Source organism: Moschus berezovskii, chromosome 12, assembly GCF_049115385.1.
Source record: "Moschus berezovskii isolate FMDL1 chromosome 12, NW_MosBer_1.0, whole genome shotgun sequence".
Taxonomy (NCBI): domain Eukaryota; kingdom Metazoa; phylum Chordata; class Mammalia; order Artiodactyla; family Moschidae; genus Moschus; species Moschus berezovskii.
Genome location: NC_142471.1, coordinates 5,622,686 through 5,694,774, shown reverse-complemented (window position 1 = coordinate 5,694,774; position 72,089 = coordinate 5,622,686). Strand labels below are relative to the sequence as shown.

At 41.1% G+C, this 72,089-nt stretch overlaps 1 protein-coding gene across 1 annotated transcript; it reads right to left on the bottom strand.

Moving 5' to 3' along the window:
* Nucleotides 1-33,197: 33,197 nt before the first annotated feature.
* On the bottom strand, nt 33,198-36,724 carry MAP10 (microtubule associated protein 10). The gene has a single exon (XM_055425799.2). It carries the CDS (start codon nt 36,701-36,703, stop codon nt 33,974-33,976), a length of 2,730 nt encoding a protein of 909 aa, XP_055281774.2. The 5' UTR covers nt 36,704-36,724; the 3' UTR covers nt 33,198-33,973.
* Between the last annotated feature and the right edge of the window lie 35,365 nt (nt 36,725-72,089).

Sequence of the window (72,089 nt, the reverse complement as noted above, 5' to 3'; positions counted from 1 at the left end):
CCAAATGGGGGGTGCTCTGGGAAAGGGGTACAGTCCGCCACCTGTCTGTGTAAGTGGAGTACTGTTGGAACACAGCAATGCTCATTCATTTTCACATCTTTGATGGGTGCTTTCTGACCACTAGGCTTCTCTGGTGGCTCAGCTGGTAAAGAATCTGCCTACAATGGCAGGAGACCCAGGTTTGATCCCTGAGTTGGGAAGATCCCCTGAAGGGAAAGGCTACCCACTCCAGTATTCTGTCCTGGAGAATTCCATAGACAGAGGAGCCTGGTGGGCTACAGTTCATGAGGTCGCAAAGAGTCTGACACAACTGAGCAACTAACACTTTTCTCACTACAATGGTGGAGTTGAAAACTCTAAGCAGAAACTATATGGCTCACAAAGTTGAAATATATTTATTCTCTGGCCCTTTACAGAAAAAGTCTGCTGACCCCTGCTCTGGGAGAGTCAAGTACAGTAGGTACAGATGCTGGGAAAGAGGAGACTGGCTCCCACTTGGGTTGGATGCCTGCTGATGCTGCTGGCACCTGTCTAGATAGGAAAGGAGGAGTTGAAGAAAATGGTGGAGGGTTGATAGGTACGGCCAAGCACTAACTTCCTGGCCTGGTGAGAATGGGAGTTTCCCATGGACCAGGTGGAATGATGGAAGACTGTGGAGTTGAAGGCATCCTGGCCCAATCTAAGGGCTCTGTCATCTGGCAAGAGCAGGTGGGTTGTCCCACCACAGGGGGTTATTGGAAAATGATGAATGACCTCAGGAATGTGTGCACTGGGAAGGTCCCTTTCATCCAATGAGGCTCCTCAAAGAACTCATACACACATGTCTGGGGATCTAACTTTGCACATCTACTATGCATGGGCCCTGGAGGCCACCGAGCACTAGGCAAGCAAGCAGGGCCAGCCAAAGGGGGACTGTGGTGGTACCATGCACTAAAGGGATGCCGTGCTTTTCCGTAAGCCCTCTCCACCCCCAACTCTTCTAACACTTCGAGAGACGTGAACCCTTCTGTATCTCACTTCAAATACTGCCTACAGATGCCTGGTCAATGCCAGGGGAGGAGAGAGCTGAGTAGAGATTTGGTGATGAGATTGATCACTTGCGGAACAGGGCTGAGCCATCACCCGACTCATAAACAGGGGGCTTGACAAAGCACAGATGAGCACAAGGATTGGAAAACGCAAAATCATTTGTTATTTATACTCACTCATCCAACTCTTCCCTCCAGGGATTTAGAATCTAAACGTACTGGTGACATTAGCCTGGATTTTGTTGAATGATTTAATATAAATTTTTATTTCCCTTATTAGTTTTCTTTGTTTGCTAATTGGATTAAAAAGAATTTGTTTTCAGACTTCCCTGATGGTCCCGTGGTTGATTCCTGGTTGGGGAAGTTCTGCACGCTGGTGGGTGAAGCCAAAATAATAATAATAATAATTTGCTTTCATTTGTTAAATGGAAACCCATCTTTGCCTGCCTACTTTAATCACTTTTGAATTTGTTGTTGTTGATTACCTGACATCCAGTAGCATATGGTAGCAGAAACCAAAAGCAGAGCAAAATTCTTAGCTGCAATTTTAAAAGCTAGGATTTAAAAAGTAATAAAAAAGTTAAGGTAAAAATAAATCTCGCGATGCCTCCAAAAAATAATAGTTGGTAGCTGAGATGTCATACCACCAAATGCTGTGTGGAATATTGTTATACCTGATTTTCATCTAGGATTCCTAGAACAAGCAGATACATATTAGATTTCTTTCATATTAATAAGTATCCAGAAAAAGTAGGCAACTTTTCAAAACTTCAGGCAGTTTTTTGGTTTTTTTTTCTTTACTATTAAAGAAAGTGATTTAAGCTTTTAGAAGGTGGAAGTCAGAGAAATTTACCATCTTCTTAGAAAATATATAGCTAAACTCCCTAATGCAGAAAAATCTCTTTGAGGAAGGCCATTTTGTGCTTAGATTCTTGAAATGGATTTTTCAAACTTAAACAAGACAGGAGGTCAAGTTGACCCTTTATTCTTTCTTTCCTGGCCAGGGTTTTGCAAGATTAAAATCGCACACTATGACACAAGGGGAAGGCCACAGCCTTTATAAATGGACTGGGTCCTACACCCCAGTAAGCCCTCTGATCTGGAGGGTGCAACCTAGACACGTCTTATCTCTAAGAGATACTATGTTTCACTCTCTACATTCCCCCAAAGCAATGCAAAATAATAATAACAGTGAAATAAATGTTTTTTTCTAACTGGTGGTGCTTTCTTGTAACTTTCTAATGTTACAGAAGTAGCTATCACTAGAAGCTGAAATTTCAGTGAAGGATACACAGCATACTATTCTAATCACTTGCTTAATTACCTGTATCTTATAGTCAATATAAACAATGAGTGAGCAGGGACAGCAAGTTACTGACTTCGTGTCTATCCAGAGTGCTTTTCACAGCATCTGCTATGTGGGAAACACTCCACAGCCATTGAAGGAATGAGTGATGATGAACAGTTTTGAGAGTAGGTACCTTGCCTACTGGAATATCCTAAAACTCACAGTTCACCCCACATTGCTTAAGCATCAAGATAGATAAAAACTTTACATCTTTTTGAATTGACCTTTCAGGAGGAAGAGTCCTCATGTTCAAAATAGGATATTTGGATTTTTCATATCTAGGGTTTTGTTTTTTTGTTTTCCTTCTGAGTGACTCTTTACTAAGCATGTCATTCGTCTCTGAAATAAAAATAGTCAACTCCAGTATCTCAGCATTAGACAAACATTCAGGGAAAATTTTTAAGGAAATTTTCTGAACATACTGCCAGGAAAATTCAATTGAAGAATTTTTTTCCCACTGGGCAGTATACATATATTGTTATCAGAACTTATACAATAATAAGTGCTGTGCATTTGAATGGAAAAAGTTACTCTTTTTCAGTAATTCTAACTATCAAAATGTGTATAGGAAGACATTCAGAGCTAATAGATTGATTTTATTTTATTTTTTAAAATTTATTTATTTTAATTGGAGGCTAATTACTTTAAATTATTGTATTGGTTTTGCCATACATTGACATGAATCTGCCCCGGGTGTACACGTGTTCCCCATCTTGAACCCCCCTCCCACCTCCCTCCCCATCCCATCCCTCTGGTATTGATTTTAGTGAGCTAGGCAAAAACTGATTTGGAAAAACTGCACATCATTTAACCTGAAATGAAAACTGGTGTGGCAGAAAAAGGATGCAGCTAATCAAGACATCAAACTGTTGCTTTTATTAACCCAAGAAACAGAAATAAATCTACCCTTCACATTCAGAAAAAAGCCTGAATATTTTCCAAAATAAAATTTGTTTCAAAAGAGCTAAATGGAGGTTTTAGTCTTCAGTTCAGTTCAGTTCAGTCGCTCAGTCGTGTCCGACTCTCTGCGACCCCATGAATCACAGCATGCCAGGCCTCCCTGTCTATCACCAACTCCCGGAGTACACTCAAACTCATGTCCACAGAGTCGGTGATGCCATCCAGCCATCTCATTCTCCGTCGTCCCCTTCTCCTCCTACCCTCAACCTTTCCCAGCATCAGAGTCTTTTCCAGTGAGTCAACTCGTCACATGAGGTGGCCAAAGTATTGCAGTTTCAGCGGGGTATATCGTTTGAAAGGACAACTCCAGTTTTTCTCTCCCTGTGTCCACACCCCTTTTGCAATGTAAGTTTTTAGCTTTTTGCATAAGTGGTAAAGTCTCTTTTCCTACCCCTGGAGCTTGCTTTGACCAATAGAATGAGGCAAATGTAATGTTGTGTCAGTTTCAAGTCTAGTATCATGAGGTTTTGGATAATTCCGTTCATTCTCCTGGAATCTCACAGCCACTTTGTGAACTAGCTTGGAATTTCCTGCTGAAATGTTGGGAGATCATGTGAAAGAAAGTCAAGATGCCCCAGCTTCACTGACACCAAGACCTGAAGCAAAGTCATCCAGCTCATCTGCAAGTCCCCACAAACTTTTGATTGAACCCACCCACTCCAGTCAAATCTGAACCACCCACCCAGAGTCATGAGCCCCATAAATTTTGAGGTGGCTTTTCACAACAGCAATAAAAAACTGATCATTCATCCCTTAACAAAGGTTTTACCCGCTTAGGTATCAAAGAAATTCAAGCTAAAACAGCAAAGTATGACTAGTTATCACTTTTGACATAGGTAGAGATAAGCATGCATGCATGCATGTTAAGTCACTTCAGTTGTGTCTGACTCTGTGAGACCCCATGGACAGCAGCCCACCAGGCTCCTCTGAACACGGGATTCTCTAGGCAAGAATACTGGAGTGGGTTGTCATTTCCTTCTCCAAGAGATAAGCAAGACTCTTCATTAGAGAGCTGAATCGTGCAACCTTTTTGGAAGATGATTTGGCAATATGAATTAAATTTTCAAAGGTGCCAGCTATTACACTTTGTGAATTTTACTCTTAAAAAATTACGTACATATCTACAAATGACCCAATTTTGTTCTTTTTTATGGCTGAGTAATATTCCATTGTATATATGTACCATATCTTTATCCTTTCATCTGTCTATGGACATTTAGGTTGCTTCCATGTCCCTGGATACTGTAAATAGTGCTGCAATGAACACTGGGCTGCATATGTCCCTTTAAAATATGGTTTTCTCAGTAGTGGGATTGCTGGGTCATGTAATAATTCTGGTTTTAGTTTTTGGACCGAGAGACATACAAAGTGAAGTAAGTTAGAATGAGAAAGATATTATACATTAGTGCATGTATGTGGATCTAGAAAAATGGTACAGATGAACCTGTTTGCAGGGCAGGAATAGAGGTGTGGACATGGGGAACAAATACATGACAGGGGAGTGGGGGTGTGAATTGGGAGAGTAGGACTGACATGCATACAGTACCGTGTGTAAGACAGAAGCTAGTGGAACCTGTTGTATGACACAAAGAGCTCAGCTCAGTGCTCTCTGGTGACCTATAGAGGTGGGATGGTGGGGTGGGAGGGGGATCCAGGACAGAGGTGATGTATGTGTACATTTGGCGAACTCACTTCACTGTATAGCAGAAGACTAATGCAGCATTGTAAAACAACTGTACCTCAATTTAAAAACTGCACATGTGATGATTTATCAACCTCACTTATAATAGAGAACCTCACTTAAAGTTAGAGAACCAATTGGGATGTTCTTTAATATGGGAGGAGTTTTAAAAATATACTATGGTACATCCACACAGTGGAATACTAAGTAGTCGTTCAAAATTATAATAATTATACATGTTGACATGGAAATACTATCACACTATTATCATTATTAAATGAAAAAAGAATACTGAGAATATGAGAATGATTTCATTTTTCAACCACACAAAACTAACCAAACTTCTCACATGGACCACAGCCTTGTCTAACTCAATGAAACTATGAGCCATGCTGTGTAGGGCTACCCAAGATGGACAGGTCATGGTGGAGAAAGTGTGGTCCACTGGAGAAGGGAATGGCAAACCACTTCTGTATTCTCGCCTTGAGAACCCCATGAACAATATGAAAAGACAAAAATATATGACACTGAAAGATGAACTCCCCAGGTTGGTGCCCAATATGCTACAGGAGATCAGTGGAGAAATAACTCCAGAAAGAATGAAAAGATGGAGCCAAAGCAAAAACAGCGCCCAGTTTTGGATATGACTGGTGATGGAAGTAAAGTCCGATACTATAAAGAACAATATTGCATAGGAACCTGGAATGTTAGGTCCATGAATCAAGGTAAATTGAAAGTGGTTAAAGAGGAGATGGCAAGAGTGAACATTGACATTTTAGGAATCAATGAACTAAAATGGACTGGAATGGGTAAATTTAACTCAGATGACCATTATGTATGCTACTGTGGGCAAGAAACCCTTAGAAGAAATGGAGTAGCCATCATGGTCAACAAAGAGTCTGAAATGCAGTACTTGGGTGTGATCTCAAAAAAGACAGAATGATGTTTGTTCATTTCCAAGGCAAATCATTTAGTATCACACTAATCCAAGTCTATGCCCCAACCACTAATGCTGAAGAAGCTGAGGTTGAATGGTTCTATGAGGACCTACAAGACTTTCTAGAACTAACACCAAAAAATGGTGTCCTTTTCATTATAGGGGACTGGAATGCAAGAGTAGGAAGTCAAGAAACACCTGGAGAAACAGACAAGTTTGACTGTGGAGTACAAAATGAAGCAGGGCAAAGGCTAATAGTTTTGCCAAAAGAATGCACTGGTCATAGAAAATACCCTCTTCTAACAACACAAGAGAAGACTCTACACATGGACATCACCAGATGGTCAACACAGAAATCAGATTGATTATATTCTTTGCAGCCAAAGATGGAGAAGCTCTATCCATTCAGCAAAAACAAGACCAGGAGCTGACTGTGGCTCAGATCATGAACTCTTTATTGCCAAATGCATACTTAAATTGAAGAAAGTGGGGAAAACCATTAGACCATTCAGGTATGACCTAAATCAAATCCCTTATGATTATACAGTGGAAGTGAGAAATAGATTTAAGGGACTAGATCTGAAAGACAGAATGCCTGATGCACTATGAACAGAGGTTCATGACACTGTACAGGAGACAGGGATCAAGACCATCCCCAGGAAAAAGAAATGCAAAAAGGCAAAATGGCTGTCTAAGGAGGCCTTACAAATAGCTGAGGAAAGAAGAGAAGCTAAAGGCAAATGAGAAAAGGAAGATATACCCATCTGAATGCAGAGTTCCAAAGAATAGCAAGGAGAGATAAGAAAGCCTTCCTCGATGATCAATGCAAAGAAATAGAGGAAAACAATAGAATGGGAAAGACTACAGATCTCTTCAAGAAAATTAGAGATACCAAGGGAACATTTCATGCAAAGATGGGCTCAATAAAGGACAGAAATGGTAAAGGACCGAAAAAGACACACCTAACAGACTGGTTCCAGATAGAAAAGGAGTACGTCAAGGCTGTATATTGTCACCCTGCTTATTTAACTTATATGCAGAGTACATCATGAGGAACGCTGGGCTGGAAGAAGCACAAGCTGGAATCAAGATTGCCGGGAGAAATATCAGTAACCTCAGATATGCAGATGACACTACTCTTATGGCAGAAAGTGAAGAAGAAGTAAAGAGCTTCTTGATGAAAGTGAAAGGGGAGAGTGAAAAAGTTGACTTAAAGCTCAACATTCAGAAAACTAAGATCATGACATCTGGTCCCATCACTTCATGGCAAATAGATGGGGAAACAGTTGAAATACTTTCTTTAAAACAGCTGACTTCATTTCTCTGGGCTCCAAAATCACTGTAGATGGTGATTGCAGCCATGAAATTAAAAGACGCTTACTCCTTGAAAGGAAAGTTATGACCAACCTAGACAGCATATTAAAAATCAGACACATTACTTTGTCAACAAAGGTCCATCTAGACAAGGCCATGGTTTTTTCAGTGGTCATGTATGGATGTGAGAGCTGGACTATAAAAAAAGCTGAGTGCTGAAGAACTGATGCTTTTGAACTGTGGTATTGGAGAAGACTCTTGAGAGTCCCTTGGACTGCAAGGAGATCCAACCAGTCCATCCTAAAGGAGATCAGTCCTGGGTGTTCATTGGAAGGACTGATGTTGAAACTGAAACTCCAATACTTTGGCCACCTGATGCAAAGAACAGACTCATTTGAAAAGACCCTGATGTTGGGAAAGATTGAAGGCAGGAGGAGAAGGGGACAACAGAGGATGAGATGGTTGGATAGTATCACCGACTCAATGGACATGAGTTTGAGTAAACTCTGGGAGTTGGTAATGGACAGGGAGGCCTGGTGTGCTGTGGTCCATGGGGTCGCAAAGAGTTGGACATGACTGAGTGACTGAACTGAACCGAACAGAAGCAGAAGATATTAATAAAAAATTATTTCATAGCCTCAGACTTGGGTCTAAGGCCTGAAGACTAATCACTTAAAAATGTGGCCAAAAAGTCAAGAATAAAACAGAACAACTTGGCTTTGGCAAGAATATTTTAAACCACCAAGCTCTTACTAGATGAAGGGATGATGTCTGACTGTCAAAACATACAGCAATGTCTTCTCCTCTGAGACACATTTGTTGCTCGTACAACTAACTTTCCACTTAGTAGGCTCAGTCTTTAATTGTGGTTATTTTTTCATGTGTCTGAGATTTATTCCCCACTTCTCTTGTGATAAATTTTGTGGCTAAAGATGTGTTTTAAACTTCTTTTTGTTGTCTAAATAATCTTCCAGAGGGCTATAGTGAATATCTATTAATCTTGCTACCCTGAGTGATTCACTTTTCTTTGGATAAAATATTTGCTGTAATTTTCCTCTGGGGAAACCCTTCAACCCCAACTCTTGAGCAATGAGGTTTGATGAGCTTAATCCCACTGCTAGTTTAAAACAACAAGCGTATTTCCTCTCCCAGGCAACAGTAATTGGACAGGCATATGATTCCACATCAGGAAGTGTTTTAAAACTGTTCTGGGAAAATCCCTCTCTTTTTCCCACTGGGTCTGAATTACAAAATGTATTGTAGGTTATCTTGGAAGCAATCAGGAGAGACCTGCCTGGAGATTGAGCCAGCGCTCGGATAAACAAGGAAACTGGGTGCTATTCAGACAGCTGAAAAGTTAATTCTTGGACTCTAAAAATACATAAGCAAGTAAATTCACTTCTAAAAAATCAAGACAGTTTTGGATTGGTAGGTTTATCCATTGCAACCAAAACAATTCTTGTACATTGTGGGTACTTTGTTATTGGTTTTGATTAATTTTTACCAGTTCCCTCCTCAATTCCAGGCCTCTTACAAAGATCCAGAGAAGTTCTGTTGAACTTTCCTGGTGGCACAGTGGATAAGAATCCACCTGCCAGTGCAGGGGACACGGGTTCGATCCCTGGTTTGGGAAGATTCCATGTGCTGTGGAGCAGCTCACCCCATGTGCCACAACTACAGAGCCTGTGTGCTGTACCTACTGAAGCCCACGTGCTAGAGCCTGTGCTGCACAAGGGAAGCCACCACTATGAGAAGGCCATGCACCGCAACGCAGCGTGGCCACCTGCTGCCGCAGCCAGAGAAGGTCCACGAAGACCCAGCGCGGCCAAGAAGGAATAAAGTTATCTTTTTAAATTCTGTTGATTTGGTTAAAATAGAAAACTGAATCTCTACCACAACGAGTGTTCTTCAGTCTTTCTAGAACAAGCACCTCTGTTTGAAGACCAAAAAGTTTCCAGGTCATTCCTGGTGTCTCAAAAACTGTTTCTCTGATACTTCTGAAAAGAAAAAAAAAAAATGTAAATCTCTGAATTTTATAACTGTTTACAAAAAGGAGGTATTTCTTAGCTGTGAGGAATCCAGAAAATTAGAAAAACATTTCTTTATTTTTGTCAACAACTATGTTTGCAAGCAATCAGGTCAATGTAGTTTAACAGTGAAGTCACTCAGTGTGTCCCACTCTTTGCAACTCTGTGGACTGTAGCCTACCAGGCTCCTCTGTCCATGGAATTCTCCATGCACGAATACCAGAGTGGGTTGCCATTTCCTTCTCCAGGGGATCTTCCTGACCCAGGGATCGAACCCAGGTTTCCACATTGCATGCAGATGCTTTACTGTCTAAGCCACCAGGGAACGTGAAAGTGAAGTTGCTCAGTCGTGTCCGACTCTTTGTGACCCCATGGACTGCAGCCTACCAGTCTCCTCCCTCCATGGCATTCTCCAGGCAAGAGTACTGGAGTGGGCTGCCATTTCCTTCTCCAGGGGATCTTCCTGACCCAGGGATTGAACCCAGGTGTCCTGCATTCTAGCCAGACGCTTTAACCTCTGAGCCACCAGGGAAGCCCAAAGCCACCAGGGAAGCCTCTAATAAGTTAAAAGAGTAAAAAGATATATAAAAACCAGAATGGATTTTTCAGAATTGAAAAGCAGTAAATACTTTTGTCTAATATTAAATGATTTAAATGTGTAAATGGAAAATGAAAATCTCTTGGATTTCTATCTCCAGACAGAATCACTGAAATTTCCACATATATCTTTCTAGACAATTTCTTAAATGTAGAGATTTTTTGTTAGATAACAAAAATGAGTACAGTTCAGTTCAGTTGCTCAATCATGTCTGCTTCTGCGACCCCATGGACTGCAGCACGCTAGACTTTCCTATCCATCACCAACTCCCAGATCTTGCTCAAACTCATGTCCATCGAGTTGGTGATGCCATCCAACCATCTCATTCTCTGTCATACCTTTCTCTTTCTGCCTTAATCTTTCTCAGCATCAGGGTCATTTCCAATGAGTCAGTTTTTTTGCATCAGGTGGCCAAAGTATTGGAGTTTCAGCTTCAACATCAGTCCTTCCAATGTATATTCAGGACTGATTTCCTTTAGGATTGACTGGTTGGGTCTCTTTGCAGTTTTGAGGGACTCTCAAGAGTCTTCTCCAACACCACAGTTCAAAAGCATCAATTCTTCAGTGCTCAGCTTTCTTTATAGTCCAACTCTCGCATCCATACATGACCACTGGAAAAACCATAGCCTTGACTAGACGGACCTTTGTTGACAAAGTAATGTCTCTGCTTTTTAATATGCTGTCTAGGTTGGTCATAACTTTCCTTCCAAGGAATAAGCATCTTTTAATTCCATGGCTGCAAACACCATCTGCAGTGATTTTGGAGCCCCCAAAAATAAAGTCAGCCACTGTTTCCCCATCCGTTTGCCATGAAGTGATGGGACCAGATGCCATGATCTTAGTTTTCTGAATGTTGAGCTTTAAGCCAACTTTTTCACTCTCCTCTTTCACTTTCATCAAGAAGCTCTTTAGTTCTTCTTCACTTTCTGCCATAAAGGTGGTGTCATCTGCATATCTGAGATTATTGATATTTCTCCCGGCACTCTTGATTCCAGCTTGTGCTTCTTCCAGCCTAGCGTTCCTCATGATGTACTCTGCATATAAGTTAAAAAAGCAGGGTGACAATATACAGCATTGGCATACTCCTTTACCGAGTTGGAACCAGTCTGTTGTTCCATGTCCAGTTCCAACTGTTATTTTCTGACCTGTGTACATATTTCTCAAGAGGCGGGTCAGGTGGTCTGGTATTCCGATCTCTTTCAGAATTTTCCACAGTTTGTTGTAATCCACACAGTCAAAGGCTTTGGCATAGTTAAGAAAGCAGAAATAGATGTTTTTTGGATGTCTCTTGCTTTTTCAATGATCCAGCAGATGTTGGCAATTTGATCTCTGGTGCCTCTGCCTTTTCTAAATCCAGCTTGAACATCTGAAAGTTCATGGTTCATGTATTGCTGAAGGTGGGCTTAGAGAATTTTGAGCATTATTTTACTAGCGTGTGAGAGAAATGCAATTGTGTGGCAGTTTGAGCATTCTTTGGCATTGCTTTTCTTTGGGATTGGAACGAAAACTGACCTTTTCCAGTCCTGTGGCCACTGCTGAGTTTTCCAAATTTGCTGGCATATTGAGTGCAGCACTTTCACAGTATCATCTTTCAGGATTTGAAAGAGTTCAACTGGAATTCCATCACCTTTACTAGTTTTGTTCGTAGTGATGCTTTCTAAGGCCCACTTGACTTCACATTCCAGGATGTCTGGCACTAGGTGAATGATCACACCATCGTGATTATCTTGGTCATGAAGATCTTTCTTGTACAGTTCTTCTGTGTATTCTTGTCACCTCTTCTTAATATCTTCTGCTTCTGTTAGGTCTATACCATTTCCATCCTTTATTGTGCCCATCTTTGCCTGAAATATTCCCTTGGTATCTCTAATTTTCTTGAAGAGATCTCTAGTCTTTCTCATTCTGTTGTTTTCCTCTTTTTCTTTGCACTGATTGCTGAGGAAGGCTTTATCTCTCCTTGCTATTCTTTGGAACAATGCATTCAAATGGGGATATCTTTCCTGTTCTCCTTTGCTTTTCACTTCTCTTCTTTTCACAGCCATTTGTAAGGCCTCCTCAGAAAGCCATTTTGCTTTTTTGCATTTCTTTTCCATGGGATGGTCTTGATCTCTGTCTCCTGTACAATGTCATGAATCTCCATCCATAGTTCATCAGGCACTCTGTCTATCAGATCTAGTCCCTTAAATATCTCTCACTTCCACTGTATAATCATAAGGGATTTGATTTAAGTCATTTCTGAATGGTCTAGTGGTTTTCCCTACTTTTTTCAATTTCAGTCTGAATTTGGCAATAAGGGGTTCATGATCTGAGCCACAGTCAACTCCCAGTCTTGTTTTTGCTGACTGTATAGAGCTTCTCCATCTTTGGCTGCAAATAATATAATCAATCTGATTTCAGTGTTGACTATCTGTTGATGTCCATGTGTAGAGTCTTCTCTTGTGTTGTTGGAAGAGGGTGTTTGCTATGACCAGTGTGTTCTCTTGACAAGTCTCTATTAGCCTTTGCCCTGCGTGAGTCCATGCTCCAAGGCCAAATTTGCCAGTTACTCCAGGTGTTTCTTGACTTTCTACTTTTGCATTCCAGTCCCCTATAATGAAAAGGACATCATTTTTGGGTGTTTGTTCTAAAAGATCTTGTAGGTCTTCATAAGAACCATTCAACTTCGGCTTCTTCAGCATTACTGGTTGGGGCATAGGCTTGGATTACTGTAATATTGAATGGTTTGCCTTGGAAATGAACAGAGATCATTCTGTCATTTTTGAGATTGCATCCAAGTACTGCATTTCGGACTCTTTTGTTGACCATGATGGCTATTCCATTTCTTCAAAGGGATTCCTGACCACAGTAGTAGATATAATGGTCATGTGAGTTAAATTCACCCATTCCAGTCCATCTTAGTTCACTGATTCCTAGAATGTCGACATTCACTCTTGCCATCTGTTTGACCACTTCCAATTTGCCTTGATTCATGGACCTAACATTCCAGGTTCCTATGCAATATTGCTCTTTTTAAAGCATCGGACCTTACTTCCATCACCAGTCACATCCACAACTGGGTGTTCTTTTTGCTTTGGTTCCGTCCCTTCATTCTTTCTGGAGTTATTTCTCCATTGATCTCCAGAAGCATATCGGGCACCTATCGACCTGGGGAGTTTGTCTTTTGGTGTCCTATCTTTTTTCCTTTACATACTGTTCATGGGGTTCTCAAGGCAAGAATACTTAAGTGGTTTGCCATTCCCTTCTCCAGTGGACCACATTTTGTCAGACCTTTCCACCATGACCCGTCTGTCTTGGTTGGCCCCACATGGCATGGCTTAGTTTCATTGAGTTAGACAAGGGTGTGGTCCATGTGATCAGATTGGCTAGTTGTCTGTGATTGTGGTTTCAGTCTGTCTGCCCTCTGATGCCCTCACTCAGCGCCTACTGTCTTACTTGGGTTTCTCTTACCTTGAACGTGGGGTATCTCTTCATGGCTGCTGACTGGTTCCAAATAGGGAAAGGAGTACATCAAAGTTGTATATTGTCACCCTGCTTATTTAACTTATATGCAGAGTACATCATGAGAAATGCTGGGCTGGAAGAAGCACAAGCTGGAATCAAGATTGCCAGGAAAAATATCAATAACCTCAGATATGCAGATGACACCGCCCTTATGGCAGAAAGTGAAGAAGAACTAAAAAGCCTCTTGATGAAAGTGAAAGAAGAGAGTGAAAAACCTGGCTTAAAACTCAACATTCAAAAAATGGAGATCATGGCATTCAGTCCCATCACTTCATGGCAAATAGATGGGGAAACAGTGACAGACTATGTTTTTTGGGTCCCAAAATCACGGCAGATGGTGACAGCAACCATGAAATTAAAAGACACTTGCTCTTTGGAAGAAAAGCTATGCCAAACCTAGACAGCATATTAATAAGCAGAGACATTACTTTGCCAACAAAGGTCCATCTAGTCAAAGCTATGATTTTTCCAGTAGTTGTGTATGGATATGAGAGTTGGACTATAAAGAAAACTGATTGCCGAAATATTGATGCTTTGAACTGTGGTGTTGGAGAAGACTCCTGAGAGTCCCTTGGACTGCAGAAGATCCAACCAGTCCATCCTAAAGGAGATGAGTCCTGGGTGTTCATTGGAAGGACTGATGTTGAAGCTGAAACTCCAATACTTTGGCCACCTGATGCTAAAAGTTAACTCATTGGAAAAGACCCTGATGCTGGGAAAGATTGTGTGCAGCAGGAGAAGGGGACGACAGAGGATGAGATGGTTGGATGGTATCACTGACTCAATGACATGAGTTTGAGTAAGCTCCAGGAGTTGGTGATGGACAGGGAAGCCTGGCATGCTGCAGTTCATGGGGTTACAAAAAGTCAGGCATGGCTGAGCAACTGAACTGAACTGTGTGAGATGAGTGCAACTGTGCAGTAGTTTGAGCATTCTTTGGCATTGCCTTTCTCCAGTCCTGTGGCTACTGCTGAGTTTTCCAAATTTGCTGACATATTGAGTGTAGCACTTTCACAGCATCATATTTTAGGATTTGAAATAGCTCAACTGGAATTCCATCACCTCCACAAGCTTTGTTCATAGTGATGCTTCCCAAGGCCCACTTTGCATTCCAGGATGTCTGGCTCTAGGTGAGTGATCACACCATCATGGTTATGTGGGCCATTGAGATCTTTTTTGTATAGTTCTTCTGTGTATTCTTGCCACCTCTTCTCAATATCTTCTGCTTCTGTTAAGTCCATCCATTTATGTCCTTTATTGTGCCCATCTTTGCATGAAATGTTTCCTTGGTATCTCTAATTTTCTTGAAGAACTCTCTAGTCTTTCCCATTCTGTTGTTTTCCTCTATTTCTTTGCAATAATCAATGATTTATATGCATTGATTTGTTTGCATATACACACTGGTATATATAAAATAGGTTACTAAGAAGCACCTACTGTATAGCACAGGGAACTCAATCCTCTATAATGACCTATATGCTGATAGAATCTAAGAAAGAGTGGATACATGTGTATGCATAACTGATACACTTTTTTTGGGTGCTGCACACCCAAAACTAATGCAGCATTGATAACTAATCTCCAATAAATTTTTTTTAAGGTACATATGTAGAGCAGAGTAAGTGTTTTCTAAGGAGGGGATCCTGAGTTTCCTCTACAAAGAAAAGGAGGAGCAAAGGTCCTGCGGTGTGGATGAGTTTGCTGAATTCAGGGGACAACTGGCAGGACAGTGTGCTGGGAGCACATAGGGGCAGCCAGGGGCCACGTGTGGTGGGTTCAGTGAGGCCTGCACAGGTCCAACCACGCAAGACCTTGTGGGCCTGTGGACGAACTTGGATTTAACTCAAAATCTAAGACAACACCATTAGTGAGGTTTAAGCAGTGAAGAAATATGTAGCTTATGTTTTTAAAAGATTCTGCACTGAATAGCTCGAAAGAAGCAAAAGTATATATGGGGAGATTGGGAAAGAGGCTGGTACTCAGTTGCGGGGAGAGAAGTGGCTCATGTCAGGGTGTGTGCAGGAAGCAGCATCCACAGGGCGGGAGCGGGTGGGGAGGGCAGTGGGGGCAGATGGGAGGAGGAGATGGAGGTTTTCTGTCTGAAGCAGCCAGAGAGGCGGTGGTGACTAACGCTGGACAGTCCCAGCAGTCAGCATCTCGGCACTCAAACAGGGTGACTGAGGAAAGCTGAATGAAGGAACTACTTAGGAAGACTGGCTGAGTTCAAGGGGACCACAGTGATGGTGCGGGCCCTGGTGCTACAGGAAGGAGCCACCAGCATCCGCAGCTGAAAAGATCCTGGGACTCAGAGGGCAGAGTGGGAGCCAAGGCTGCAGAGGAGTGACCCGGGATCCCAACGTCCCTCTCCTCCCACCGGCCCATCCCTCTGGTGCAGCTACTGAAGGACCCCAAACTGAAGCCAAGTTCAGTTTGTCTGCAAAGGCAGAAGAGCCGAAGCAGAGAGATGGCGGGCAGATGCTAAGGTGCAGGCCTAGAAAGAGGAACACAAAAATACCAGAACTGTGCCGCGGATAGAAATCAGGTTACGTTTTGTATCTGTTAAACTGGGGATACTCTTCTGGGACTGGAACTGGAGATTAAAATCCCAATGTCATCACCATCTAGGTGGTACTGGAAGCAATGGAAAATTTGGGATGGACTGAAAAGACAGGCAGGGGTGAGAGCTGGGAATTTTGGGCCTTAGATGCAGAGTGAAAGGAGCCTAAACAGAAGATTGGTTTAAACTAGTGGCTACCAGAGGAGGTGGGGCAGATAGCTCTGTGCACTGGGGAGGCCAGGCAGGTGAGTCTGTCAACCCTCAACCCCTTTTTACTTTTCAAAACTGCATAAAAGAGTTAATTAAACACGTTTATACTTTTTTTTTTGCAGTATAAAAGGTACACTGAATTGTTTAAACAACAAATCCATTGGGCTTTTCTAATCACATAACATCAGGACTCCCAAATAGTCTAAGCAAAACAGTCTACCATAAAGAAACTCCAGGCTTAAATAGTTTTACAAGCAAATTGTTACCGACCCTTAAAGGTCAGATCACTCCTATCTCACCCCAACCAGTCCATAGAACAGAAATAGAAAGTTCCGTGATTTATTTTTTCAAGGCTCTTATAACCCTGATGTGGAAAGTAGACTAAAATAGTATGAAAACGGGCAATTACTGATAAAATATTGGCAAACTAAATACAGTAATGTATAGAATAGAATGTATCAGTACCAAGAAAGGAATACAAGGGTGATTCAACACTGGTTGAAAATCAAGATGAGAGAAAAAAGCATATAATTCATCCAATAGATGTAGAAAAATGCTTGATAAAACTCAAGACATATTTATGATTGAGAAATAAAATGCAGTGATATCAACCAAACTGCTAAAGGAAACTTCCATCTAAAAGCATATCTGGGCTTCCCTAATAGTTCAGTCAGTAAACCATCTGCCTGTAATGCAGGAGACCTGGGTTTGATTCCTGGGTCGGGAAAATCCCCCGGAGAAGGAAATGGCAACCCACTCCAGTATTCTTGCCTGGAGAATCCCATGGTCAGAGGAGCCTGACAGGGTACAGTCCACGGGATCGCAAGAGTCAGACACGACTTAGCGACTAAACCATCCCCAAAGCTTATCTATCACGAACCTAAAATGAATGCCATATATCATGGTAAACTATTTCAAACATTCCTTCTAAAGGCAGGAATAAGAGAAGGGTGCTCATAATCACAGCTTCATTTAACCTTGAGGAATCCAGCTCTTGGCCAAAATCCTACGTGAGGTCTTTCAGCCCTCACCCGTCTCTCCCAGGTGGCGACGGCCAAGGCCTTATGCAGCAGGACTCCTGAGGCAGAGCTGCCCTCCCCGCAGCGGACGCGGTGCACAGTCCGGAGGGCGAAAGTCGCAGGTAAGCACTTAGCCCCCACCAGCCCCTGCACAGTACTTGGGTGCCTATCAGAGGCCATCTTACTGGGGGGCCCGAGGCAAGGGGTTTCTCAGGTGCCTCTGCCAAGACCACCTGGGTGTGGGAGTGGCTTGGAGACACTTCCCTCTACTCAGACACAGTACTCAGTGCTGTCCCAGCCCCTTCCCCATCTCCCCTCCCCTGGCTGTCCTGGGTCCATAAATGGCAGGAAGCTTTTGAGGGGAAAGTGGAGCATCCACTGCAATGAAAGGATCCTTCCTCTTGGCTGGTACATCTGACCCTCACTCAATACCATTCTGTAGGGAAAATCAACCACGGGTGGAACCAGCCCCAGGCTCTTGCTTATATTGGCAGTAAGGCCTGACTGTTACTGTAATTTTATCTTGTTTTAATTGACCATCTTGTCACCTGGCTGGCTGTTCAGATCAGCTCTTGACAACACTGGACAAGAAGAGGTCCTTACCAACATAATGTAGCCCTTATCCTTCTCCACCTAAAAAATAGAGGCATAAGAGTTTCAAAACTGTTATTCCTAGACAATGAGATCACCTACACAGGAATGTCAAGGAAATCTGTGGACAGATTGTAAGAAAAAAGAAGAGTTTAGGAAGGTTGCTGGAATCAACATCAATGTACAGAAATCAACATGATTCTGATTATATGCCAGCAACCAGCCAATTTCAAAAACACATTTAAAATGGTCCATTCACAATAGCATATGTACCAAAGCTTTCTTATCCATTTGTCTGCAGCAAACACATAAATTACCTAATTAAAGCATGTGTATAAATATAAGACCTGACAAAGAAAATGTTAAAATGTGATTGAAGGACACTCAACAGGGCTTAAAATTATAGGATAAAGTAGTATATTTATGAATATCCAATATCATAAATGGCTTCCCAAGTGGCGTAGTGGTAGATAATCTGCCTGCCAATGCAGGAGATAATCAGAGACGGGTTCGATCCCCTGGAGAAGGGAATGGCTACCCACTCCAGTATTCTTGCCTGGAAAATTCCATGGACAGAGGACTCTGGCGGGCTACAGTACAATGGGCCACAAAGAGTTGAACGTGACTGAGAAAACACACACACACACGCTACCATATATACACCAGTTAGGGCAAATTAATCTATAAGTTCCACACACCTGCCTACTTTGTGGAATTTCATAAGCTGATCCTAAAACTCATGGAAGTAAAAGAACCAAGAATAGCTCAGAACAGCATTTTCAAAGGATGGACCCAAGGACTCCAGGGGATCCTTGAGACCCTTGTGGGTGTTGGGGGAGGTGGTCTAAGAGATCAAAATTATTTTCATAATAGTACTGAGACATTATTTGCCATTTTCATCCTCATTCCCTCACTCTGGAATTGTCCAGAGGCTACATGATAGTTAACATCATAACAGACTGAATGCAGGGCTATGGGAATTAAACCAGACATTAAAGAAACTGCAAAAATATAAAACAGTGCCATTCTAATCTTCTTGTTTGGGAATATTAGTTTGTTTGTTTTTTATGAAAAGTGTTATTCACGCTCACGTGGAATAGGGTTACTAGTGTCACTTTTAGATGGATTCGTAACTACACATTTAAAAAACTTTGCACATTTGGGACTTCTCTGTTGGTCTAGTGGTTGAGACTTCACCTTCCGATGTAGGGGTTGCAGGTTCGATCCCTGATTGGGTAGCTAAGATCTCACATGCCTCGTGACCAAAAAAACCAAAACATAAAACAGAAGTAATACTGAAACAAACTCAATAAAGTCTTTAAAATGGTCCACCTCAAAACAAAACAAAAAAAAGCACAAAAAAGCACAAACCTCGCATTTTTTATTGTTAGTAACTATTGGTAGAAATAATCCACATAAACAAAAGCTCTTTGGAGTACTCAATTTCTCAGAGTGTAAAGGACTCAAAAAGTCTGAGAACTGCTGGCTTAGACAACAGAGAAGCAGAAGGGCGGGGAGCTGCCTTTCTAGATATCAAGACTTTCTGTAAAGCTACAACAGCTAAACGGAGCAGCTAAATTAAAATGTGAAGTCTTGATTGAGTTTTGTGATAGAATACGAAGAAAGGGGAGCTCTCCTATGCTCTGACAGCAGAGTAAATTTGTTCAACCACTTTGGAGAGTGATCTGGCAGTGGTGAAGACGCATACACCACAGCACCCGGCGATTCCAATTCCAGGTACAGAATCCTAAGGAAATTTGAGCACGTGGGCACACAGGGATAAGAATGTTAACCACAGCATTACTGGTAACAAAAAAATCTGGAAACAATCTACATGCCCTCCCCCAAGGGAATGGGAAGAGTCTACAGTAACCCAGAGGAACGGTTACTCTTCAGAAGGGAGGGCAAAGGAGCGGGACAGGACATACAGGGGGCTTTCAGAGGCAGCTGGGTGTTTGTTTATGAGAGAGAGAGAGAAAGCTTGGCATGACACCAGTATGGGGTTAAGCCCGGGTGAGGTTTACACAGGAATCTTTGTCATAATTATTCTCAATCTTTAAAATGCTACACAACAAAAGCCAGTGAATGGGTCCACAGACTGGAGACCAAATACGTTCATTTGCATTGCTGTTCTTTAACATGCATTCGGTGAAACTGCTTGCCTCTAAAGAGAACGTTAAAAATTTAAATTCAGGTACAAAGTGGTCTAAATACACACCACAGTCTAGCTCTTCCTCACACTCTGAGTGTCAAAGGAAGTGTTATTTGTTGTGAGTTTTATAACCAAGCTATTTCAAGAACTGCAGTCGAAGCCTGGAGATCAGAACATTTCAATCTTCTGGTGCTTCTTAGGAGGTGCCATATGTTGGAATAGTTGTCAGCCAGAAAAACATCCGCTGCACAAGTGCACCGGGAATTCTGGGGAGTCTGCTTGCATAATCTGAGAGTAAATTTGAAGAACAAAAGTGACATCAAGGATGCGCAGGGTCTCTCCCTGGTCTGTGGTCATCTCACTCTTAACCCAGGTGGACTTAAGGATTATCAGCCAAATGAATTAGATGGAATCAACGGAAGAGTTTCGATCTTGATTTATTCTTTAGGATCAAAGGGGATGAAGTTAGTTTCATGGGTCACTATTCCCAGAGCCCCAGGACCCAGATTTCTGTGTGGCAGAGCTCTTAGGTAAGCGGTGAGGCAGACAGAGTACAGAAGGCCCTAATTTGTAAACGATGAATAGATACTATGCTATGTGTTAAGTCGCTTTAGCCATGTCCGACTCTTTGTGACTCCATGGACTATAACCCATCAGGCTCTTCTGTCTGTGCGATTCTCCAGGCAAGAATACTGGAGTGGGTTGCCATTTCCTCCAGAGGATCTTCCCCACCAGAGACGGAACCCCCTTTTCCTTTCCTGCATTGGCAGATGTGTTCTTTACCACTAGCGCCACCTGGGAGCCCCACGAATAGATTCTAATTTTAATCATTGTTTCTATTCAACTCCACCAGCATCCATTAAATGTATACTTTGTGAAAGGGGCTGCAGTAAGCTCCTTGCTAAGGATGAGGGAGGAAAACAAAACTGAATAAGACAATCTCAACACATACACATGTAGGAGGTGCCTGGCACAGGGAAAGTGAGTTCTCATTATTATTTTAAGCCAGGACTGCCAACTGCTTTTCCAAAACAGGACATAGAACACTCTACAGAAATGTTCTTGGACTTTACTCACAACACTTGGGTGAGTCTCTCTGGGGTGTCCCTGGTGGCTCAGACAGTAAAGAATCTGCCAACCAATGCAGAAGATACTAGTTCAATCCCTGGTCTGGGAAGATCTCATGGAAAAGGAAATGGCAACCACTCCAGTGTTCTTGCCTGGAGAATCCCATGGACAGAGGAGCCTGGTGGGGTACAGTCCATGGGGTTGCAAAGAGTTGGAGATGACTGAGGGACTCTCTCTCTCTCTCTCACACACACACACACACATGCAATCACGGGCTTTAGGAATCAAGTCATTTTTGTGATTTGATGGAAACTGAGAATAGATTTGTGTGGGGTTCAGTAGGCTTCAGAGAAGAGCAGAATCTAGTCCATGCATTACTCCTTCCCTTTAGATGTTTGAAATAATTAGGAACTCTGATGTCTTAGGCTAGTTTCAGTCCAAACTCTCTGGGAGGAAAAGACCCCAAAGCAGACAAGAGAAGTAAGCACCTGTCCGAGTGGTCCTTGCTCTGCACGAAGTGATCATCAGGAGGAAATGCTTGAAGACAACTCCAGATCCAGCCAGTCTGTGCATCTGAACTCATGAACAAAAACCAAAGTAACTTGTACCCTCACAAACTGTGCTGGAGTCAAGACCAGGGAGGGGGCTGGTCTTCAGACACCACACTTTTCCACAGCAACAGAAATCATGACAGCTGAAAACCAGGGCCAGTTAGCGGGTTGGTCTGGCATTTGTAAGCAGGAGAGGTCTTACTTAAGGAAGACGAAGTAAGCTTCTCAGGACCTCCTTGGTCCTTTGGGCTGGCAGTTCATTAAAGTTTGATGTTGAATTTCCTGTTAACACAAATACGTGAAGCTGGCACTATCTACTGGAATAAAATAGGAGTATCATTATATTTGTTCTCCAAACCAGGGAAGTGGGTCAAAGTGGCTACATACACATATACCCAGAACATCCACAAAACTAACTGTTTTGAGGATATAGTACTGTTGCAGAAGGCTGCAACTAGTGCTAAAGAAGCCTTATGGAGAAAGTCAGGCCTTTAAAAAAACCGCTGTAGAAATTAACTGTCAAGAATAAATAGGACACAGTTCCTAAATGGTTATGTATTATTCAATCATTTTGTTATGTGTTAAAAATATTGTATGCAGAATTACATTAGTTCTACCCCCAAAGAATTGCTATGAGTAGTTTTATATAAAAGTTACAGAAGCCAAATTTATCATTAGTGTGAAATGTAGGCATTTGAGTTCAGACTGTAAAATTAAAAATTTAAAGATGGTGTTCCGATTCTACAGAGGAAACATGTAGCCCCCTATTCACAAGTATGATACACAACACCTTTGCCAGAAAGGCTGTGCCAAAGCCTATGTGCACTGGATAGTCAAGCAGAAAGCCTGCCAGTCCTTGGATATGCCTCACTAAGCTTGGAGTAACAGCCAGGGCCAGCTACAGAATCTGGAGGGCTCAGTGAAAAGTAAAAATGCAGGACCTGTTCAAGAATAGGGAGTGCCTAAAATATAAAACTTTTTCCTTTCTTCCAAGGTCTTTTTCTCAACTTGTCATGGTGGTTTTATCAGCTATTTGCATTAACTTCCTATGGCTGCATAACAAATTACCCCCAAACTTAGCAACTTCTAGCAACACCCATGTACTGTCCCATAGTCTTCGTGGGTCAAGAGTCCAGGAATGTGTAGCTGGGTGCTCTGCCCAGGGTCTCACAGGCTTCAGTCTTGGTGTGGGCCAGGGCTCAGGTCTCATCTGAGGCGTGGAGTCCACTTTCAGGCTCATGCTGTTGTTGGCAGAACTTTTTTTCCAGCTGCAGGACTCATGGTGCTCATTTCTTCAAGGTCAGCAGAAGAAAAGTCTCACTTCTATATGCTTTTAAAGGGCTTGCCTCATTAGGTATGGCCCACCCAGGATAATGTCACTTTGATTTATCGAGTCTTTCAAGTGAATTGATTAGGGGCTTTAATTACCTCTGCCAAACTCTTTCACCTCTGCCATAGTCTGTTAATCAGAAGCAAACTTCAGGTCCTGCCAACTTGCTAAGGGAGGACTGTATAAGGGCATAAGTCATTGAGGGATCATTTTAGAATGCTGTCTCACTGTTCAATGTATTTCAATGTAAAGAAAAATTAAAATCTTTAACCTAATTTTGACTGTTCATCTTTACATTGTGAAATGTCAGTTTTAAGTATGAATAGAATATTTACTTGTAGGTGGAAATCAAAATTACACAGTTGGCATCTTGTAATATTTATGTAACATGTAATATTTATCTGGCATGCAGATAGTGGAAATGTGGTCTCCACTAAACTAACACTTCTGTTCCACTTCTTGATGCCTGCACATGCCACTAACACGCTCCACCATCAGCTTCCTGATGACCCAGGAAGAGATGGAAGGACAAGGAGCCCTAGGTTGCTCTCTTCTGTATCATCATTTTGAATGTCAGTGGTTGACTAACACAGGGAAGTAACACAAGCCAGTCAAAATATGACGGAGTTCCTCAGTCATTCCTAGTTTTTGGAATAGCACTGCCTTCTTTCTGCATGTGAAACCAGTTCTGGCACCCACAGAGAGCCCAGCCTCTGAGAATGCCCAGGTGTAGATGGGACGCACTCACCTGTGCTAGGCTGAGTTGCACTGAGCTCCCACACATGGCGAGTCCTTGGATTCTGTGCCTTGGATACCATGAACACTGTATGCAAATCAGGCAGCAGAGATAAACGCGCACGCTGTACCTGTTTACTCAGGTGCACGCTACACTGTCCCATCAGCCTTGAATCGGTATGTTTGTTGTTGCTTTTGTTCAGTCACTCAACCTTGTCTGACTCTTTGCGACCCCATGAACTGCACCATGCCAGGCTTCTCTGTCCTTCACTACCTCCCAGAGTTTGCTCAAACTCATGTCCATTGAGTTGGCGATGCCATCAAATCAACTAATCCTCTGTTGTCCCCTTCTCCTGCATCAAGGTCCCAGCATCAGGGTCTTTTCCAATGAGTCGGCCCTTCACATCAAGTGGCCATAGTATTAGAGCTTTATCTTCAGCATCAGTCCTTCCAATGAACACCCAGGATTGATCTCCTTTAGCATGGACTGGTTGGATCTCCTTGCAGTACAAGGGACTCTCAAGAGTCTTCTCCAAAACCACAGTTCAAAAGCATCAATTCTTCGGCGCTCAGCTTTCTTCACAGTCCAACTCTCCCATCCATACATGACCACGGGAAAAACCATAGCTTTGACTATACAGACATTTGTTGTCAAAGTAATGTCTCTGCTTTTTAATATGCTGTCTAGGTTTGTCATAGCTTTTTTTCCAAAGAGCAAGCATCTTTTAATTTCATGGCTGCAGTCACCATCTGCAGTGATTTTGGAGCCCAAGAAAATAAAGCCTGTCACTGTTTCCACTGTTTCCCCATTTATTTGCCATGAAGTGATGGGACTGGATGCCATGACCTTAGTTTTTTGATGAGGTGGATGGACCTAGAACCTATTATACAGAATAAAGTGAGTTAGAAACAGAAAGAGAAATACTGTATTCTAAAACGTACATACGGAATCTAGAAAAATGGTACTGAAGTTTTTTGAATGCTGAGTTTTAAGCCAGCTTTTTCACTCTCTTCTTTCACCCTCATCAGGAGGCTCTTTAGTTCCTCTTCAATTTCCGCCATAAGGGTGGTGTCATCTGCATATTTGAGGTTATTGATATTTCTCTCAGTAATCTTGATTCCAGCTTGTGCTTCATCCAGCCTGGCATTTCACATGATATACTCTGCATATAAGTTAAATAAGCACAGTGACAATATACAACCTTGACACACTCCTTTCCCAATTTGGAACCCGTCTGTTGTTCAATGTCCATTCCAACTGTTGCTTCCTGACCTGTATACAGGTTTTGCAGGAAGCAGGTAAGGTGGTCTGGTATTCCCATCTCTTAAAGAATTTTCCACAGTTTGTTGTGATTCACATAGTCAAAGGCTTTAGCATAGTCAATAAAGCAAACGTTTTTCTGGAACTCCTTTTCCTATGATCCAACGGATGTTGACAATTTGATCTCTGGTTCCTCTTTTCTAAATCCAGCCTGAACATCTGGAAATTCTCAGTTCATGTACTGTTGAACTTTTGAGTATGACCTTGCTAGCTTGTGAAATGGGTGCAGCTGTACAGTAGTTTGAGCATTCTTTGGCATTGCCCTTCTTTGGGTTTGGAATGAAAACTGACCCTTTCCGAGTCCTGTGGCCACTGCTGAGTTTTCTAGATTTGCTGGCATATTGAGTGCAGCACTTTCACAGCATCATCTTTCAGGATTTGAAACAGCTCAGCTGGAATTCCATCACCTCCACTAGCTTTGTTAGTAATGATGCTTCCTAAGGCCCACTTGTATGTTTACACAACACTAATTCAAAGATAAAATTGTTAAGAATTTCAAGACAGTGATTCAGTTCAGTTCAGTTCAGTTCAGTCGCTCAGTCGTGTCCGACTCTCCGCGACCCCATGAATCACAGCACGCCAGGCCTCCCTGTCCATCACCAACTCCCGGAGTTCACGCAAACTCATGTCCATAGAGTCGGTGATGCCATCCAGCCATCTCATTCTCTGTCATCCCCTTCTCCTCCCGCCCCCAACCTTTCCCAGCATCAGAGTCTTTTCCAGTGAGTCAACTCGCCGCATGAGGTGGCCAAAGTATTGCAGTTTCAGCTTTAGCATAGCAGAACTTTAAACCATGAGCTGTGCTTTTCTTAATGGGGCCCTGAGTAGAAGCTAGTTGTGTATGAAACTATATGTGAATAGGATGGGAAGAAACAAGACTGGACACACACATGGCACACACCTCCCCCACGAATGTGGATGTACTGTTGTCCCATTAGACTTCACTCAAAAACCCAAGCTCAAAGGGAAAGTAAGAATTTCAAGGTGACAACAGCAGAGCATTAACCCAGCGTGAGGTCCTTCTGAGTGCAGGGTTTACACAACCGCACAGGCTGCATTCCTGTGAAACCAGCCCTATGAACATTTTTCTGAGCGCCTCCTCTTTAGGGGGATATCAAGTATGGTTGGAGCATTCCTTAGGTCACCCACCAGAAGTCTTACCCATGGCAATTCATGGACATGTTTCAGGGTGTTGAAGTGCATGAGATAGCACCTCTGATGCATTCTGCTTCTAGTGAGCCATACCTGTTTCTACTCTATAGCTGTCAAGAATATATCTTCTTTTCTGTAACTTAATTGGGTTCCTCACTTCTAGTTGAGGACCAGGCAATAGGGCCTGGCATGGAAGGAGGGGCTTCAATGCAAAGTTCATTAAGGAGGGAGAAGTAGAGCACTGAACTGACGTGGAGAAGAGCAGTTCGATTCAGGAGGTTCACGATCTCTTTAGTTAGAAGGACTCAGGTGTCAATCGTCCAGTTCTTGGCAAAAGTAGGTGGTACCCATGCATCAGAAAGACAGATTGTTGTATCTCACCATCAGAATCACCTCTTCTGGTACACATCCCCTACCTGGGCTTGACCTATACAGTAGTAGTAGAAAGGTAGTGAATATTATTAAGAAAGTCACATTGGACTTTCACCATGATGATTCATTTCTCCGTTTCATAGCTGTGAAAATTGAGCTCCGAGAGACTTGCCATGGTTAACAGGTAAGTGGTGAAGCCAGGGCTCCAACAGGTCTGTCTGATCCCAAACACAAATGCCTTCCCTGTGGCAAAGAGTATGATTCCCACATCTCTAAGTCGTTCATTTTTGGTTAGTGTCTTTAATATGAATGTTACAGAAAGCCTGCCAGACACACAGCCTGGGTTTGTAATGATCCCAGTGTAACACATGAGGTGGCATCTTCTACTGGAAAGAGGGGGCAAGAAACTAACAAACTTCATTATTCAGGGCCACAGTCCTTGTTTACAAAGTGACGGAGCTGAACTAAATGATTTCCAAAATATCTTCTGGCTCAACATTCCTATGAATTCAAGCTTTATTTTCTGACTTGAATTGTCTAAAATTTCAGCTGCTGTTTATTTTTATTTTGGGGAGGCTGCAGCATGTGGGATCTCGGTTTCCTGACCAGGGATCGAACCCATGACCACTGTAGTGAAAGCAAGGTCTCCAAACCACTGGACCATCAAGGAAATCCTTCAGCTACTTTTTAATACCACATCAGGATTCAGAATAATCATATTCTCAGCATAGAGATGGGTACTTCTTTGTTGATGCAGGAGAACATACCTCTAGTTTAGTAAAAACAGTTAAGTTAGAAGATAAAAATAAAATGCATACAAATAGGGAGGCCTAAAATACAACACAGCTTTATAATGTTTCAAATTGGAATTTTATAGATAATTGCTATCCACTCTGATTCTGGAAATGATAGAAGTATTGAAGGAACATTAACTTCCTGAGATTTATACCAAAAGTCTTTTGTTTTTTCTAGAACGTGAGAAAGGCAATGAATGTGAAAAACAGCTTCCATTTTCTCATCTATACTAATAACTCATGGGGTGCTCATGAAGATGAAGTGAGACAATGGAAGTCCTTTACCAGCTATAAGGTGCTAATCAGTGTCAGGAAGCATTAGGATTAAATTAATGATGATAACGGAGGTCAAAATACTGTTTCTCCCAGCAATCTTATTTTCCAGTGAAAAGGCCATTCTTTGAGTGAAATCTCACCTATCACATAGATTCTTAGACGTTGACAGTGTGAGCTCATGCTGTGATCAGTGAAGTAGCAAGAGAGTAGCAAGAAATCATGGATTCAGAAAAGGTACACTGGAATGTAAGGCAGGGCCATCTGAAAAGAAAAAATGCGCCTCCCTAAACACCCGGCTTCTGGCCACGACGGAGGGAGTCAAGGATACGGAGAACATTCATGCCTTGAACTTTTCCAGAAGATCAGAAAGATCTCCTCCCTCAGGTTAACAAATACTGTCCAAAGCACATGGAAATACCCTTAAGAATTCTAGATATGCAAGCAATCATTTTCAGACCAACACTGCTGACAACAGGCTCTTCCACATATAAAGCAATCCATTATTTACGTCGTTCAGAATCCAAATTCCATCCCAATTCTCTCCTCAGCATTAACATCAAAATCACAATTTAGGAAATACAGTCCTCCAGGCCCATTGTTGGGTGTGAAACTCTGCAACTGAGCAGCTTCCCTTAATGAAACAAAAAGCAAAACCCTCCAAGGTTTCTTGGGGAGAACAGCTGAAGGAGAAATCTCTGAACAGAAGAGGAGTTGGATCTTTTTTCTCTTTCACTATGTAGACCCTGGGGGTTTACCGCTCCTCCGTGAGGGTTTCAGCTCAATTATGAGCCATAGCCAAATCCACTTCCTATCGCTCTTATGACTCAACGACAAGATCCTTTTGTTCTTATGGCTCAACTACAATATAGTTCAAAGACAACTATATTAAAACCAAGAAGAAAACAAAACAAAAAGTAAACAAATAAAACAAAGTATCCTGAATAGTCAAGTTTGCAAGTATAGGTTTCTGAACCTGTAATAAATGATTCGTTTAGTGATTTGTGGACCGGTTCCCTTGCACACGCCTTCTTTCTACCTTACGGCCTTCAGCTGCTATCTTGAACTGTTACTCAGGAGCTTGTCTGATCTCCCACCCTGGCCTGCTGCTGGATAAACACAAACATTCTTTATTAAAGCCCAAAACTTTCCATGGATTCCTGTTGCCAAGGGTTCTCCTACTCAGTTACAATGTCAAATGGAACATTTGTTTTAACCTTTGGAAGGAAGAGCTGACTTCCCTGACTGAGGTTTTATTGAAAATGTATCCCCTGAAGGGCAAGAATACAGATACATGGTACATTTTCTGTACTATTAAATACACCAACAGTTCAGGGGCATTCACTGTTATATATGCTAGATAAATGTTATTTGATTCAACCCCCAAACTAACCTTATAATGAAGAAATAACTCAAAAAATATATATAACATGATCAAAGATGTAATCACCATCCACCTGTTTCCAAAGACCAGGGCTTTAATACTTTAATTTGCCACTAGGATTAGTGGTCTTTCCAATAAAATTCAGAAAGACATTGCTAACATGTTTTGTGATCCAAAGCAAAAATATTTTTTCTCTTTGGTCCCAACACCTCTTCTAGTAGATAACCTTTAGCCCAGCCCCATCCTCTCCATCACACTCAGCGTTCGGTTTCTATCCTCTGTGTCCCATGACCTGCTCCTTCTTAAGGTCTGCTCACTGAAGCGGATGTTTATCCCTGGGCTTTGTTAGAAAACATCATCTCATCTCTCCAGCAGCACCTCTCTGAGCTATGTTGAATAATAGGTTTCTAGTCCATTTTTCAGCAACCTAATTCCATCTGCTTTGTCTCTTCTGGAAGTTGCTCCAAGTATCTTGTCCACCACCAGCATTTTCCTCATTCTCTGGGACTCCTGTGGGCCAACTCTTATTTTTATATCTCTTCTCTTATTTCGGTGGGATTTTTGAAAGGAAAGGACCGTAACCTTCCCTTAGTACACAATTTTTAAGCAAAGAAAATTTTTTCTTATATGAATTTTCTGTTTTTTTCCTAGAATTGATATACATATTACTTGTGTAACAGAGATATGAGAACTGTTTGGAAAATAAGAAAATGTTTCTAATACTATGGCTTGGCACTCCAACCTAATAAAGCTCATTCTGAAGTCTAATATTTCCTGGCATGACAGTTAGATCTCTGGAGAAAAACACTAAAAATGTTTTGGTCCTTGACCAAGTAAATTACCCTCATATTGTTTTAGTTAGAAATGAGAAGGATCCAGCAAGTCTTGGCTCACAAACTCATTCTGCACAAGGATCCAGATATTTTAAATCCAAATTAATACATAAATAGCCCAAAGGATGGCTATATCCCCAGGTCCAAGGACAGTTTATGACTAGGCAAATATAAATATTATGTATCTAACAGACAGATATAAATATTATTTATCTTATTTAGATATTGCTTTGTTATGAATTTTTTTGCCTTGCCAACAACACAATGCGATAATCAAAACTTTGTTTTTTTAAATTGATAGTCTTGACCTGTATGTTTGTAACAAATAAAATTTGGTTCCCAAGTGTGATTGCATAATAAATGCACTGCTCATACAGGCAGAAAAATTAATCAAGATGTGAACAGGTGGCTCTCAACAGAGCCACAAGTGCATAAGAGTTTAGTAACAATGTTCTTTGTATCTAGAAATGTCATGAACAGCATGCAGATGACTCCAGGAAAAAAAAAAAAAAGAATTGGACGTATTCATCTGCACAGTCCTCTTCGAATCTGCTTTAGTAACAGTTCAAAGAACTTGTCATCGTTGACAGCTGCCTCTTAATATTACAGAGAGGTAGCCCTAACACAGCAGTTTAGATACCTAAGCTGCTCAGAAAAGCTGGATTGCAGCAGCTCAGTTTTACAATTAAGTGACATTCTTCCCTATTTATGACCCTGAAAGTTCAGGACTACCAGGTAAAGACTATCAATTTAAAATAACAAGGTTTTAATTATCACATTGTGTCATTGGCCAGGCAAAGAAATTTCATAACAAAGCAACATCTAAATAAGATAAATGATATTTACATCCTTTAGATACATAATATTTATATATGCCTAGTCATAAACTGTCCTTGGACCAAGAGATATAGCCATCCTTCAGGCTATTTATGTTTTAATTTTGATTAAAATATCTGGATTCTTGTACAGAATGACAGTTTGTGATTCTTGTACAGAATGACAGTTTGTGAGCCAAGACTTCCTGAATCCTTCTCTTGTCATTTTTAACCTAAAACAACTATTTCATGTTTCAATGATTTTAAGTAATTTAAGGAGATAATTAAGGCTTCAGGAGTAGTATCTATTATGACATTTTTAAAGTACTAAGTTTACAGGTTTTAGAATTAAAACATGAAGTACAATTTGAATATAGGATTCAAACAGGAAGTACTAAATACATGAAACAGGTATTTCATTAGAATTAAGCTAGAAAAACTACCACCTCCACAATTCTAGAAATAGGTGTTCATGGAATAACTCGAAGAGAAGCGTATTTAGCTGCTCGGTTTAGTGATTTAAAGATCTTTAGTCTTTGCTGCACCTTAAACATACTGAACTCACCACTGTCCTTACCCATTCTCATCCTACACAACGATTTACTCTCAAATAGTTTTTAAGGAATTGTTTCTCTGTTTATTCTAATATTGCTTATATTTTCTGTTTCCTCCATGATAATGAAAACTTGCTAACAATTTACAGGCCAAACTGATGTCATCTGAATAGTCAGCTACAGCATCTTTTGTGAAATGAAACACTGTATGTTTTATATTTACCAAAAAAGTAAGATCATAGCCATTAAAAACATTTCATACTCCAAAATTTTCACTGGTATAATTCCTGGACCTCTAAAAATTTATTTCAATAATTTAAAATATTCAAAATGTCATAACTACTTACTGGTGTTCAACTTATACATTAAAATACTGTTTTTACTGCTTAGGACTTTATCACTATGCTTGACATTTGAAGCTCCTACAATCTGGGACTTTTTCTTACTCAATACTTTTTTCTTCTACCACTCTGTAGTGTGACACTACCATCTTAATCAAGATAACGTTATGGCAGAAAGTGAAGAGGAACTCAAAAGCCTCTTGATGAAAGCCGAGGAGAGTGAAAAGTTTGGCTTGAAGCTCAACATTCAGAAAACAAAGATCATGGCATCTGGTCCCATCACTTCATGGGAAATAGATGGGGAAACAGTGGAAACAGTGTCAGACTTTATTTTTTTGGACTCCAAAATCACTGCAGATGGTGATTGCAGCCAAGAAATTAAAAGACGCTTACTCCTTGGAAGGAAAGTTATTTCCAACCTGCTGCTGCTGCTGCTAAGTCACTTCAGTCGTGTCCAACTCTGTGTGACCCCATAGATGGAAGCCCACCAGGCTCCCCCATCCCTGGGATTCTCCAGGCAAGAACACTGGAGTGGGTTGCCATTTCCTTCTCCAATGTGTGAAAGTGAAAAGTGAAAGTGAAGTCACTCAGTCGTGTCAGACCCTTAGCGACCCCACAGACTGCAGCCTACTAGGCTGCTCCATCCATGGGATTTTCTAGGCAAGAGTACTGGAGTGGCTTGCCATTACCTAGATAGCATATTAAAAAGCAGAGATATTACTTTGCCAACAAAGGTCCGTCTAGTCAAGGCTATGGTTTTTCCCGTGGTCATGTATGGATGTGAGATTTGGACTGTGAAGAAGGCTGATCGCCGAAGAATTGATGCTTTTGAACTGTGGTGTTGGAGAAGACTCTTGAGAGTCCCTTGGACTGCAAGGAGATCCAACCAGTCCATTCTAAAGGAGATCAATCCTGGGTGTTCACTGGAAGGACTGATGCTGAAGCTGAAACTCCAATACTTTGGCCACCTCATGCGACGAGTTGACTTACTGGAAAAGACTCTGATGCTGGGAGGGATTGGGGACGGGAGGAGAAGGGGACGACAGAGAATGAGATGGCTGGATGGCATCACCGACTCGATGGACATGAGTTTGAGTGAACTCCAGGAGTTGGTGATGGACAGGGAGGCCTGGCGTGCTGTGATTCATGGGGTCGCAGAGAGTCAGACACGACTAAGCGACTGAACTGAACTGAACTGAATGTCTTCTCAGTCCTTTGAGTACATTGTGATGTTGTGTTCATTCCCATCGCTATTCTTTATTCATATTGCTCCTCAAAATACAGTCTCTTCATCTCACCATCTAACTAAATTCTATTATTATGATTAGTCAAGATAATACCTACATAATTATTTAATTACTTAGGAAAATTAGGGCCTCACCTCATATATCCAAAAGTATTAGCTATATTAAAAATTAAGTGTAAAATTTAAATGTAACACAGAAGAAAATACATGTAAATATCTGCACACAGAATAAGATCTAAATATAAAACCAATGGAAGAAATTATAAAGAAATGATCACTAGATTTCAAAGAAATGGACTGTCATACATTAAAAATAACTTGAACAAGCTGAAATGACAATAAACTGAATTTCTATACAATAAACTGTATAGGAAGACACCTTTTTTAGCTCCCTTCTACAAATACTTCAGAGAACACCAAAAGGTGTTTCAACAAAATGAAAATACTATAGTCAAATAACCAGTATCCAAGAAGGATATTTTTTAGGTTTCTGTTTGTTTTACTGCTTAATTCTAATCCCTCTCGTTGGGTATGTTAAGTGTACGGCCATCACTTATTTGTTCAACAAATGCTTTTATTGCACCCCAGCCATATGCCAGAGACTGTGCCAGACACTAAGACCATACTGCTGCTCAAAACAGACACAGTCCCTTCAATCACAGAACTGAAGTCTAGCATAAGATAAACATTAATCAAGTAACCACACAAATTGTGGTTTAAAAAAAGCACACAGAGCACGATGACAGCATATAAAATGGATTTCCCCTATTAGAGACATGGAATGTCTATGGTCCCTGGAAGATTTCCCTAAAGAATGCTGTCTAAATAAAACATTAAGCCCTTATAACTGCAGTAGCTATACCCTAAATTCTTTTGTACCTTTCTGCATCTCATACAGTAAATTTTCTATATCCATCAAACGATTTATTCCCATTAAAATTTGAAGGTATCTTTGTTAACTAGCCTTCTATTTTCAATGGTGTGAATGAAGTCAGCTTTAGGATACTTTAATAGGGGCAGTTTAGGAAGCTACTTCTATTTTTATAAGATTAAACAACTTAAATCTTACCTATGTTATAAGATCATCTCATTATCAATCGTGTCAGATTTAGTGTCAGAATCCTACTTAAACCCCAAAGGAATGACAAACACTTATATTCTGAAAAAGAATTATTCACATAAATTTATGTACTAAAAATTATGTACAGGTATTAAAATTGTTTCACTAACAGTACACACAGATTATAAAACAAATTAAATGTTATTTAAAAGCACATATTTTTACACTGTATATCCTGGAAGTTTGTTTATTACTAATTCACAAATATCTTTGCATTGCTTGGAAATGTTTAGTGAACCAAGGTCATCACTGTCTTCTTCAAAGTGATCTAAAGTACTGCTATCCAGGACATTAAGTTCTAGTTCCGACAGATTAGAAGGCAGATAAGAACTCACTTGAGATGTCCGAGGTGACCGGCTTTTTTCTGAGGACTTGCAACCTGTTCGTGTTTTAGACTGAGCAGAGAGGTCACGATCCTGCTTTAAAACTTTAGAATTATGCATACTGTTTTGGTCTCTCTGGTTTTCTTTTTCCTCAGTCCAGTGTGATGAAGAGAAATCACTGGAAGATGCTTCCTCCAAACTTTTATCTCGAGTCTTTGAAACAGGAAATCTTTTATGTGAGAGTACTGGAGATCCAGCTGAGAAAGGTGGGCTAAGAATAGAACTCTTTTCACTGCTGTTTTTCCTTATGGACAACCTTGTTTCACTGGACTTGCTTGTATGTTGACTGTGTTTTGGATTTTCTGTCCCTGGACTGCTATCATGAGCTCGTAAAATTCTGCTGGTGTCTTCAGAACTGCACAGACTGGTGAAGTCATCTGAATACTTTAGTTCTGAGATGCTGTCAGAGCAACTACTTGTACCTGGATTCTTTTCATTGACATCACCAGTTAGAATGTCATCACCAGTGATTTTGACCTGCTTGTCATCTATTTCTTTATCTACCACAATTCTGTCAACTACTGCAACCTGCTGGAAAACACCTGGACTTTGGAATTTCACTTTTCCTTCCAAAATATTTGTACAAATAAACCTTTCTGAGACAACGGGGTTTGCAGGACTCACAACTTCTCCCAAAAAACCTTTATTGCTTCTATTTTCATCACAATCAATTGTCTTTTCAGTTGCACATTTCAGTTTAGTTTCTTTGGTTGTGCTAGGGTCATCAACAACTACACTAATTTGCTTTGAGGTATTGCTATTTTCAGTGAAAGATGCATCTGATTCTAAACACTTATCTTTAGGTAGTTCATGTGGCTTCTGATACAGTTCAGCAAAACTTAGTATCTTAACTTTGGATGATGGAATTCTGAGTTTTGCACCTAACATTTGTGTTTGCATTTTTCTATACTGTTCTCTCTTTTCATGTTCTACTAACATATCAGGGTTTGTTTGCTTTAAACGTAGTTTAAGTGTGTTTGTTAAGCCATAAAGTAGTTTTCCCCTTGAAACTCTTTTTTGGGGGGCACCACCTTTCTTTTCAAAATATTTACCTTTCTTAAGGCTTTCAGTTTGGTTTTTTTTATACTGAAGACTCACTGACTTCTCATTTCCCCCCACAGAAAGCTTACCCTTTTTAGATTCTGATTTACAGGTGGATTTCACCGAAGATTCTGGTGACCTCTTATCCTCAGTTCTATATAACCAGGCTAAGTGAGGATGTATATGAGTAGGGCTTGCCATGGGTTGGTTGTATAATAAGGACAACTCAACCAACAAAGCATTTAACAAAGGCAGCTGCCTTATAGTATTAATTCTATTTTGTTCAGTTGGAGGGTGGTCTGTAGTTTGATTACTTGCTCCTGTATCCTGAACGCCTGAAGGATTTATAAACACTGGACGACTCTCACCTGTTGCAGAATTTGTATGTCCTGGAGGATTAGTATGTGTTGGGGGATTTACAAGGTTTTCTTTCAGAAAAGTACCATCATCCCATTCCTCAGGTGCATTAATTTGAGGCTCAATGGTAATTCTACCCTGTTTAGGGGGTGTCTTTTCTTGAGTCAAATGAGTGTAATATAGAGGAGGAGGACAAATTATGTTAGTTTCAAGTTCCACCTCTGTGCCTTCCTGATTTGAGGGGCTAACCCTCCTCTCACTGCTACCCTTTGAAAACATAAGGGAGCTGGTTTTGCCATTTTCCATAGAATCCGTGTAATCAGAGTCAGCCTTGTTATGGAAAGCTCTTCCCTTCAAATCCTTCCCTGCCCTTGAGATTTTTACATCCACCAGAGGCTTATCAGCATCTCCTGGGCTTGGCTCTGAGTCTGGCTGCTGCAGCTGCTGGTTTTCCTGCCAGGTTTGGGGGCTGACCTCCACTGACTTCTGCACCTCCATACCCTCCACTCCACCTCCTGTGGAAGCGACTGTCGGCTCCAGATGGCCCAACAAGCTGCTTCCCAGATCAGCCAGGCGGTAGCACAGGGCAATGTCCCCAATCCGCTCCCCGTCTTGGTTACACAGCGGGAAACTTCCCCGATGGCTCTGGGAGCTGCCGGGGGCGGCGGACCCCAGGACCTTGTGGACCGCCGCGGCCAGGGAGATGCTGCAGGCCCCCAGGAGCTGCGGGGTAGGGGTCGGGTGCCCGGGGGGCAGCTGGAGCAGCAAGGTGTAAAGCGGGGTCCGAAGGAGCAGGCGGTGCAGGGTGGCGGGCTGCAGGCGGAAGAGACAGGACTTGCCGCGACGGAAGCTAACCAGGCCAGGCCGACATTCCTGGGCAGGGGCGGCGGGGCCGGCGGGAGGGTAAACCAGCAGCGTGGGGAAGTCCAGCAGGCGGAAGGCCACCGCTGGGCACAGGCTGCGCGAGGGCCGCGGCGGCGATGCTTCCTCTCCCTCCTCCCTTTGCTCCTCTTCCGCAACCACGGGTGGTTGCGGCAGCCCGGCTTCAAGGCGTACCCAGTCTACGAGTAGCTCCAGCGAGAAGAGCCGCTCAGACACCGCGGACGCCATTGCTGTTGCCCCGGAGACGCTGGGATCGGAAAGCCTAAGTCCTTCCTTATCGCGAGAAACAGGGAAAACCCGGAGCCTGTCTTGTTCTCTCGCGAGACTTGAGAGGGCGCCCTGACAGGTCCGAGATGCGGCTGCTGTGGGAATTTTGGCTTCTCACCGTACCTCTTTGGTTTCCTGACTTGTATTAACACACAATGCTTATGATAATACCGAAGCTATGATTGTTGCCGGGTGGGGAGAGCAGTAAAGCATTTTTTTTTTTTTTTGCTCCAGTCGCCTTTTATCACTACAGGCCCCATGCAATTTTGGAGTCCTGTCAAATCTATCAGAGGAATATTAAAAGTAAATCAGGGCTTCCTTTTGAATCTCCAAGCTAAAGCAAGTCAGCTAATTGTCCACAATCGGCCTTCTGTGCTGCTGGTTACCCAAAAGCTAAGGATGTGGCGCTGAAGTGGCATTGAGGTATCTGTCTTAGTGTGGTGGCGCTGGGACACACACAGTGAGTGTGGACACATCACCAGCTGAGGCATCCAGGTGTAGGCGAGTTATGTTAATGATTTCGGTACATCAAAACTAAGGCAGCACTCCTTATTCAGCTCTGTTCAGTTCAGTCGCTCAGTCGTGTCCGACTCTCCGCGACCCCATGAATCACAGCACGCCAGGCCTCCCTGTCCATCACCAACTCCCGGAGTTCACTCAAACTCATGTCCACAGAGATCAAAACCACAATGAGGGATCATCTCAAACTGGTCAGAAAGACCATCATCAAAAAAATCTAGACAGTAAATGCTGGAGAGTGTGAAGAAGAGGGAACCTTCTTACACTGTTGGTGGGAATGCAAACTGATACAACCACTATGGAGAACATCATGGAGCTTCCTTTAAAAAAACCAGGAATAAAACCATCATTCAGTTCAGGTCCATCACTCAGTTGTCTCTAACTGTTTGCGACCCCGTGGACTGCAGTACGCCAGGCTTCCCTGTCCATCACCAACTCCTGGAGCTTACTCAAACTCATGTCTATCGAGTCATGATGCCATCCAACCATCTCATCCTCTGTCGTCCCCTTCTCCTCCTGCCTTTAGTCGTTCCTGGCATCAGATCAATCACCAGCTACAGTGATTTTGGGGCCCCACCCCCAAATAAAGTCTGTCACTGTATCCATTGTTTTCCCAGCTACTTGCCATCTAGTGATGGGACCAGATGTCACGATCTTATTTTCTGAATGTTGAATTTTAAGCCAGGTTTTTCACTCCGCTTTTTCACTTTCATCAAGAAGCTCTTTAGTTCTTCACTTTCTGCCATAAGGGTGGTGTCATCTGAATATCTGAAGTTATTGATATTTCTCCCAGCAATCTTGATTCCAGCTTGTGCTTCATCCAACCTGGCATTTCGCATGATGTACATTACATATAAGTTAAATAAGCAGGGTGATAATATACAGCCTAAACATACTCCTTTCCCAATTTGGAACCAGTCCCATGTCCGATTCTAACTGTTGCTTCTTGACCTGCATACAGATTTCTCAGTAGGCAGGTCAGATGGTCTAATATTTCCATTTCTTGAAGACTTTTGCACAGTTTGTTATCATCCATGCAGTCAAAGGCTTTGACATAGTCAATAAAGAAGACGTAGATGCTTTTCTGGAACTCTCTTGCTTTTTTGATGATCCAATGGATGTTGGCAATTTGATCTCTGGTTCTTCTGCATTTTTTAATCCAGCTTGAACATCTGGAAGTTCACGGTTCACATACTGTTGAAGTCTGGCTTACAGAATTTTGAGGATTAATTTGTTAGCGTGTGAGATGGGTGCAATTGTGCAGTAGTTTGAATATTCTTTGGCATTGCCTTTCTTAGGGATTGGAATGAAAACACATTTTCCAGTCCTGTGGCCACTGCTGAATTTTCCAAATTTGTTGGCATATTAAGTGCAACACTTTCACAGCATCATCTTTTAGGATTTGAAATAGCTCAACTGGAATTCCATCACACCTCCACTAGCTTTGTTTGTCGTGATGCTTCCTAAGGCCCACTTGACTTCACATTCCAGGATGTCTGGCTCTAGGTGAGTGATCACACCATCATGGTTATCTATCTGGGTTATGAATATATCTTTTATATAGTTTTTCTGTATATTTTTGCCACCTGTTCTTAATATCTTCTGCTTCTGTTAGGTTCATACCATTTCTGTCCTTATTGTACCCATCTTTGCATAAAATGTTCCCTTGGTATCTCTAATTTTCTTGAAGAGCTCTCTAATCTTTCCCATTCTATTGTTTTCCTCTATTTCTTTGTATTGATAACTGAGGAAGCCTTTCTTATCTTTCCTTGCTATTCCTTGGAACTCGGCATTCAGATGGGTATATCTTTCCTTTTCTCCTTTGCCTTTAGCTTCTCTTCTTTTCTCAGCTATTTGTAAGGCCACCTCAGACAACCATTTTGCCTTTCTTTTTCTCAAGGATGGTCTTGATCACTGCCTTCTGTACAATGTCATGAATCTCCATCCATAGTTCTTCAGGCACTCTGTCTATTAGATCTAATCCCTTGAATCTATTTGTCACTTCCACTGTATAATCACAAGGGATTTGATTTAGGTCCGACCTGAATGGTCTAGTGGTTTTCCCTACTTTCTTCAATTTAAGTCTGAATTTGGCAATAAGCAGTTCATGATCTGAGCCACAGTCAGCTCCTGGTCTTGTTTTTGCTGACTGTATAGTGCTTTTCCACCATTGACTGCAAGGAATATAATCAATCTGATTTCGGTATTGACCATCTGGTGATGTCCATGTGTAGAGTGGTCTCTTATGTTGTTGGAAGACAGTGTTTGCTATGACCAGTGCATTCTCTTGGCAAAACTCTATTAGCCTTTGCTCTGCTTCATTTTGTACTCCAGGGCCAAATTTGTCTGTTTCTCCAGATATCTCTTGACTTCCTACATTTTCATTCCATCCCCTATGATGAGAAGGACATCTTTTTGGGGTGTTCTAGAAAGTCTTATTAAAAAAGCAGAGACATTACTTTGCCAACCAAGGTCCGTCTAGTCAAGGCTATGGTTTTTCCCATGGTCATGTATGGATGTGAGAGTTGGACTGTGAAGAAGGTTGATCGCCGAAGAATTGATGCTTTTGAACTGTGGTGCTGGAGAAGACTCTTGAGAGTCCCTTGGACTGCAAGGAGATCCAACTAGTCCATTCTAAAGGAGATCAATCCTGGGTGTTCATTGGAAGGACTGATGCTAAAGCTGAAACTCCAATACTTTGGCCACCTAGTGTGAAGAGTTGACTCACTGGAAAAGAGTCTGATGCTAGGAGGGATTGGGGATGGGAGGAGACGGGGACGACAGAGAATGAGATGACTGGATGGCATCACCAACTCAATGGACATGAGTTTGAGTGAACTCTGGGAGTTGGTGATGGACAAGGAGGCCTGGCATGCTGTGATTGATGGGGTCGCAAAGAATTGGACACTACTGAGCGACTGAACTGAACTGAACTGAGAAGGTCTTGTAGGTCTTCATAGAACCATTCAAATTCAGCTTCTTCAGCATTAGTGGTTGGAATATAGACTTGGATTACTGTGATATTGAACGGTTTGCCTTGGAAACAAACAGAGATCACTGTCATTTTTGAGACTGCACCCAAGTACTACATTTTGGACTCTTTTGTTGACTATGAGGGCTACTCCATTTTTTTAAGGGATTCTTGCCCACAGTATTAGATATAATGGTCATCTGAATTAAACTCACCCATTCCAGTCCACTTTAGTTCACTGATTCCTAAAACGTGTATGTTCACTCTTGCCATCTCCTGTTTGACCACTTCCAATTCTAGCTTTGGTAGTCCCAAAACTACTATATGGCCCAGCAATCCCACTCCTGGGCATGTACTCTGAGGAAATGGACTTGAAGAAGACACATGCAGCACAGTGTTTCTTGCAATGCTGCTTATGATGGAAAATGGAAGCAACCTAGATGTCCATTAGTAGATGAATCGATAAGGAAGTTGTGGTACATACACACAATGGAAAATTACTCACCTATAAAAGGGAACACCATTTGAATCAGTTCTAATGAGGTGGATAAACCTAGAGCCTATTATATAGACTGTCAGAAAGAGAAAGACAACTATCATATATTAATGTATATATATGGAATCTAGAAAAGTGCTACTGATGATCCTACATGCAGGGCAGCAAAGGAGACACAGGTATAAACAGACATTTGGACTCAGTGGGGGAAGGAGAGAGTGGGGTGATTTGGGAGAATAGCAATGAAACCTATACATGCCATATGTGAAATAGATAGCCAGTGCGAGTTTGATGTATGACACAGGGAACCCACAGTAGGTGTTCTGTGACAACCTGGCAGGATAGCGTGGGGAGAGAGGTCGTGGGGGGTTCAGGAGGGAGGGCACACGTGTATGCCTGTGGCCAATTCATGCTGATGAATGTACATCACGATATTGTAAAGTAATTATCCTCCAATTTAAATAAATACAGTTGAAAAACTACTGTGTCTACGTAAATGCTTGGGTGAGGGAGATTTATAGCTCTATCCTAGTTTCAAGGAGACATACTCCTAACCTCAAAAAGCTAGCCAGCTAGGTTGAAACCAAGGTCCATAAGTAGCCTTGAATGCCATAGCAAGGAATTTGGACTTTATTTGGTATAAGTTATTTTGAGTGAATTGTTACTGGGTAGGGGAGGTCAAAGAAGACCCTCTCTCATGGACCTCCATTCTTGGTTCTTCAGATTCCTCAGAAGAATCTGAGGCCTTACCTATGGCAAAAACAAGTTTATTAAGGGAAGAAGACAAAGAGCACCTCAAGGGAGGGGTGGGCCAACAGAGTCGCTGACATCAGAGGGATGAGGTATGGCAATTTTTTAAAACAGGTCTTTTACATATTCATTTAGTTGGGCGTGGACTGACAGTTTTGATCGACAGTTGTAAGTTACATAACAACAGGCTCTATTTCCCATGTCTTCCCATAATTCAGACCATTATAATCAGATGTATGTATGAATATAATATTTATGAACCCTTAATGGCCCCTGGCTGCTTAAGGTCACTTGTGTTGAGGACACAACTGTGTCCCAAGGGCACATGTGCAGAGCTGGAGATCCACTGTGGTTGTTTGTATCCACTGTGTAGGTACAGAGCTTGTGCTGGAGTTGGAAAAATGTGGCTATTTTGTAGCGTATTTGTGAGCTCTCCTGGGCCGCAATGGGGCATGTCTGGGGTGGGATTTAGAGATCAGATTTCTTCCTTTTCTGCTAGGCCACCCTTTGTTGCTCATGCCTAACTTTCTAACTAACATTAATATATGTGATTATATTGATGGTTGGAAATCTAGCAGTGCAAGTATCAATACAAAGGATGGATTCTACTAATAAGAAATTCAATTCAGTGCAGTCTTTTGGGGAGGTTATTGCAGTGGTCTAACCAGTCCACAGAGTTGGACACGACTGACGTGACTTAGCAGCAGCAGCAACCAGTCCATTGTAAAGGAGATCAATCCTGGGTGTTCATTGGAAGGACTGATGCTAAAGCTGAAACTCCAATATTTTGGCCACCTCATGCGACGAGTTGACTCACTGGAAAAGACTGATACTGGGAGGGATTGGGGGTGGGAGGAGAAGGGGACGACAGAGAATGAGATGGCTGGATGGCATCACCGACTCGATGGACATGGGTTTGAGTAAACTCTGGGAGTTGGTGATGGACAGGGCGGCCTGGTGTGCTGCATTCCATGGGGTCGCAGGGAGTCGGAAACTACTGAACGACTGAAGTGAGTGAGTGAGAGAGAAGTTACAGGTGAAAAATTTCTGCTATTAAGAGAGAAAAAATTGAAGAGATGCAGACTGGATTAAAAAGATATATATTTATTTTTGACTGAGGAGAGTCCTTGTTGCTGCTTGCAGGATCTTCCTTGCCTCATGCAGGGTCTTTCCTTGTGGGCTTCACTCTAGCTGTAGCGAGGGCTCAGTCGTTCTCTCTGCGGGCTTTACTGTCTGTGGGATCTTGGTTCTCCAACCAGGGACTGGACGCCCCCACCCTTGTATTGGAAGCCTTCTTAACCACTGGACAACCAGGGAAGTCTCCCACAGATTTGAATTTTAACGGTTGCTTTGGTTTGTTGGCTAGATAGAGTTTGAGATACCTGCCAGACGTTATGTATGTTCAACTTGAGACAACTTTACAATTAGTAGTTAAACTATATGACATTGAACACAAAAGAACCTTGTGAGACTCAAAAAAAAGTTCAGGACTAGAGGGACTTGGTGCTTGAGTGTGAACTCATGAGGGAGATTTCATTGCAGTATATAAATAGAAGACACTTCTCTCGGCCTTCAGAATCTTACTATCTACCTACAGAGGAAGCTTATCTAGTGACATGCTTAATAGATGGGTGACATAGAGCAATAAATCACAACATGTTCGCAAGTGAAAAGCCATGAGATATTGAGCTCATGTGTGCTAGACAAACAGTAGATAAAATTCCTCATTGAAGATACCTGTGGTATGTCTTTTGAGTGAGGTTAATAATGTGGAATATTAGCACTTAGTTTATAGACAAGGAAACCAGTGTTCCTCCTTCATAAGAACATTATTCCCATAACATATAAAGTCTTTACATGGATAATAGATTCTCTCCCCAGACACTTATACATCACTGACATCACAACACAGAGTAAGATTTTATCATTGTTAATAATGTTAAATGTTGCACGTAAATGTTTTGTTGTTGTTTGTTGCTGTTGTCTAGTCATTAAGTCGTGTCTGACTCTTATATATGGAATATAAAAAGAATGATACAAATAATTTAGAAAACAGAAATAACAGCCATAGAAAACAAACTTACAGTTACCAAGACGGAATGAAATGAGAATGATAAATTTGGAATTTGTATTAACAGATACAGACTACTATATAAAATAGATAAATAACAGAGACTTCCTATATAGCACAGAGAACTGTATTCAATACCTTATAATAACCCATAATGAAAAAGAATCTGAAAATGAATATTTATATGTACACCTGAAACTAACAAATCATTATTAATCTACTATACTTAAATTTTAAAAGTGCCTGCTGTTTGGCAAATAATAAATAAAATAACATTTGTTTTGGTAAGAATTTACTAAGTCCCAGGCACTGTTCTGAGAATTTTGTGAACATGAATTCATTTAATACTTGCATTTATGAAATTGACACTACAACTACTTCATTTTTTTGGATGAGGAAAATAATTCACAAACTGTTAAGAAACTAGTACATGATCACAGAGCCAGGATTTGAGCTGGGTAATTTGCTACAGAATCCAGGCTCTAAGCTACTGCTCTGTGCTTGTTTTCTGTTTGGCTCTATGAACGTGGAACATTTTTAAATGTCATAGCTAAACCTTTACTTAGGGCTTCCCTGGTGGTTCAGCGGTTAAAAATCTACCTGCCCATGAAAGGAGCCATGGGTTTGATCCCTAGGTCAGGAAGATCCCCTGGAGAAAGAAATGGCAACCCACTCCAGTATTCTTGCCTGGGAAATTCCATGGACAGGGGACCCTAGAGGACTACAGTCCATGAAGTTGCAAAGAGTCAGACATGACTTAATAACTTTAATAACACTCCCCTTGACTTATTCTACTGTTTGTAAAGATGACATAACTTTTATGCTCAGAATGTGTGCAGTGTTTGAATATGGGTCTCCTGTTCTTTGTTTCTTTTTGTTTTTTCATCCCTTTCTATTAGCATAGATACTTTTGGGTGAGGGGGCACCATAGCTTTTCCATCTTGCTGTCATTAAATCAGGGACAATGTTATGATCAGAATCATGGTTACCACTTCCCATATCATACACATGGAAGAGCTGCTGTCAGTAAGCACAAATAATCTAAAGAAATTCTATACATTTTTTTTAAGGTACCAAGGCTGTGCATTGCCTTTTCAGTTTGTATGTTAAACTTGCCAGAATTTGATATGGGAAATTCCTTCACTTAAGGAGGGCAGGGACTTCCTTCCCTGGTGGTCCAGGGATTAAGACTTTGCTTTCCAGTGCAGAGGGTGTGGGATTGATCCCTGGCTGAGGAGCTTAGATCCTCACACACTTTGGCCAAAAAGCCAAAACATAAAACAGAAGGAATATTGTAACAATTCAATAAAGACTTTGAAAATGGTCCACATCAAAAAAATCTTAAAAGAAGGATAAAGAGGAAAACTGGCCAGTAAGGGGGAAGGGGTTAATGGGGTTGGGTTATAAGCAAAGGAATCACTAGTGATAAAGGGAATGAATGACTGAAACCCCACTCTTGAAAAATCTGTCTCTGGAAGGGAGTGGGCATTGGGAAGATGCAGCATCTTAAGGCATTCAAGATGGTTGTTATTGTTTAGTCACTAAGTTGTGTCTGACTCTTGCAATTCCATAGATTGGAGCCCACCAGGCTCCTCTGTCCATGGGTTTTCCCAGGCAAGAATACTGGAATGGGTTACCATTTTCTTCTCCAGGGGATCTTCCCAACCCAGGGATCAAACCCATGTCTCCTGCTTGCCAGGTGGATTCTTTACCACTATGAGCCACCTCAGAAGACCATTGAAGACGGATGGGTTCTTTAATAAGCTAAATGGTTGATTGGAATGGTTTGGTGAGACTTACATGCCAGTCCTTGGCAATTAGAAATGTGGCAGAGGTCAATGGGCATAGGCTTTAAGTCCAGGAGTCCTGGATTAAAGTATCAATTTCTCCATTTCATAACCATAACTCTGGCTCAAGTTCATCACCTCTGGGAGATTTCAACCCAGAATATCTCATACATTCTCAAGCTATAGTGTGCGTGTTAGCATGCAAATTCTTGGTTTCTACTTCCAGGGATTTTGATTTACTAAGTCTAAAAATGGGCCCATAGATAACACATTTGTAACTAGCATCCAGATGATTCTGAGAACCATAACCCTAATTTCTAGCACATTGAGGACAGATGGATTACTTTTTGTGATGTTTGTAATAAGAAGAATGTTGTTATCATCAAGCCAATAGAATAACAGAATAACTCATGCAATCAAGGCTCCCTCTCTCACGCTTTCCAAGTGAAATGGAGGGAAAGAAATGGGTATCCTTTAGTGATGAAGCATTGCTGTCAACATACCCCAAGCCAAGAGAAGAAATACAGCAGCAACAACAGCCAAACTTACAGATTATAAGAAACCCCCTCAATAGACTGAACCCTAGATTGAAGATTCCAAGGCCATTGTACTGACCAAGGGAAGACTGGCTATAGGTTTGTTAGCCTGGGTACCCTTTTGCCTTCAGCAATAGGGAAGGGTTAAAAGACATAATTTAATTCATGAATTCTTTCTTTCACGTGCAGATCAACACTGTTGGGCCTTTTGACATTGACCATCTTGTCAAAACTAATGTAAATCGCTACTCTTTTTAATGGAACTGGGTTTTAAGTTGGGTTTATTTTAAATGACTATCTGTATAATTTAGACTCCTCCAAGACAAAGGTGAATATAGTCAAAGCTATGGTTTTTCCAGTAGCCATGTACAGATATGAGAATTGGACCGTAAAGAAAGGCTGAGTGCTGAAGAATTGATGCTTTCAAACTGCAGTGCTAAAGAAGAGTCTTGAGAGTCCCTTGGACTGAAAGAAGATCCAACCAGTCAATCCTAAAGGAAATCAATCCTGAGTATTCATTGGAAGGACTGAGGCTGAAGCTGAAGCTCCAATACTTTGGCCACATGATACAAAGAGCTGACTCATTGGAAAAGCCCCTGATGCTGGGAAAGATTGAGGGCAGGAGGAGAAGGGGGCGACAGAAGATGAGATGGTTTGATGGCATCATCAACTCAATGGACATGAGTCTGAGCAAACTACTCTAGGAGACAGTGAAGGACAGGGAAGCCTGGCATGCTACAGTCCATGGGATCACAAAGCGTTGGGTATGACTGAGCAACTGAGCAACAACAAAAAAAATGTAGCCAGCTGTTGTTTACATAATTAGTAAGATACTTATCTTTTGAAATCTGGGAAGTATACCAAGCCTTGATAACTTCATGATGCAACCCATCCTTCAGGAGATTCTGACCATAAGTAAACTAGTTGAATACTAAAATAACTATCTAGAAAGTCCCATTTCATAGTGTTATGTAGAATAAGAGTCCAAAATGGCAGTGGCTAAAAGACAAGGAAGGGAAAAGTCTGTGAAAATAGAACAAAGGAAGGTCAAAGGAAGGTCCAAGGACCGGAGTGAGGACCTCAGAACAAACAGTACTCCTGGCTAGCCCAATTTACATAGGGCAGGCCGAAGAGGGAGGAAAAAACATATACAAAGAAGAGCCAGAGGGCCTGGGCTCTCTCTTCTCTTCGCGTCTTTGGGTTGGCATTCCGTCACACCTCAAGGATGCATTTTCCTGCTATTTTCTAAATAAAACGGAGCTGTAACACTGATCTGTCTAAGAGCTATAGCATAGTCTGTTTGAGACCCGAGAGCTATGATGCACCGAGGGTTTAATGTCCGTCACTTCAAATCTTTGTTGTGATGAGACAGAACCAAGGAGATTACACTCGCCTGACAACAGCGCCCCTTCTACGTGCTTGCCACTGGATTAGGTCCTTTACAGATTCTCTTTCTTTAACCCTCACAGCAACTCCATGAAATTGTTGGTAATTAACTTGGAGAAGTTAAAACATATACAAGTATGAACTTACACAACAATTAATTGGAGAAGCTGGCATTAAAATTCAGTGCTGCTTCTCTGAGGGAGAAAAAATAAAGCTTATCTTCATCCCAATAAATCCTTTTAGCTCATTCATCTCTGCTCAAAGAGGATATTAATATAACAGAAAACTGACACTATCCAATTCAGAAATGCATCTTGATACAGAGAGACAGTTAAATAATACCACATGGAAACGAAGAGGCAAATGCAGGCAAATTATATGAGAAAACTGACCTTGTTTAAACAAGTCAAGGGCACAGAGAAAGGAGGAAGAGAAGGAGGCTGCTACACAATGTGGGTGGACCTAGAGATTCCCATACTTAGTGAAGTAAGTGAGACAGAGGAGAAATATTTTATGACATTCCTTAAACGTGGAATCTAAGAAGACTTGATACAAATGAACTTATTTACAAAACAGCACAGACTTAGAGAATGGACTTAATGGTTACAGTGGCTAGGGAAGGCAGATGGGGGGAGGGATAGTGAGGGAGTTTGGGATGGACATGTACACACTGCTATATTTATAATAGATAACCAACCTACTGTATAGCACAGGGACCTCTACTCAATGTCGTGTGGCAGTCTGGGTGAGGGGAGTTTGGGGGGAGAATGAATACGTGTCTATGTATGATTGTGTCACTCTGCTGTGCACCTCAAACTATCACAACAATGCTAATTGGCTATACTCCAATATACAGTAAAAAATTAAAAAAAGAGAAAGAAGGTGGCTGCTCCAAATTGAGAGTTTAAGAGACGTAACCACCAATGTCAAGAGTGGACCTTCTTTGGATTCTTATTTAAGCTGTCTAAGAAATAACATGTTCAACACCATAAGGGCAATTTGAATACAAATGTCTATCATTTAGATGAAACAAAAGCATGATTGTTAACATTGTGTGAATCTTATTAACATTATTTACGAAAATATTCCTGGGCATGAGAGATGCCAACTGAAGTTGTAGGGATGAAAGAATGATGCCTGGAACACTTTACAATGCCACAGGATTTTTCTAAAAAATAGAATAGGCAGAGCAAATGTGCCAGTCTTGATCATTAGTGAATCTATGTGAGAAATGTATGCAGGGTCATTATTTTTGATACTTTTGTGTGTGTTTTGAACCTTTTGTAATAAAAAAATAATTAGTGAGTTTTGTTTCCGTTGTTTCTTATCAGTTCAGCCCTGTGATCTGTGAACCTCTGACAGTGTAGTGGTGGGTCTCTAGGACTGTAGGAATTAACCACGATGTATAATAATGTTTCTGGGGGGAATTTCTCTTCCTTGCTGCAGCTGTGAGCTTCTGGACAGCTCAGAATTAAGTTCTGATGGCGGTCCCAAGTAGCGCTTAAACTAAGGAGTACTTGTAAGTAGGTTATGTATAAATAGCAGGCTTCCTATTTATAGATCTTAAAGGCCAAACGTGTTTGCAATTCCTTCTGACCTTGCCTCATTTCTCAATGCCAGCTGCATAACTACAACAAGAAATGCCCTCCCCACCTTTCCTGTGTATGTATATATTATATCTTAATTTACTGCTGTAACTTTCCACCAGCTATCAATATTTTAAGGTAACAAGCACAATTTACATTTAAAAGTTTATTTTTTCTTAAAATATGGATGTGTATGAACAGGAACTTCAAAAGGGAAATTTCACTCTATAAGTAGGTGTATATGCATCAATCATAAAATGCTGAGTTTCACAGTGACATTTCCAAATTTTAGATAAAAACATGGGAACCTCTAAGAACAGATCCCAACCAACTTCTCACCTTTATTTCTGCCATCCAGGCTGAGCCATTTATGGTTACTCTTTTTAACACAAAGTTTCCTATTCTTAATGCTGGATTTATGGGCTGCTTTCCTTCTGCCTGGAATATTCTCTTTCCTTCTCCACAAGCCTCAAACTTGAGCTCTCTTTAAGTTGAACTCAAAAACCATGTCCTTTTTGAAGTTCTTTTCTGGTGGTGCTGGCTGGATGTGATCTTCCTTTTCCCAAAGGCTGGATTTCCTTTGCAAACTCTTTCTGTCTTGGAGTGATCATCTGACCCACATGAGTTGCTGACCCTCATCCCCCATACGCTGCTCCATAATGGCCTTTCTTTCAGTGAACATAGAGCTTGTTTCTGTACATCGGACCTGGATATATCTGACATATGTCTAAACAGAGAACATGATTTTTTAAGGGTTTTAAAATAACATTTATTCCTTAAAAGTTAACATGTGCATGATAGGACACCAAAAACCACAAGAAGCAAAAAACAAAGTCATTCACACTCACAAGCAGCTGATGGTTTGATGTGTCCTTCTAGATCTCATTTGAGTATTTTCACAACCAAGCTTCTATTTTTATGTAACTAAGATATACAGTTATGTATCATACTCTTTCACACATCATGAATATTTACCATTTCAAAGTCCCAAGGATACGAGAATTTTTATAACCAAGTGTATACTATATGTATATGACTTACTTGTGCAGAGGACTAAGTCTAGAAAATATCCTGAGCTAAAAACTTAAAAAGCAAATATTTAAAAGAAAGCTCCAATTTCTCTCAATTTGCAGTATTCTTTTGTATGGAATAGTGTTTTCTAGAAACCAAGGACAACCTCACAGAATGCGCGGACCTTTTCAAAGAGACCCTACTGTGTTCAATTTGCCTTAGATTTTGAAGTCATGGTTGACTGAATCCAAGGCCCTAGGTTTTAAATGAAAGTAAACAGGATTAAGCACTCTTCTCTCCATGCCAGTTTTATGATACTTGGGCTTCTCTGCAGGTTTCCTTTCTGTCGAGGCACCGGTTGTGAACATTCTCTGAAGACTGCTCAGTGCCCGCCTGACAGCAGGAGGGCCAGGACCCCTGCTACAGCCGCCACTGAGGCTGTAAATGATACCAGACACGGGTGAGCTCTGCTTTCCTTGAAAGGATTACTCTTAACGTATGCAACGGCCTAAGGAAACTGTAATCCAGCTCCATGTTCAGTTAACTCAGATTTTCTTAAATTATTCCTCCCTTTCATGGAAATGTCAGTCTTCTCCTTTGTTTCTCCACTCCCCACCTGCAAAGCCTGGCATATCAGGGAAATACTACCTGCCATAAATACAAATAATTCAATATGTAAGTGTGGCTACTCAGCCTATCTTCCCCAGGCCCCACATAAAGGGGCATGGTCACACCTCACACCCATGACTACAGTCAAAAAAAAAAGAAGGAAAAGAACAAACGTCTGCCAGGACATGTATAAATTAGAACACTGTGCACTCTGGGTGGGTTTGTAAAATGGTGCAACCATTATGGAAAAGGGTACGGCAGTATTATATGGACTGAACTGTGTCCTCCCAAAATTCATATGTAGTAGACATAACCCCCAAAGTCACTGCTTGAGACAGGGCCTTTAAGGGGTCAGTCGGTCAGTCAGTTCAGTTGCTCAGTCGTGTCCGACTCTTTGCAACCCCATGAATCACAGCACGCCAGGCCTCCCTGTCTATCACCAACTCCCGGAAGGGTAACTAATGTTAAATGATGTCATTAAGGTAGAGCTAAAATCCAATAGGATTATTGTCCTTTTAAGATAAAGAAGAGACACCAGAAGTGTGTACACACAGACAAAAGCCCTAGGTGGCCATTTGCAATCCAAGGAGATAGACCTCACTGTTACTGAGTCCAAGCTTGCTCTTATCGCTGCACGATAGGCCAATAAATCTGAAAGATGAGGTGTTGAGGCAAGGAATATGATTTTACGTGAAGAGCCATCTGACTGAGACGATGGCAGACTAATGTCTTAAAATAGCCATCTTGTTGGGGCCTGGATGCCAGGTTCTTTTATGGATCAGAGATGGGGGGAAGTAAGGAAGCAAAGCAAAAACCCCATTTAATATTTTGCAAATATCTCCTAGAATGGCAAGCCTCAAGCAGGGGGATGTGCTAGTAACTCAAGAATGTGACAGTCATTCACAGATGGGCAGGGTCAGGACATCTCCCTGTAAGCTAAACAAAGACACTTTAGTTTAAGGGTCTTGTAGAAGAGGGCAGGTTTTCCTGATGCCGGCCATTATGTATACTTAATAACAAAAGTAAGACACAAAACAAAACAAGGATTAACGTGGACATGAGTTTCAACAAATTCCAGGAGATAGTGAAGGACAAGGAAGCCTGAAATGCTGCAGTCCATGGGGTCTCAAAGAGTTGGACACAACTGAGCAACTGAACTGAACTGAAAGTCACAGAAACAGATCCAGTATGGTAATTGATAAAGGAAAAATTGTCATATGGCAAGATGTGTGAGCCCTCCCATCCTCCGTGTCCCCACAGCATGCAGAGTTCACTTACTATGATGTATCATCCTAAACCCCCCAGACCCACACTGCACCTCCATGCTGCCTCCATTCTTTCCCTTTTTTTCTTTGTCTCACTCATAGCTCATTAGCTCTGCCAAGCCTTTAGATTTTTAGAGTAACTAATGTTTAGTTTGGGGTGCTTATGAATGATGACTATGATTATAGTTGCAGGAAGGGGGACCCTTTCCAGAGCCCAAGAATAGACTTTTGTCTAACACTCAGAAATGAATTGTCCAAGGAGACACCCGTGCTGACAAAGCAAGAGACTATTGGAAGGGATGCCCAGGTGGAGTGCAGGAGCGTAAGGGAAACTAGGAGAATGGCTCTGCCACATGGCTCACAATCTCAGGTTTTATGGTGATGGGATTAGTTTCCAGGTTGTCTTTGGCCAATCATTCTAACAGGGTCTTTCCTGGTGAGGCATGCATTGCTCATTCAAGATGGATGCCAGCAAGAAGGATTCTGGAAAGTAGTAGGGCACGTAGTGTCTCCTTTTGACCTTTCCCAAATTATTCTGGGTGGTGGTGGCTTTGTCAGTTTTGTGTTCCTTGCTAAGATTTCCTGTTGTAAAATAACTCATGCAAATGGTTACTATGGTACCTGGCCAAGGTGGGCAGTTTCAGTGTGTTTCCCTAACATTATTATTATGACTATTAAAATAGCCCACAGGGTATTTCAAAAATGTCTTCCATAAAGGAGTAAAACTACTGTTTCTCATTGACTAGAACATGCATTCAAAAAGTCTTCACCCTTGAAATTGCATTGTTAGTAAATGTTAATCTTCTCCCCCAAACCTAGATGCTTTTGCTTTGATTTCTGACTTCACGATTTTTCATAAAGAAAACTTTATGCTCCACTTTGTGGGGCTCTGTTATATACAGGGCTTCTCAGGTGGCACTAGTGGTAAAAAACCAATCTGCCAATGTATGAGAAGTAAGAGACGTGGGTTGATCTCTGGATTGGGACGATTCCCCTGGAGGAGGGCATGGAAACCCACTCCAATATTCTTGCCTGGAGAATCCCATGGACAAAAGACCCTGGTGGGCCAGGGTTGCATAGAGTCGGACACAAGTGAAGTGACTTAGCATGCATGTTATACGTATGTCATTACGAAAACTTTGGGCTTCCCTTGTGGCTCAGCTGGGAAAGAATCCCCTTGCAATGTAGGGGACCTGGGTCCGATCCCTGGGTTGGGAAGATTCCCTGGAAAAGGGAAAGGCTACCCACTCCAGTATTCTGGCCTGGAGAATTCCATGGACTGTATAGTCCATGGGGTCACAAAGACACGACTGAATGACTTGCACTTTCACTTTCATGAAAACTTTGTTGTAAATTTGTTTTATAATTTGTATTTCTCATGATCTTAGATTTTATGTTACAACTAACACCTAAAGCCTGATGACCTAAAGAGCATTAACTTAGATGTATACTTAGAGGGAAGGGGAAAGATATAATTTAGGATCTTTTTCTTCCTAAATGTTATCAACTCAACTATCAAATGCTTAGTTGAATAGAAATCACAGTCTGAGTTTACATTGATTGATGCTTACTTGGATAAAAACCAGGAAGCTTGAGTCCTTTTATATTGTTGTTTCTCTTAACGATTTAGTATATATTGGTAGACAGAATTGTCCCAAAGACTTTCCCCAAATAGTAACTCTATTAGGTTTTAAGATATAAATGATAATCAATGCAAAAATCATTTAATTTGACACTTTTTGAATATTAAGTGAGTATTTAGTACTCTGGAAAGACACCCTGCTAAAATCTAAATTTGTAAAGTGAACATATTTGTGAAACTTGGGGGTTGTAAACATATAAAGAACTTCACACTTTATAATTGAGTCGTTCTCCTTTATTTTAAATTCCCAGCTCTTTTCCTGCCATCTTCTGTTGATCAGAACCTGTGGGTTTCTGATTTGTGTGCAACATCACAGCCAGTGACAGTAGTTTGATCACTTTTTATTCTGAAATGAGGTCAGGTTCCATCATCATTTTGTAGGAGTGTTAGAAGTAATAATAGTTTTTTTGTTTGTTTTATACATATGTGGAATAGATTCTGATTAATAGAATACCTGGGTCAAAAGGTACTTACATATTTAGTTTTGATGCATACATCAAAAATTTTAATTTCTTTAAAAATATGTAAATTTTTGCTGAAGTGTAGTTGATTTACAATACTGTGTTAGGTTCAGATGTACAGCAAAATGAAACAGTTATTCACACATACACACATGTACATAAATTCTTTTTCAGATTCACTTTTGTTATAGGTTATTACAAGATATTGGATATATTATATATAATATAAGATATATAATCTGATATATATGTATTTATATATGTCAGATATTTATGTCTGACCCACAACAGAGTTCTTGAAGTGAAGTGAAGTGAAAGTCACTCAGTCGTGTCCGACTCTTTGTGACCCCAAGGACTAGACAGTCCATGGAATTCTCCAGGCCAGAATACTGGAGTGGGTAGCCTTTCCCTTCTCCAGGAGATCTTCCCAACCCAGGGATCGAACCCAGGTCTTCTGCATTGCAAGCAGATTCTTTACCAATTGAGCCACAAGGGAAGCCCCCCCCACAACAGAGTTCTTAGGTTGGTGCAAAAGTAATTGTGGGTTTGCATTATTTACCTTTGCTGTTTGACATGGGAATACATTCTTAAATGTGCTAATGTTATGCATCATTTTGATACACACTTCTCACTTTATGTTTTTTTGCTAATGACATTACTTGCTGCTTATTTTATATTTATTTTAGACTAGGGAAATGATTAGACACAAAGCAAATTTGAGCGATTTTCTTATTTGAGTTCAAAATGGGTTGTAAAGCAGCGGAGACAACTCACATAAATAACTCATTTGGCCCAGGAACTGCTAATGAATGTACAGTGCAGTGGTGGTTCAAGAAGTTTTACAAAGAAGACAAGAACCTTGAAGATGAGGAGCACAGTGGCTGGCCATTGGAAGTTGACAATGACAAGCTGAGAGGATCATGGAAGCTGATCCTCTTATAACTACATGAGAAGCTGCCGAAGAACTCAAAATCAACCTTCCTAAGGTCGTTTGTGTTTGAAGTAAATTGGAAAGGTGAAAAAATTTGACAGGTGTGTGCCTCATGTGTGCTTAGTCGTGACCCCATGAACTGTAGCCCGCCAGGCTCCTCTGCCCATGGGGATTGTCTAGGCAAGAATATTGGAGTGGGTTGCCATTCCCTCCTCCAGGGGAATCTTATCAACCCAGGGATCTAACCCAGGTCTCCCGCATTGCAGGCAGATTCTTTACCATTTGAGCCATCAGATGACCACAAATTTAAAAAATCATTGTTCCGAAGTGTTGTCTTCTCTTCAGTTCAGTTCAGTTCAGTCACTCAGTCGTGTCCGACTCTCTGCGACCCCATGAATCACAGCACGCCAGGCCTCCCTGTCCATCACCAACTCCCGGAGTTCACTCAAACTCATTCTATGCAAAAACAGCAAACCATTTCTTTCTTTTAAATTTTTTTTTAATTGAAGGATAATTGCTTTACAGAGTTTTGTTGTTTTCTGTCAAACCTCAACGTGAATCAGTCATAGGTATACATATATCCCACTCCAGTACTCTTGCCTGGAAAATCCCATGGACAGAGAGCGACTTCACCTTCACTTTTCACTTTCAGGCATTGGAGAAGGAAATGGCAACCCACTCCAGTGTTCTTGCCTGGAGAATCCCAGGGACGGGGGAGCCTGGTGGGCTGCCGTCTATAAGGTAGCACAGAGTTGGACACGACTGAAGCGACGCTGCAGCAGCAGCAGCAGCAACATACATATATCACCTCCCTTTTGAAACTCCCTACTGTCTCCCTCCCCATACCACCCCTCTAGGTTGATACAGAGCTCCTGTTTGAGTTTCCTGAGCCATAAAGCAAATTCCTGTTGGCTATCTATTTTACATATGGTAATGTAAGTTTCCCTGTTACTCTTTCTATACATCTCACCCTCTCCTCCCCTCTCCCCTGTTCGTAAATCTATTCTCTATATCTGTTTCTCCATTGCTGCCCTGTAAGTAAATTCTTCATTACCATTTTTCTAGATTCTGTATATGTGCATTAGAATACAATATTGGTCTTTCTCTTTCTGATTTACTTCACTCTGTATAATAGGTTCTAGGTTCATCCACCTCATCAGAACTGACTCAAATGTGTTCTTTTTTATAGATGAGTAATATTCCATTGTGTATATGTACCACAACTTCTTTATCTATTCATCTGTCAATGGACATCTATGTTGCTTCCATGTTCTAGCTGTTGTAAATAGTGCCGCAGTGGACAATGGGATAAATGTGTCTCTTTCAATTTTGGTTTCCTCAGGGTATATGCCTAACAGTGGAATTGCAGGGTCATACGGTGGTTTTATTCCTGTTTTTTAAGCAATCTCCATACCATCTTCCATAGTGGCTGTATCAATTTACATTCCCACCAACAGTGCAAGAGTGTTCCCTTTTCTCCACACCCTGTCCAGCATTTATTGATTGTAGACTTTTTGATGACGGCTATTCTGACCAGTGTGAGGTGATATCTCATTGTAGTTTTGATTTGCATTTCTGTAATAATGAGCGATATTGAGCATCTTTTCATGTGTTTGTTAGCCATCTGTATGTCTTCTTTGGAGAAATGTCTGTTTAGGTCTTTTTCCCACTTTTTGATTGGGTTGTTTTTCTGGTATTGAGTTGTATGAGCTGCTTGTATATTTTGGAAATTAATCCTTTGTCAGTTGTTTCACTTGCTATTATTTTCTCCTATTCTGAGGGTTGTCTTTTCATCTTGCTTATAGTTTCCTTCACTGTGCAAAAGATTTTAAGTTTAATCCGGTCCCATGTGTTGACTATGGTTTTTATTTCCATTACTCTAGGGGGTGGATCATAGAGGATCCTGCTTTGATTTATGTCATTGCATGTTCTGCCTATGTTTTCCTCTAAGAGTTTTATAGGTTTGGGTCTTACACTTAGGTCTTTATCAGTGTTGAGTTTGTCTTTGTGTATGGTGTTAGGAAGTGTTCTAATGTCATTCTTTTACATGTAGCTATACAGTTTTTCCAGGGCCACATATTGAAGAGGCTATCTTTGCCCCGTTGTATATTCTTGCCTCCTTTCTCAAAAATAAGGTACCCATAGGTGCATGGGTTTATTTCAGGGCTTTATAACTTGTTCCATTGGTCTATATTTCTGTTTTTGTGCCAATACCATACTGTCTTGATGACTGTGGCTTTGTAGTATAATCTGAGGCCAGGAAGGTTGATTCCTCCAGCTCTATTCTTCTTTCTCAAGACTCCTTTGGCTATTTGGGGTCTTTTGTGTTTTCATATGAATTGTGAAATTTTTTATTCTAGTTCTGTGAAAAATGCCATTGGTAATTTGATAGGGATCACATTGAATCTGTAGATTGCATTTGGTAGTATAGTAATTTTCACAATATTGATTCTTCCTACTCAGTAACACGGAATATCTCGCCATCTGTTTATGTCATCTTTGATTTCTTTCATTCAGTTCAGTCGCTCACTCGTGTCCAACTCTTTGCGACCCCATGAACCACAGCACGCCAGGCCTCCCTGTCCATCACCAACTCCCGGAGTTCACTCAAACTCATGTCCATCGAGTAGGTGATGCCATCCAGCCATCTCATTCTCTGTTTTCCCCATCGCCTCCTGCCCCCAATCCCTCCCAGCGTCAGACTCTTTTCCAGCGAGTCAGCTCGTCACATGAGGTGGCCAAAGTATTGGAGTTTCAGCTTCAGCATCAGTCCTTCCAATAAGCACCCCGGACTGATCTCCTTTAGGATGGACTGGTTGGATCTCCTTGCAGTCCAAGGGACTCTCAAGAGTCTTCTCCAGCACCACAGTTCAAAAGCATCAATTCTTCGGCGATCAGCTTTCTTCACAGTCCAACTCTCACATCCTTAGTGTCTTATAATTTACTGTGTGCAGTCTTTTCATCTCCTTAGGTAAGTTTATTCTTAGATATTTAATTCTTTTTGTTGTAATGGTGAACGGGATTGACTCTTTAAATTCTCTTTCTCATTTTTCATTGTTAGTGTATAGAAATGCATTTGATTTCTGTGTATTGATTTTATATCATGCAACTTTACTAAATTCACTGATTAGCTTTAGCAATTTTCTGGTACTATTTTTAGGGTTTTCTATGTACAGTATCATTTCATCTGCAAACAGAGTTTTACTTCTCTTCTGATCTGGATTCCTTTTATTTCTTCTTTTCTTATTGCTCTAGCTAGGACTTCCAGAACTATGTTGAATAATAGTGGCAAAAGTGGAAACCCTTGTCTTGTTCCTGATCTTAGGGGGAATGCTTTCCGTTTTTCACCATTGAGAATAATGTTTGCTGTAGGCTTATCATATATGGCCTGTACTATGTTGAGGAAGGTTTCTTCTATGCCCATTTTTTGAAGAGTTTTAATCATAAATGGGTGCTGAGTTTTGTCAAAGACTTTTTTATCCCTGCATCTACTGACATGATCATATGATTTTTAAACTTTCAATTTGTTAATATGCTGTATCACATTGACTGATTTGCATATTTTGAAGAATCCTTGCATCCCTGGAATGAACCCACCTTGATCATGGTGTGTGAGATTTTTGCTGTATTGCTGAATTCTGTGTGCTAAATTTTTGTTGAGGGTTTCTGCATCCATGTCCATCAGTGATGCTGGCTGCAGTTTCTTTCTTGTGTCTCTGTGTCTGGCTTTGGTATCAGGTGATGGTGGCCTCATAGAATGAGTTTGGACATACTCCTTTCTCTGCAATTTTTTGAAAGAGGTTTAGAAGGATAGGCATTAGTTCTTATCTAAATGTTTAATAGAATTCTCCTGTGAAGTCATTTGGCCCTGGGCTGCTTTTTTTTTTTTTTTAATTGGAGGCTAATTATTTTACAATATTATATTGGTTGGTTTTGCCATACATTGACATGAATCCACCTCGGGTGTACATGAGTTCCCCTTCTTGAACTCCCCCCACCTCCCTCCTCCCCTTATTCTCCCTCTGGGTCATCTGCGTGCACCAGCCCAGACCATCCTGTATCGTGCGTCAAACCTGGACTGGTGATTGGTTTCACATATGATAATATACATGTTTCAATGCCATTCTCCCAAAACATCCCACCCTCGCCCTCTCCAACAGAGTCCCAAAGACTGTTCTATACACCTGTGTCTCTTTTGCTGTCTCGTATACAGGGTTATCATTTCCATCTCTCTAAATTCCATATATATGCGTTCAGTTCAGTTCAGTTCAGTTCAGTCACTTAGTCATGTCCGACTCTTTGTGACCCCATGAACCACAGCATGCCAGGCCTCCCTGTCCATCACCAACTCCCGGAGTTCACTCAATCTCATGTCCATCGAGTTGGTGATGCCATCCAGCCATCTCATTCTCTGTTGTCCCCTTCTCCGCCACCCCCAATCCCTTCCAGCATTAGAGTCTTTTCCAGTGAGTCAACTCATTGCATGATGTGGCCAAAGTATTGGAGTTTCAGCTTTAGCATAAGTCCTTCCAATGAACACCCAGGATTGATATCCTTTAGAATGGACTGGATGGATTTCCTTGCAGTCCAAGGGACTCTCAAGAGTCTTCTCCAGCACCACAGTTCAAAAGCATCAATTCTTCAGCGATCAGCTTTCTTCACAGTCCAACTCTCACATCCATACATGACCACTGGAAAAACCACAGCCCTGACTAGATGGACCTTGGTTGGCAAAGTAATGTCTCTGCTTTTTAATATGCTATCTATGGAAAAGAAATGCAAAAGAGCGAAATGGCTGTCTGAGGAGGCCTTACAAATAGCTGTAAAAAGAAGAGAGGCGAAAAGCAAAGGAGAAAAGGAAAGATATAAGCATCTGAATGCAGAGTTCCAAAGAATAGCAAGGAGAGATAAGAAAGCCTTCCTCAGTGATCAATGCAAAGAAATAGAGGAAAACAACAGAATAGGAAAAACAAGAGACCTCTTCAAGAAAATTAGAGATTCCAAGGGAACTTTTCATGCAAAGATGGGCTCGATAAAGGACAGAAATGGTATGGACCTAACAGAAGCAGAAGATATTAAGAAGAGGTGGCAGGAATACACAGAAGAACTGTACAAAAAAGATCTTCACGACCAAGATAGTCACGATAATGTGATCACTGACCTAGAGCCAGACATCTTGGAATGTGAAGTCAAGTGGGCCTTAGAAAGCATCACTACGAACAAAGCTAGTGGTGGTGATGGAATTCCAGTTGAGCTATTTCAAGTCTTGAAAGATGATGCTGTGAAAGTGCTGCACTCAATATGCCAGCAGATTTGGAAAACTCAGCAGTGGCCACAGGACTGGAAGAGGTCAGTCTTCATTCCAATCCCAAAGAAAGGCAATGCCAAAGAATGCTCAAACTACCACACAATTGCACTCATCTCACACGCTAGTAAAGTCATGCTCAAAATTCTCCAAGCCAGGCTTCAGCAGTATGTAAACCGTGAACTCCCAGATGTTCAAGCAGGTTTTAGAAAAGGCAGAGGCACGAGAGATCAAATTGCCAACATCCGCTGGATCATGGAGAAAGCAAGAGAGTTTCAGAAAAACATCTATTTCTGCTTCATTGACTATGCCAAAGCCTTTGACTGTGTGGATCACAATAAACTGTGGAACATTCTGAAAGAGATGGGAATCCCAGACCACCTGACCTGCCTCTTGAGAAACCTGTATGCAGGTCAGGAAGCAACAGTTAGAACCGGTCATGGAACAACAGACTGGTTCCAAATAGGAAAAGGAGTGCGTCAAGGTTGTATATTGTCACCTTGCTTATTTAACTTATATGCAGAGTACATCATGAGGAACGCTGGGCTGGAAGAAGCACAAGCTGGAATCAAGATTGCTGGGAGAAATATCAATAACCTCAGATATGCAGATGACACTACCCTTATGGCAGAAAGTGAAGAGGAACTCAAAAGCCTCTTGATGAAAGTGAAAGAGGAGAGTGAAAAGGTTGGCTTGAAGCTCAACATTCAGAAAACAAGATCATGGCATCTGGTCCCATCACTTCATGGGAAATAGATGGAAAAACAGTGGAAACAGTGTCAGACTTTGTTTTTTTTGGGCTCCAAAATCACTGCAGATGCTGATTGCAGCCATGAAATTAAAAGACGCTTGCTCCTTGGAAGGAAAGTTATGACCAACCTTGATAGTATATTAAAAAGCAGAGACATTACTTTGCCGACCAAGGTCCGTCTAGTCAAGGCAATGGTTTTTCCCGTGGTCATGTATGGATGTGAGAGTTGGACTGTGAAGAAAGCTGATCGCCGAAGAATCGATGCTTTTGAACTGTGGTGTTGGAGAAGACTCTTGAGAGTCCCTTATACTGCAAGGAGATCCAACCAGTCCATTCTAAAGGAGATCAATCCTGGATGTTCATTGGAGGGACTGATGCTAAAGCTGAAACTCCAATACTTTGGCCACCTCATGAGACGAGTTGACTCACTGGAAAAGACTCTGATGCTGGGAAAGGTTGGGGGCGGGAGGAGAAGGGGACGACGGAGAATGAGATGGCTGGATGGCATCACCGACTCTGTGGACATGAGTTTGAGTGTACTCCGGGAGTTGGTGATGGACAGGGAGGCCTGGCGTGCTGTGATTCATGGGGTCGCGGAGAGTCGGACACGACTGAGCGACTGAACTGAACTGAACTGAGGCTGGTCATAACTTTCCTTCCAAGGAGTAAGCGTTTTTTAATTTCATGGCTGCAATCAGCATCCGCAGTGATTTTGGAGCCCAAAAAAATAAAGTCTGACACTGTTTCCACTGTTTCCCCATCTATTTCCCATGAAGTGATGGGACCAGATGCCATGATCTTCGTTTTCTGAATGTTGAGCTTCAAGCCAACCTTTTCACTCTCCTCTTTCACTTTCAACAAGAGGTCTTTGAGTTCCTCTTCACTTTCTGCCAGAAGGGTGGTGTCATCTGCATATCTGAGGTGATTGATATTTCTCCCAGCAATCTTGATTCCAGCTTGTGCTTCTTCCAGCCCAGCGTTCCTCATGATGTACTCTGCATATAAGTTAAATAAGCAGGGTGACAATATACAACCTGACGTACTCCTTTTCCTATTTGGAACCAGTCTCTTGTTCCATGTCCAGTTCTAATTGTTGCTTCCTGACCTGCATACAGGTTTCTCAAGAGGCAGGTTAGCTGGTCTGGTATTCCCATCTCTTTCAGAATGTTCCACAGTTTATTGTGATCCACACAGTCAAAGGCTTTGGCATAGTCAATGAAGCAGAAATAGATGTTTTTCTGGAACTCTCTTGCTTTCTCCATGATCCAGTGGATGTTGGCAATTTGATCTCTCGTGCCTCTGCTTTTTCTAAAACCTGCTTGAACATCTGGAAGTTCACCATTCACATATTGCTGAAGCCTAACTTGGAGAATTTTGAGCATCACTTTACTAGAGTGTGAGATGAGTGCAATTGTGCGGTAGTTTGAGCATTCTTTGGCATTCCCTTTCTTTGGGATTGGAATGAAGACTGACCTTTTCCAGTCCTGTGGCCACTGCTGAGTTTTCCAAATTTGCTATCATATTGAGTGCAGCACTTTCACAGCATCAACTTTCAGGATTTGAAATAGCTCAATTGGAATTCCATCACCTCCACTAGCTTTGTTCGTCGTGATGCTCTCTAAGGCCCACTTGACTTCACATTACAAGATGTCTGGTTCCAGGTGAGTGGTCACACCATCGTGATTATCTTGGTCGTGAAGATCTTTTTCGTACAGTTCTTCTGTGTATTCCTGCCACCTCTTCTTAATATCTTCTGCTTCTGTTAGATCCATACCATTTCTCTCCTTTATCAAGCCCATCTTTGCATGAAATGTTCCCTTGATATCTCTAATTTTCTTGAAAAGATCTCTTGTTTTTCCTATTCTGTTGTTTTCCTCTATTTCTTTGCGTTGATCGCCGAGGAAGGCTTTCTTATCTCTCCTTGCTATTCTTTGGAACTCTGCATTCAGATGCTTATATCTTTCCTTTCCTCCTTTGATTTTTGCTTCTCTTCTTTTCACAGCTATTTGTAAGGCCTCCTCAGACAGCCATTTTGCTTTTTTGCATTTCTTTTCCATGGGGATGGTCTTGGTCCCTGTCTCCATATGTACAATGTCATGAACCTCCGTCCAGAGTTCATCAGGCACTCTATCTATCAGATCTAGTCCCTTAAATCTATTTCTCACTTCCACTGTATAATCATAAAGGATTTGATTTAGGTCATATCTGAAAGGTCTAGTGGTTTTCCCTACTTTCTTCAATTTAAGTTTGAATTTGGCAATAAGGAGTTCATGATCTGAGCCACAGTCAACTCCTGGTCTTGTTTTTGCTAACTGTATAGAGCTTCTCCATCTTTGGCTGCAAAGAATATAATCAATCTGATTTTGGTGTTGACCATCTGGTGATGTCCATGTGTAGAGTCTTCTCTTGTGTTGTTGGAAGAGGGTGTTTGCTATGACCAGTGCGTTCTCTTGGCAAAACTCAATTAGCCTTTGCCCTGCTTCATTTCATGCTCCAAGTCCAAATTTGCCTGTTACTCCAGGTGTTTCTTGACTTCCTACTTTTGCATTCCAGTCTCCTATAATGAAAAGGATATCTTTTTTGGGTGTTAGTTCTAAAAGGTCTTGTAGGGCTTCATAGAACTGTTCAACTTCGGCTTCTTCAGCATTACTGGTTGGGGCATAGACTTGGATTACTGTAATATTGAATGGTTTGCCTTGGAAACGAACAGAAATCATTCTGTCGTTTTTAAGATTGCATCCAAGTACTGCATTTCGGACTCTTTTGTTGACCATGATGGCTACTCCATTTCTTCTAAGGGATTCCTGCCCACAGTAGTAGATATAATGGTCATCTGAGTTAAATTCACCCATTCCAGTCCATTTTAGTTCACTGATTTCTAGAATGTCGACATTCACTCTTGCCATCTCCTGTTTGACCATTTCCAATTTGCCTTGATTCATGGACTTAACATTCCAGGTTTCTATGCAATATTGCTGTTTACAGCATCGGACCTTGCTTCTATCATCAGTCACATCCACAACTGGGTATTTGTTTCGCTTTGGCTCCATCCCTTCATTCTTTCTGGCCTATTTCTCCACTGATCTCCAGTAGCATACTGGGCACCTACCGACCTGGGGAATTCCTCATTCAGTATCCTATCATTTTGCCTTTTGATACTGTTCATGGGGTTCTCAAGGCAAGTATACTGAAGTGGTTTGCCATTCCCTTCTCCAGTGGACCACATTCTGTCAGACCTCTCTACCATGACCCGTCCATCTTGGGTGGCCCCACACTGGCATGGCTTAGTTTCATTGAGTTAGTCAGGGCTGTGGTCCATATGATCAGATCAACTAGTTTTTTGTGATTATGATTTCAGTGTGTCTACCCTCTAATGCCCCCTCCCAATACCTACCGTCTTATTTGGGTTTCACTTACCTTGGTCGTGGAGTATCATTTCACAGCTGTTCCAGCAAAGTGCAGCTGCTGTACCTTACCTTGGACGAGGGGTATCTCCTCAAGGCCGCCCCTCCTGACCTTGGATGTGGAGTAGCTCCTCTTAGCGGCGCAGACGCGAGAGACGCTGTCTTCAGCGGCGCAGATGCGAGAGACGCCAGTATACTGTATTGGTGTTTTTCTTTCTGGCTTACTTCACTCTGTATAATTGGCTCCAGTTTCATCCACCTCATTAGAACTGATTCAAATGCATTCTTTTTAATGGCTGAGTAATACTCCATTGTGTATATGTACCAAAGCTTTCTTATCCATTTGTCTGCAGATGGACATCCAGGTTGCTTCCATGTCCTCGCTATTATAAACAGTGCTGCCATGAACATTGGAGTACATGTGTCTCTTTCAATTCTGGTTTCCTCGGTGTGTATGACAAGGAGTGTGATTGCTGGATCATATGGCAGTTCTATTTCCAGTTTTTTAAGGAATCTCCACACTGTTCTCCATAGTGGCTGTACTAGTTTGCATTCCCACCAACAGTGTAAGAGGGTTCCCTTTTCTCCACACCCTCTCCAGCATTTATTGTTGTAGACTTTTGGATAGCAGCTATTCTGACTGGTGTGAAATGCTATCTGATTGTGGTTTTGATTTGCATTTCTCTGATTATGAGGGATGTTGAGCATTTTTTCATGTGTTTGTTAGCCATCTGTATGTCTTCTTTGGAGAAATGTCTGTTTAGTTCTTTGGCCCATTTTTTGATTGGGTCACTTATTTTTCTGGAATTGAGCTGAAGGAGCTGCTTGTATATTTTGAAGATTAATTCTTTGTCAGTTGTTTCATTTGTTATTATTTTCTCCCATTCTGCATGCTGTCTTTTCACCTTGCTTATAGTTTCCTTTGCTGTACAGAAGTTTTTATTTTTAATTGGGTCCCATTTGTTTATTTTTGCTTTTATTGCCAATATTCTGGGAGGTGGGTCATGGAGCATCCTGCTGTGATTTATGTCGGAGAGTGTTTTGCCTATGTTCTCCTCTGGGAGTTTTATAGTCTCTGGTCTTACATTTAGATCTTTAATCCATTTTGAGTTTATTTTTGTGTATGGTGTTAGGAAGTGTTCTAGTTTCATTCTTTTACAAGTGGCTGACCAGTTTTCCCAGCACCACTTGTTAAAGAGACTGTCTTTTCTCCATTTTATATTCTTGCCTCCTTTGTCAAAGATAAGGTGTCCATAAATGCGTGGATTTATCTCTGGGCTTTCTATTTTGTTCCATTGATCTATATTTCTGTCTTTATGCCAGTACCATATTATCTTGATGACTGTGGCTTTGTAGTAGAGCCTGAAGTCTGGCACGTTGATTCCCCCAGTTCCATCCTTCTTCCTCAAGATTGCTTTGGCTATTCGAGGTTTTTTGTATTTCCATACAAATTGTGAGATTATTTGTTCTAGCTCTGTGAAAAATGTCATTGGTAGCTTAATAGGGATTACATTGAATGTATAAATTACTTTGGGTAGTATACCCATTTTCACAATATTTATTCTTCCAATCCATGAACACGGTATATTTCTCCATCTATTAGTGTCCTCTTTGATTACATAGAGTCCCTTGGACTGCAAGGAGATCCAACCAGTCCATTCTAGAGGAGATCAATCCTCGGTGTTCATTGGAAGGACTGATGCTAAAGCTGAAACTCCAATACTTTGGCCACCTCATGTGACGAGTTGACTCATTGGAAAAGACTCTGATGCTGGGAAGGACTGGGGGTGGGAGGAGACGGGGACGACAGAGAGTGAGATGACTGGATGGCATCACCAGCTCAATGGACTTGAGTTTGCGTGAACTCCGGGAGTTGGAGATGGACAGGAAGGCCTGGCGTGCTGTGATTCATGGGGTCTCAAAGAGTCGGACGCGACTGATCTGAACTGAACTGAACTTGATTACTTTCACCAGTGTTTTATAGTTTCCTATGTATAGGTTTTTTGTTTCTTTAGGTAGATATATTCCTAAGTATTTTATTCTTTTCGTTGCAACAGTGAATGGAATAGTTTCCTTAATTTCTCCTTCTATTTTCTCATTACTGGTTAATAGGAATGCAAGGGATTTCTGTGTGTTGATTTTATATCCTGCTGCTGCTGCTAAGTCACTTCAGTCGTGTCTGACTCTGTGTGACCCCATAGATGGCAGCCTACCAGGCTGCCCCATCCCTGGGATTCTCCAGGCAAGAACACTGGAGTGGGTTGCCATTTCCTTCTCCAATGTGTGTAAGTGAAAAGTGAAAGTGAAATCGCTCAGTTGTGTCCGACCCTTAGCGATCCCATGGACTGCAGCCTACCAGGCTCCTCTATCCATGGGATTTTCTAGGCAAGAGTACTGGAGTGGTTTGCCATTGCCCTCTCCGTTTATATCCTGCAACTTTACTGTATTCATTGATTAGCTCTAGTAGTTTTCTGGTAGAGTCTTTAGGGTTTTCTGTGTAGAGGATCATGTCATCAGCGAACAGTGAAAGTTTTACTTCTTCTTTTCCAATTTGGATTCCTTTTATGTCTTTTTCTGCTCTGATTGCTGTGGCCAAAACTTCCAGAACTATGTTGAATAGTAGTGGTGAGAGTGGGCATCCTTGTCTTGTTCCTGACTTTAGGGGAAATGCTTTCAGTTTTTCATCATTGAGGATAATGTTTGCTGTGGGTTTGTCATATATAGCTTTTATTATGTTGAGGTATGTTCCTTCTATTCCCGCCTTCTGGAGGGTTTTTATCATAAATGGATGTTGTATTTTGTCAAAGACTTTCTCTGCATCTATTGAGATAATCATATAATTTTTATTTTTCAGTTTGTTAATGTGCTGTATTACATTGATTGATTTGAGGATATTGAAGAATCCTTGCATTCCTGGGATAAAGACCACTTGGTTTTAATGTGTTGTTGGATTCTGATTGCTAGAATTTTGTTAAGGATTTTTGCATCTATGTTCATCAGTGATATTGGCCTGTAGTTTTCATTTTTTGTGGGATCTTTACCAGGTTTTGGGATTAGGGTGATGGTGGCCTCATAGAATGAGTTTGGAAGTTTCCCTTCCTCAGCAATTTTCTGGAAGAGTTTGAGTAGTATAGGTGTTAGCTCTTCTCCAAATTTTTGGTAGAATTCAGCTGTGAAGCCGTCTGGACCTGGGATTTTGTTTGCTGGAAGATTTCTGATTACAGCTTCTATTTCTGTGCTTGTGATGGGTCTATTAAGATTTTCTATTTCTTCCTGGTTCAGTTTTTGAAAGTTGTACTTTTCTAAGAATTTGTCCATTTCTTCCAAATTGTCCGTTTTATTGCCATATAATTGCTGATAGTATTCTCTAATGATCCTTTGTATTTCTGTGTTGTTGGTTGTGATCTCTCCATTTTCATTTCTAATTTTATTGATTTGGTTCTTCCTCTTTGTTTCTTGATGAGTCTGGCTAGTGGTTTTTCAATTTTATTTACCTTCTCAAAGAACCAACTTTTGGCTTTGTTGATTTTTGCTATGGTCTCTTTTGTTTCTTTTGCATTTATTTCTACCTTAATTTTCAAGATTTCTTTCCTTCTGCTAACCCTGGGGTTCTTCATTTCTTCCTTTTCTAGTTTCTTTAGGTGTAGAGTTAGGTTATTTAGTTGACTTTTTTCTTATTTCTTGAGGTGTGCCTGTATTGCTATGAACCTTCCCCTTAGCACTGCTTTTACAGTATCCCAGAGGTTTTGGGTTGTCGTGTTTTCATTTTCATTCATTTCTATGCATATTTTGATTTCTCTTTTGATTTCTTCTATGATTTGTTCATTATTCAGCAGTGTGTTGTTCAGCCTCCATATGTTGGCATTTTTAATAGTTTTTCTCCTGTAATTGAGATTTAATCTTACTGCACTGTGGTCAGAAAAGATGCTTGGAATGATTTCAAATTTTTTGAATTTACCAAGGCTAGATTTATGGTCCAGGATGTGATCTGTCCTGGAAAACAGATTTTTGATCACAGCTTCAATTTCAGTGCATGTAATTGGGTTGTTCATAATTTCTATTTCTTCCTGGTTCAGTCTTGAAAGATTGAACTTTTCTAAGCATCTGTCCATTTCTTCCAGGTTATCCACTTTATTGCCATATAGTTGTTCATAATAGTCTCTTATAACCCTTTGTATTTCTGCATTGTCTGTTGTAACCTCTTCTTTTTCATTTCTAATTTTGTTGATTTAATTCTTCTCTGTTTTTTTCTTGATGAGTCTGGCTAGAAGTTTGACAATTTTGTTTATCTTCTCAAAGAACCAGCTTTTAGTTTTACTAATCTTTACTATTGTTCCTTTCATTTCTTTTTCATGTGTTTCTGCTCGGATCTTTATGATTTCTTTCCTTCTACTAATTTCAGTTCAGTTCAGTTCAGTTGCTCAGTCGTGTCTGACTCTTTGTGGCCTCATGGACTGCAGCATGCCAGGCCTCCCTGTCCATCACCAACACCTGGAGTTTACTCAAACTCATGTCCGTTGAGTCAGTGATGCCATCCAACCATCTCACCTTCTGTTGTCCCCTTCTCCTGCCACCTTCAATCTATCCCAGCCTCAAGGTCTTTTCAGATGAGTCAGTTCTTTGCATCAGGTGGCCAAAGTATTGGAGTTTCAGCTGTAGCATCAGTCCTTTCAATGAATATTCAGAACTGATTTCCTTTAGGAAGGATTGGTTGGCTCTCCTTGCAGTCCAAGGGACTCTCAAGAGTCTTCTCCAACACCACAGGTCAAAAGCATTAATTTTTCAGCACCAAGCTTTCTTTATAGTCCAATTCTCACATCCATACATGACTACAGGAAGAACCATAGCTTTGACTAGATGGACCTTTGTTGTCAAAGTAATGTCTCTGCTTTTTAATATGCTGTCTAGGTTGGTCATGACTTTTCTTTCAAGGAGCAATTTAGGGTTTTTTGTGGTTGATTTTCTTTCTCCAGTTGTTTTAGGTGTAAAGTTAGGTTGTCTAGTTGATGTTTTTCTTGTTTCTTGAGGTAGGAATGTATTGCTATAAAATTTCCTCTTAGAACTGCTTTTGCTGCATCCCATAGGTTTCGAATTGTCATGTTTTCATTGTCATTTGTTTCTAGAAATTTTTTGATTTCCTTTTTATTTTTTCAGTAACCTGTTTGTTATTTATAAACGTATTGTTTAATCTCCATGTGTTTGTGTTTATTCCAGTTTTTTTCTTGTAATTGATATCTAGTCTCATAGCGTTGTGATCAGAGAAGATGCTTGATATGATTCCAATGTTCTTAAATTTACTGAGGTTTGATTTGTTACCCAAGATGTGGTCTACCCTGGAAAATGTTCCATGTGCACTTGAGAAGAAGGTGTATTCTTCCGCATTTGGATGGAATGCCCTGAAGATGTCAATGAGATCCATCTCATCTAATGTATCATTTAAGACTTGTGTTTCCTTATTAATTTCCTGTTTTGATGATCTGTCCATTGGTCGCTAAGAGTTGGACATGACAGTGCGACTTCGCTTTCACTTTCATGCATTGGAGAAGGAAATGGCAACCCACTCCAGCGTTCTTGCCTGGAGAATCTAGGGAAGGCGGAGCCTGGTGGGCTGCCATCTATGGGTCGCACAGAGTCGGACACGACTGAAGTGACTTAGCAGCAGCAGTAGCCATTTGTGAGAGGGGGGTGTTAAAGTCTCCTACTCTGATTGTGTTACTGTCAATTTCTCCTTTTGTGTCTGTTAGTGTTTGCCTAGAAAATCCCATGGATGGAGGAGCCTGGTAGGCTGCAGTCCATGGGGTCACTAAGGGTCGGACAGGACTGAGAAACTTCACTTTCACTTTTCATTTTCACACATTGGAGAAGGAAATGGCAACCCACTCCAGTGTTCTTGCCTGGAGAATCCCAGGGACAGGGGAGCCTGGTGGGCTGCCGTCTCTGGGGTCTCACAGAGTCGGACACGACTGAAGTGACTTAGCAGCAGCAGTGTTTGTCTTATGTATTGAGGTGCTCCTATGTTGGGTGCACAGATACTTACAATTGTTATATCTTCCTCTTGGATTGATCCCTTGATCATTATGTAGTGTCCTTTCCTTATCTCATGTAATATTCTTTATTTTAAGGTCTATTTTTTCTAATACAAGGATTGCTACTCCAGCTTTCTTTTGCTTCCCATTTGCATGAAATATATTACTCCATCCTCTCACTTTCAATCTATATGTGTCTTTAGGTCTGAAGTGGGTTTCTTGTAGCCAGAATATATATGGGTTTTGTTTTTGGATCCATTCATCAGGCTGTATGTTTTGGTTGGGGCATTTAATCCATTTACATTTCAAGTAATTATTGATATATATATATGTATGTTCCTATTGCCATTTTCTTAATTGTTTGGGGTTGATTTTGTAGATCTTTTTTCTTCTCTTGTATTTCTTGACTATATAAGTCCCTTTAACATTTGTTATAAAGCTGGTTTGGTGGTACTGAATTCTCTTAACTTTTGCTTGTCTGAAAAGCTTTTGATTTTTTCCATCAATTTTGAATGAGATCCTTGCCAGGTACAGTAATCTTGGTCATAGATTTTTCCCTTTCAGTACTTTAAATATATCCTGCCATTTCCTCCTGGTCTGCAGAGTTTCTGCTGAAAGTTCAGCTGTTGAGGGTATGGAGATTCCCTTGTATGTTACTTGTTGCTTCTCCCTTGCTGATTTTAATATTCTTTCTTTGTGTTTAGTCTTTGTTAGCTTGATTAGTATGTGTCTTGGCGTGTTTCTCCTTGGGTTTATCCTGCTGTATGGGACTCTTTGTGCCTCTTGGACTTTATTGACTATTTCCTTTTCCGTGTTGGGGAAATTTTCAACTATAAAGTCTTCAAAATTTTTCTCATGCCCTTTCTTCTTCTGGAACCCCTATAATTCAAATGTTGGTGCATTTGATCTTGTCCCAGAGTTCTCAGGTTATCCTCAGTTCTTTTCTTTCTTTTTACTTTATTCTGCTCTTCAGAAGTTATTTCCACCATTTAACCTTCCATCTCACTGATTCATTCTTCTGCTTCAGATATTCTGCTATTGATTACTTCTAGAGTATTTTTAATTTCAGTAATTGTGTTGTTTGTCTCTGTTTGTTTATTATTGATTCTTCTAGGTCTTTGTTAATTGATTCTTGATCATCTTTACTGTCATTATTCTGAATTCCTTTTCAGGTAGTTTGCCTATTTCCTCTTCATTTATTTGGACTTCTGTGTTTTTAGTTTCTTCCTTCATTTGTGTAGTATTTCTCTGCCTTTTCATTTTTTAAAAAACTTACTGTGTTTGAGGTCTCCTTTTCCCAGGTTTCAGGGTTGAATTCTTTCTTTCTTTTGATTTCTGCCCTCCTAAGTTTGGTCCAGTGGTTTGTGTGAGCTTTATACAGGGTGAAATTTTTGCTGAGTTTTGTTTGTTTGCTTTTCCTCTGATGGGCAAGGCTGAGTGAGGGGGTAATCCTGTATGCTGGTGATTGGATTTGTATTTTTGTTTTGTTTGTTGTTTAGATGAGGCATCCTGCACAGGGTGCTACTGGTGGTTGGTTGATGCCAGGTCTTTTATTCAAGTGGTTTCCTTTGTGTTAGTTCTCACTGTATGAAACTCCCTAGGGTTAGTGCTCTGGAGTCCAGGGTCTTGGAGTCAGTATTCCCAAAGTCTCAGGGCTTTGTTTCTTGTAAGGAATGAAGATTCCACAAGTGATTTATTATGGCATTAAGTGAGATTTTTAAAAATACTCCAAAATGAGAAACAAAAGATGAACCCCAGACGAATGGCAGTTACAAAATCAGGAAAATAATAATTAAAATAATGGAAAATACACATATACATATACACCCATAAGCAAAGT

Excerpts from the sequence above, each read along its gene's own strand:
- MAP10 (XM_055425799.2), bottom strand. The coding sequence starts at position 36,703 with ATGGCGTCCGCGGTGTCTGAGCGGCTCTTCTCGCTGGAGCTACTCGTA.